At 42.0% G+C, this 71865-nt stretch overlaps 3 protein-coding genes across 3 annotated transcripts in view; all 3 read left to right on the top strand.

Annotated features, from left to right (window-relative positions):
- LOC146992428 (NACHT, LRR and PYD domains-containing protein 3-like) overlaps positions 1-3480 on the top strand; it is a 15244-nt gene extending 11764 nt beyond the window's left edge. Inside the window, exons 16-18 of the mRNA XM_085787003.1 lie at positions 1200-1334; positions 1542-1585; positions 2391-3480. Of these exons, the coding sequence (XP_085643129.1) occupies positions 1200-1334; positions 1542-1585; positions 2391-2926 (715 nt within the window). The 3' untranslated portion in view covers positions 2927-3480. The remainder of the gene's footprint in view (positions 1-1199; positions 1335-1541; positions 1586-2390) is intronic.
- Positions 3481-7314: 3834 nt separating this feature from the next.
- LOC146992427 (heterogeneous nuclear ribonucleoprotein L-like) lies at positions 7315-30171 on the top strand. The gene is made up of 13 exons (XM_085787039.1): positions 7315-7659; positions 18423-18541; positions 19407-19644; positions 21122-21207; positions 22977-23073; positions 23211-23283; positions 24234-24293; positions 25373-25647; positions 25783-25904; positions 26943-27141; positions 27741-27798; positions 27893-27991; positions 30017-30171. The coding sequence occupies exons 1-13, from the start codon at positions 7396-7398 to the stop codon at positions 30070-30072; spliced, it is 1746 nt and encodes a 581-aa protein (XP_085643165.1). The 5' UTR covers positions 7315-7395; the 3' UTR covers positions 30073-30171.
- Positions 30172-38577: 8406 nt separating this feature from the next.
- LOC146992426 (atlastin-2) lies at positions 38578-68666 on the top strand. Its single transcript, XM_085786542.1, has 13 exons — positions 38578-38656; positions 47165-47463; positions 50672-50803; positions 51501-51605; positions 51725-51775; positions 52677-52733; positions 53608-53700; positions 53805-53943; positions 60480-60607; positions 60923-60979; positions 61988-62059; positions 63405-63836; positions 67717-68666. The coding sequence occupies exons 1-13, from the start codon at positions 38596-38598 to the stop codon at positions 67825-67827; spliced, it is 1737 nt and encodes a 578-aa protein (XP_085642668.1). The 5' UTR covers positions 38578-38595; the 3' UTR covers positions 67828-68666.
- Positions 68667-71865: the final 3199 nt, after the last annotated feature.

Genomic DNA, 71865 nt, shown 5'->3' with positions numbered 1-71865 from the left:
AGCTGTTTTGGTCCGGAGGTCCGAGCTCAGAGTGACCAATAATGACTGAGTTTACTAATATACTTAACCAGGATTGATCTGATACACTGAGAACCACTGTTTAGAGTAAAAAACAACAACTAATAAACTAATAAAGAAACTCATATTTATTCACACCCTGTGTAAGCAAGATGAGAGGTGTACACTAATCACAACATAAACAAACACCATGCGGGATGAAATCAGCATAAAGGACGCTCTCTCTCTGTCTGTCTGTCTGTCCGTCTCTTTTTTTTCTTTTTTTTCTGTGATAGAGATGCTGAGTATACTGTAGTAGGCTATATACTGACTATCTGATACCGAGGCTGTTGTGGTGGACTAAGAGAGATGATGATTTGTGTTTTGTTTTTCATTAAGGCTGCATGACGACGTGGTCGCTCGCGCTAATGAATTAATAAGTAAATAAATAAATAAAGGGGATCATCACAAGGGCACGGTGCGTATCTCAACACGGCAGCGACATGCAGTCATCCACCCTCACAGTCCTGCTTTTGGGACATCCGCAGCTGCTTTTCAGTGCCAGTTCGTCCCTGCTGTGTTAATTCAGGTGGAGTTTCCATTACTCGTGCCGACAGCCTTTGATCTCTGCTTTGATCTGATGTCAGATGTGACGGGACAATCTATATAGATATAAATTCACGTGTTGATTCCATTAGTTGCATTAAATAGTGGTTATTGTGGATATTTATTGCATTGAAATGTGCCTGGAACTGTGGAGATCTGCCTGTGAGGTCTTGGTGACGTGTGTGCACTGCAGGTCAGTCAGCCAAACTTCCACTGCACCTGCTGCGCTCCGCCCTGCGCTGAGAATAGACCTGGTTTGAGGTGGCGAGCTTTCAGCGCAACCTCGGCGGGACATTTTCGCACGAAACTTCCACTGCACCAAGCTGAATCTGTGACGCCTCCCCCTGCTGCGCGGCCACGCCTATCTCAGCGCAGCGCGATCTACCAATCTTCCAATCTGACTTTGCGCTAGGCTGCGCTGGTCGAAACTTGCATTAGACCGGCTGCGCTACCTTGCGCCACCTGCGCTGCGCCACCAAACTCGGGCCCAATGAGTTACCAGATACAGATACTTGCTGAAGTTTAAATAGACAGATTAGTAAATTTGAAGAGCATCACTACTGGTTTTATGAGTCATCACAGCTTCTCCCAAACAGAGTGGAGTCTCACTGCCTGAAGAAGAGTGAAGTCCTGGCTGCAGCTTTGATTTGCCAGTCCAATCAAATCCCACGGGGTTCAGAAATGAAGCTGCTCACTGCTGCACTGCAGAGTCCTCAGTGTACAGATCTCGGGTGAGATGAGTCATAACAGCTTCAAAATGTGAAATGCCTTAAATTCAGCACTTAAAGACATTGTAGATTGCTGGAGTTTTTATTCTTGCTTTGTTTCTTCCTTTGTGTCTGTGTATATAATCTTCTGTATCCTCTACCTTGTGTTTGCTTTACATTGTGTCTAAATGTCAACACAAATGAACTTGTCTTGCTTTGCTTTGCTTCTAGGTTGGAACGTACAGAGCAGCTCCTGAGAACTGAACTGACAATGTGTAAGTGTGGATTAATTTGCCCCTACCATTGCCATCGTCCGTACCAGTGGCATTGCTGCTTCTGTCATCGCCGGTACTGGTGGTGCTTTTTGCCATTGCCCTTGCCATTGCCGTCATTGGCACTGGTACCGGTTGATGGACCAGTCAGTGACGTCTGATCGGTTATGTTGGCTTTAGCTTGCCAGAAAATGCATGTCTATATCTGTCCCAGGGTTGGGCAGTATCCAAATGTTGATACCGTTAAACCTCCTCCACATTTTACAGAGGTATACGGTATTATGGTGGCCAAATAAAAGTCATGTTGTGCAGCTCAGACGGAGTCACCAAAATGTCATTCAGAAAGGGCATACCCTTCCAAACACGACATAAGAATACTGAAACAATAACAAAGCATGTACATTACCAACCTTAACAAACAGAAGAAGTTGTGTTTTTCTTGAGGACCAACTCACCCCCAAAGGAAAACATGATACTATTGGAGTAAAAACTGAAAACCCCACCACACATATGTAGCTGCTGGACATACACTCATTATTTAGGCAGTAAAATAAATTATATTTCAGGCCCCTATGTGAGTGCACTGCATATATTTTTTAATGACGGTATTGAAACTGATACCATTGCTATTTAAGATACAACGGTATACCTTATTACTGTATTACCACTCAACCCTCATCTGTCCATGAATGGAGCTTGTGATTCATTTATTGCTATGTTTTTGAACAGTTTGGGCTTCCATATTTGAGTCAATTAAAGTCAAAATGTCTGCCATTAAAAGACTGTTTGGTCTTGTTCTTTCCATCAGGTGCTGTTGAGCTCTCACTGGACATAAATCCCACAGACGGACACTTCCAACTGTCTGAGAACAAGAGGGCAGTGAAGGCAACCACAGACGGGCCACAGGATGGATACTACCCAGTGATGTGTATACCTGGTTTGACTGGTCGCTGCTACTGGGAGGTTGAATACACAGGAAACATTTATATAGTACTGGCTTCCAGAGATTGGAGGAGGAGAGATGGTGCTGCCTGCAGGTTTGGACGAAATGATCAGTCCTGGAGTTTCTTCTGCTCTGGTGGTTTTGGTTACTCCTTCTGGCACGATAATATAAAATCAGACGTCCCGCCTCCCTCTTCCTCCTCCTCTGTGTCTAACAGAATAGGAGTATATGTAGACTGTCGTGCTGGCTCTCTGTCCTTCTACAGAGTCTCTTTTGACAAACGGATCTTAATCCACACCTTTGACACAACCTTCACTGAACCTGTCTACCCTGGATTTGAGTTGGGACGTGGTTCCTCAGTGTCTCTGTGTTCAATGTGGAACAGGCGGTCTACTTTGTGAGGACACATCCAACCAGAAACCTACACAAAGATCATACAGGCTTTGTAGAGCTACAGCTGCAGCTTCAGTGTTCTTCAGGGTGGGATTAAGAACCCAACATATGACAATTGTAGTTTTACACACAAGAAACAAAAGCTTGAATATAACAATAACAGTAGTAAAATAAAGTAGATGATTATACACACATCAGTGCACAAAACTGGCATTTCTTTGGTATTTTGATGAACATAATCATAGTGCACTAGCACTAGCGCTAATTCTGAATATGTGTAACGGAGGTCCGCGGATATCGCCACTAACAGTCACAAGGGACTAGTGAGGTGAAGTGACGACTTGTGGCGGTTAGCAGTTCTGAAGTTAAACTCACTTACTCAAAAAAGACGTTCAAACCCGACTACCAATCGGTCATTGACCTCTTTGCGAAACGGTTTGCATCGTCGCATGTGGTGTGGGAAACCGAGGTTCGAGACTCACCTAGGGAATGACTATAACATCCACATCGGTCTCATATGTACATACACATATCTGTTACTTGGACCTTTACAGACTACCAGAGGATGCTGCTAACCATAGATATAGAAATGTAAATGTAGCATTCAGTGGTATACATGTTTCTGTGCCATGTTGGAGTGTGGATGTGGCCATGTGGATCTGCTGACACAAGCAGAGATGTAGATTCTATGACAAAGATTGACCAACGTAATCTTGAACCACAGTTCCTGAAATTTGTTTTGTTGTAAATATGATAGATTGAACTTGATACGAACTGACTTTTGGGATTAAACGCTGTTACTGATCTAGTCGGATGTGAGATATCCATGTTTCTATATGAATGTTGTTCCCTTGAACACAGATATGTGTTGATGAGCGGTGATTTGTATTTTTAGTTTCACGTGTTTTATACAAAACAGGGGCAATTGTTTTTCTGTACTGACCTTACTAGTCTGATGACAGAAAGGTCATGCGGTACACCTCCACTTCCAAGCCTTCATCTTGCACCAACAGATGAAAAGCACAACAAAAACAAAGTAAAGGTTGAGTAAAAACTCAGAGCAACCAGATTTTGCTGCTCCCAGTTGAAGCGCAAGTTCATGTTCAATCGATGTAGGCTACTGTTTCCTTCGTATAAACTTGAATGTGAAGTTCTGCCATCAGTTTGATGAGGTTGATAATAAATGTTTCATTGGGCTTTTTCCTTATTTTTCAAGTCATAGAGTCCAAACAGCACATCCCTCCAAAAGCAACTTATATTCTTTATCAACACAAAAAGCTGTAAAGTTACAAATGTCTATCCACAGGCTTTGGACAAAATAAATGAGAAACTGTTTCAGTATTTCCAGAACAGAAAGTTCATTTCATATCAAAGTCTCTTGTGAATCTTCCAACAATGTGATCATTAGATGGATTCTGGTCCTAGTCCTGGTTCTGGTCCTAGTTCTGGTCCTGATCCTGGCTCTGGTTCTGGATCCGGTTTCAGTCCTGTTTCTGGTTCTGGTACCAATTTGGTCCTGGTTCTGGCCCTGGACCCGGTTCTGGACTTGGTCCCATCCTGGTTCTGGTTCCAGTCCTGGTCGTGGTTTTGGTCCCGATCCCATCTCTGGTTCTGGATCTGGTTTCAGTTTTGGTTCTGGTCCTGGTATTGGTCCCAATTCCGGTTCTGGTCCTAGTTCTGGTTCTTGACCCGGTTCTGGATATGGTCCTGATCCTGGTTCTGGTTCCAGTCCTGGTCCTGGTTTTGGTTCGGATCCCGGCTCTGGTCCTGGACACAGTTCCAGTTCTGTTCCAGATTCTGGTCCTGGTCCCAATCTAGGCTCTGATCCTGGACCTGGTTACATTTCTGGTCCTGGCTCTGGTTCTGGTCCCGGTCCTGGTTCTTGACCTAGTTCTGGATATAGTCTCGATCCTGGTTCTGATTCCAGTCCTAGTCCTGGTTCTGGCCCTTTATCCTGGTTCTGGAGTTTGTTTTTGCAGAAAAAGATCTGATATGACTCTGGGTCCTGGTCCTGGTCCTGGTCCTGATCCTGGTCCTGGTCCTGGTCCTGGTCCTGGCCCAGGTCCTGGTCCAGGTCCAGGTCTTGGTGCCCTCTGCTGGACTCATGGCACAAACACATCTGTGACTGACAGCAGTGAACTCTGACCGACCAATCAGAGAAGGACAAAGAGTGAAGAGGGTGATGCAATGAGGAGCAGCGGCCACCAGGTGGAGCTCCAGTCTCATTAACATCAATAATAATAAAATGAACAAATTAAAAAAGAAGCTTCAGTTTGTAAAACACGTCATTAGATCAGTAAAATGACAAATTAAACTCATTTTGTTGATTTAAGTGTAAAAGGAGGAAAGTGACGTCAGTTTGTTTACAGCATCTGAGACCGATCAAAGATCCTCAGGCTGCCTACAGACAGGAGGTCTCACTCGGTGGAGAAAAACCCAGGAACAAAATAAAAGACTCTCTTTGTATTTTACCACCTGTGTGTGTGTGTGTGTGTGTGTGTGTGTGTGTGTGTGTGTGTGTGTGTGTGTGTGGAGGAGTCAACGCTGATGTTTTTTTTTTTCCTGTTGCTGCTGCTATAAATAGGGTGCACCTTCAGTCTGACAGGTGTGCTGTTGCCACGGTAACCTGACCTCCATGCAGAGGAAACAGCTGCAGAGAGACTCTGACCTGGTTGGAGTGGAGCAGGAAGTGAGGTCGTGTCTTCTCTCTGTCTGCAGCTTCTGAAGGTGATGAAGCTTGTTGTGACCTGTTATATAATACCATTAAAATCAAATGACTGATCTTTGTGTTGCAATGAATTCTGGGTAGAATCAAAAAGGGAAATGGCCGACGTAGCCTACATCTGAATGCTGAGTTCTGTTTACGTCTGCAGAAAACGTTGCTGCAAGGATTCATGACACAATGAATTTCAATAACCCTGAGCTCACAATCCAAGATGGCCGCTGTCATCATCAACACTGAACAAAAAGTGAATAACACTGTTGATCAGACACTTGTGTCAATAAATTAGTCATACTGACTGGCTACATTTCCACCTCAACTTGTCGTTGTTATGCGGCGTTTTGACATCACAGTGCTAACAACAACAACACCGACTAGAGTGTGATCAACTCGGATGTCATGTGACTTCATTTTGGAGAGATCTTGAGACTCACTTTTTAAATGCTGCTAAATCTTTCAACTCGCTCAACCTTAAAGCTGTACAGAAGAGAAAATTGAATATGAGCCCACTGTGGGTCTTAACATTAGTGTAATAACTCATCTATCAGATGATGTAGCCCAAACTTTGTGCAAAATTCTATTTTTGAGTAAATCCGGGAAGAAAGTGTGGTATTTTTTTTCACATTGGATAATGCAGGCACACGGATTATACGTCAGCCTGTACACGATTCACCAGCCACTGATATTGGATCCGTCATCCGTCAATCAAACATCTGAGACACACACACACACGGAGCTCGGTCTCATCCCAAGCTTTGAATATCAATAACGACCAATCAAATTTGTTTTCCTTACTCGGGTAAACTCGTGCAGCAACTCGTGGAAACTAGGCGCGACAAACAGGACAAACTGCCATTTCTGTACACCTTTAAAGATTTTATTTGCTACTATGTTGTTAATCCAGCAGATGGCGCTCTGTCTTAAGTGTGAATCTCTCGCCATCACTTTCCAATGTGGATTTTACTGCAATGAAATGGCAAATAAATGACTCTGACTCTTGATCACCTGATGAACTTATATTATAATTAATGCAAAATGTATTACTGTATTCACAAATAAAAAATGCCCAAATCAGTAAGATCACTCATTTTCTAACTGGAGCTAAAGTCTTTGTTTAAATCTCTCAACTTGATAAACAACAGCAAGCCTCTGACTGACCCTCCTTTTATTGTTGTTTTGTTTGATTTTTTTCTATGCATTTTATTTTATTCTTTACCTTCTCTGTACCCATCTTTGACTTATTTATGTATTTATCTTTTCTTAAACTATATTTTTGTAATGATTTATTACTATCCAATGTTTTAATGTTTTTGACTGCTTGCGTATTTGATGTGTTGTTCTGCATCAATGAAAAAAAAATGACACGCACCTGTCAACAGGAAGTGATGTTGACAAGTGCGTGTTCTTATCACTCAAATCCACACTTGACCTAAAATCACCACTTTTATTTTCTTATAACATTTTCTTTTCTTTATTTCTTCATGTTTATATCTTCCTTTTCTTTTTATTAAAACATTTTCCCACCAAATGAGATTCATAAATACATTTTTTTGTTGTTGCTGTTCCTGAATCTGTGACGGAGTGAGACGTCAGTGTTTCTTCTTCCTATCTTTGGCGTCTCCAGACCAGTCTGCAGCGCGAGGAGAGAGAGAGAGAGAGAGACAGAGAGAGAGAGGTTGAGGTTGAGCAGGTGTCACTGATCGTCTCTTCCTCCGTTTCAAACGAAAATCAGCCGTGAATTCACCGTCGACTGAGATGGAAGCGACAGAAGAGAGAGAAGGAGAAGGAGGAGGAGGTGGAGGAGGTGAAGGAGGAGGAGGAGGTGAATACCACCGGGCGGCCAAGCGGCTCCGAGTGGAGGTAGAGGAGGAGGAGGAGGAGGAGGCCGGCGTGGAGGAGCTGGAGGACGGAGAGGAGGAGCAGGAGGAGCAGGAGGAGAAGGAGCAGGAGGAGGCAGCGGGCAGCGGAGGCACCGACAGCAGGAGGAGGAGGAGGAGGAGCAGCGCAGGGAGGAAGGAGGTGGGTGAACTGAAGGTCCAGACTAGAGGAACTTCAGTGCAAACTGACAGGAAACAGGTTCAAGCGCCTCATCATGAGGTCTGATGGAGAAGCTCCTGCAGGAGAACATCTGGACACAGCAGCAGCTCTCCAGATGTTCTCCTGCTCTGTCATTGGGGGGTTTAGGGGGGAAGAGCTCTGGATGAGGTTCCTGATCCTTCAGGAGGCAGTAGCAGGGCTCCACACCAACTTTTGTTTTGTTTTACCAGGGGCACAGCAGTGGCTCCATAACTTAAAGCAGAAGTAAGCGGAATTTTTGTGTTAAAGCAGAAGTAAGTGATATATTTGTGTTAATATAAGTCTTAAATAGTTATATCTTCCGACAGCAATCACTTACATAAAGTGTTTGGTCTGAAACACGGGTCTGTCAGTCACTCTGCTCTGCTCTGAGCCGAAGAGAAAACATTTATCGTATCCTACAGTTTTTATCCAATGAGGAGAGAGAACGGCATGCAGGGCTGTGTGTGCAGCCAAGGGATGTGGGGATGTGGTGACGTAGGGACGAGGACTGTTATGGTGCGTTCAAGGCAGCTCGTAAGTCGTGTATTTCCGACCTGTGAAGTCGTACCAGTTCGATCTGGTACGAGTTCACGGGTCAGAAGTTACGAGTGGCCGTTATAGTGACTTTCACAGGTAAAACAGGTCGGAGAAACACGAGTGGGTTGCCTGGAACGCTACAAAATCGTAAGTTGTGACTTGAAGCCGTAACTTACGGTTTCAAAAGCCTGCCTGGAACGCAGCATTAGCGAAAACGACCGGATCGCTTACTTCTGCTTTAATATAAGTCTTAAATAGTTATATCTTCCGACAGCAATCACTTCTATAGAGTGTTTGGTCTGAAACACGGGTCTGTCAGTCACTCTGCTCTGCTGTAAGCCGAGGAGAAAACTTTCCTTGTATCCTACAACCTTTATCCAATGAGGAGAGAGAACGGCATAAAGGGGCGGTCCTCTCTGTGTGTGCAGCCAAGGGATGCGCGTGAATGTGGTGACGTAGGGACGAGGGCGGGGACTGCTAACTCCATCGGCTGACAAGAAGTTAGACAAAACCACCGGATCGCTTACTTCTGCTTTAAAATTTTAAGCAGAAAATTTAGGGGCACAGCACACAATGTAAATCGACTTGCAAAGCACATATTCACATTTCCTTTCCATTCATGATCCTCACACACATTGGCCTGCTAGGCTAGGAAAAGCAAGGCAGTTTTATTTGTATAGCCCGTTTTTACAAACAGTTTGTCTCAAAGGGCTTTATCATAATTGGTTTAGTTTAGTTTAATAAGTTTATTTGTATCAGGGACAATGTACAAAATAACATTAGTCTTGAAATGAAAAGAGATGCCTTGTACCGGATTTAGCTCATTAGCTACTTTCCATCCTCTGCCCTTAGACCCTCACATCCACTGAGGAAAAACTCAGTGGATGCCACCTGTGATGACAGAGTCCAGATTCTTTAAGTCGTTCTTTCTACGTTTCTGCTTGTGTAGAAAAAAAAACCTACTGGTCGCACATGTGCAAGATGAAAAATGTACTTGCCTGAGAAGGAAATAATGTAGGCTAGGCTATATCGTGTAGCAGTGAACTTGTGTCTTGTACCTACGGATCCATTAATGGAGTCAGAGTTACACTGCAAAAACTCAAAATCTTTCCAAGAATATTTGTCTTATTTCTTGTCAAAATGTCTCATTTCTAGTCAAAACTAATCTCTTTCCACTTTAAATAAGACTCATCACCTAACAATGAACTTGTTTTTAGATCATTTTCACTTGTATCAAACGTATTTTCACTTGAAATAAGTAGAAAAATCTGCCAGTAAAAGCAAGTTCTTTGTGCTTGTAATAAGAAAGAAAAACTTGCTCCTCTGTCAGATTTTTCTACTTATTTCAAGTGAAAATCTGCTTGAAAGAAGTAAAAAGTGTCTAAAAACAAGCTACTTTTTAACGTGATGAGTCTTATTTTAAGTAGAATGAGATTTGTTATAACTAGAAATAAGACAAATATTCTTGGTAAGATTTTGAGTTTTTGCAGTGTATAACTTCCTGTCTTGTTTCTATTTTTGCGAACTTCTCGCCACATGTTGTTCACTCATTGGTTTTTCTGAAGAGATGAACAGACTCATCCTCGTCCTCTGCATCACAAACTGAAACCTTCTTCATGGAAATGTGTAATCATTAATAATGAGTGCAGAAAACAAACGTAGAGATGCTTGGTTGCAGCTTCCTGGCCACATGGTGTGTTTAATGTGCAAACATCATGGTATTGTGATGATGTCACCTGACGTCCTGACCCTCTGGCCTTGTGACCTCTCTGTTCGACAGTCGTGTTACCGAGAAGAACATCTTTCTATCGTGTAGCAGTGAACTTGTGTCTTTTACTGACGACGGATCCAATAGAGTCAGTCTCTGTCTTGTTTCTATTTTTGCGAACTTCTCACCACATGTTGTTCACTCATTGTTTTTTCTGAAGAGATGAACAGACTCATCTTCATCCTCTGCATCACAAACTGAAACCTTCTTCTTTTTAAAGTTTAATAAGTGCAGAAAAAAACATAGATAGGAGCGCTTGGTTGTAGTAATTTCTAAAGCTGCATTTAATTAATCGAGCAATAATCGATTATAAAATTAATCGTCAACTATTCTGATAATCTAATAATCAGTTTGAGTAGTTTCTTAAAGAAAAAAAGTCAAAATTCTCTGATTCCAGCTTCTTCAATGTGAATATTTCTGGTTTCTTTGTTCCTTTATGACAATAAACTGAGTCTCTCTTTGGTTTGTGGACAAAACAAGACATTTGAGGACATCATCTGGTGGTTTGGAAACACTGATTGATATTTTTCAACATTTTTTTAACGTTTTATTGACCAAACAACTAATCAATTAATCATTTAAATAATCAACAGATAAATCAATAGTAATCTTTAGTTGCAGCCCTGGTAACTTCTGTCTCTGTGTATCGTATCCTGTCTCCTCTGAAACTACTGTTTTCATCTTTGGATGGACGACGTTGCACTTGGCTATTTTGATTGTGTTTAATTCCATGGCGTTAAATTGTGCAGCCGTACTTCCTGGTTCTCCAGCAGCTGAGCACATGGTCGGTTCAGGTCGTCACTGTTTGTGAAATGAACCTTAAATCGTGTAAATTCTGTAAAACCGGTTCCACCAGCATCATGGTCGAACACATCCAAGGGTTAGGGTTAGGTTAGGCTCATGCTGGGTCTGTAAACACCTGAGGATCTCCACCCAGATGCATCAGACTGTTGTTGTTGTTGTTGTTGGTTTGTTTTGTTCTTGTTGTGTTTATCGTAGAGGCCGTTCAGGTTTCAGGTGGAGCTGCTGTTTGACTCTCACAGGTCTGAGATTGAGGCTCTGAGTCTGTGGTTTCATCTGATCCGCTGAGCGTCAGTTGGTTCGTGTTCTTCGGTGCAGGAGCTCGGTGCAAACTCCCGTGCAGCCTGTAGGCCTGTGTGTGTGTGTGTGTGTGTGTGGGTCTGTGTGTGTGTGTGTGTGTTGGTTGTTGCAGGATTGTTTTCCACATGTCTCTGCTCGGTGAGGCAGTATGGCGTCTCTGTGAGGTTCTGGCACAGACAGGAAGTGCCTGCGCTCTGCAGAAGCCGAGGCCATCTGTTCACCTCGCTGAAGGAGCCTGTGGTGACGCTGTGACCTGGTTGGTGTCCGGGTTAGTCCAGGTCCAGGTCCAGGTCCAGGTCCAGGTCCAGGTCCAGAGAAACACACAGCCAGGTCGGCTCAAAGAGGAGGAAGTGTTTCTCATGTTTCTCTGTTTACTGTGAATACACAGATCACACATCAATTCAATTCAATTCAATTCAATACAAAAGACTTTATTCTATTATTCCCAGGGGGGATTAAAGCACATAGGCAGCAGCTTGAAGTTCAAGAGGTGTAGAATAAATGAAAGAAGAAGGAAAAAGCAAAAACTAAATGATGATATAGATATAGCAATGTTTCCCACACATTCATTTATTTGAATTACGTCCGCCACGAATACAACCCCCCACCCCCCAACACAATCTCAATCATTAATCAGCTAAAACATTGGTTCCCAACCTGGGGTCCGGATTATTTGTGCATATTGAAATTTTAAAATCCCAATAACACACCCAATTGGATAATCAAAATCATGTATAAACACATACAATGCAATCTAAACAGTGCTTAGATGATTCAATTATGATACAACAAAGGAATCGACAGAAGATAATAAAACAGATAAAAAGAACAGAGCTGAACAAAAGAATCAGATTAATAATGGATTCAAAATGTATTTGGGGCTCCTCATTGTAATAACATACCCATGTCAGGGCTCAACCTTTTACCACCTGTAATAAAAGTTTGTATCACATTATTCTTTTGATGCGCCTGTGCAGGCAGGGCTTGTGGATGGGGTGGCTGGGTAGTGACTGTCATTTAGTTCATGACAAATATCTTCAAGACTCGTCCAAACCATGTCTATAACTTCCTACTTCCAATACAGCTAGCATAACCGCTACAATCACAAAAACTAGTGAAGATGCGGCCGTAGACGGACCAACGATGGTCGGTTTAACTAAACAGACGTCCAGTGTTTCTCAGAGGGTTCAGAGTCAGTGAGGCGACTCTTCTCAGATCTTCAGATCTTCATCTAGACGATCGATGCAGCGTACGCAGCTAACTGTGAGTCAGTAACATGAAGCTCATCAGCAGCCAGACGACTCATCGACTCTGAAGCGTCTGCTCGCTGTTTGATCCCGACGCCGCGCTGCATGGAGGCCGTGATGGAGTCAGACAATCTGATCAAACAGACCAACAGCTGCTGCTGCTGCTGCTGCTGCTTACTGCAAAAACTCAAAATCTTTCCAAGAATATTTGTCTTATTTCTTGTCAAAATGTCTCATTTCTAGTCAAAACTAATCTCTTTTCATTCAAAATAAGAATCATCGCCTAAAAAATGAACTTGTTTTTAGATCATTTCCACTTGTTTCAAACAAATTTTCACTTGAAATAAGTAGAAATCTGCAAGTGAAAGCAGTTTTTTTTTGCTTGTAATAAGAAAGAAAAACTTGCTCCACTGTCAGATTTTTCTACTTATTTCAAGTGAAAATCTGCTTGAAAGAAGTAAAAAGTGTCTAAAAACAAGCTGCTTTTTATGTGATGTTTCTTATTTTAAGTAGAATGAGATTTGTTTTGACTAGAAATGGCATTTTGACTAGAAATAAGACCAATATTCTTGGTAAGATTTTTGAGTTTTTGCAGTGAACCAGATCAGTCAACACTCTGAAGACAGAGAGCATCATGGGAAGAGAACAGCTTCCCCCGTGGCTGTCAGACATCAAACAGTGGAGGTGGAGGCGCAGACCAATCACCTCACACTTTGATTATTTAAATCCTGCAGCTCCTGTTTTTTTAATTAGCCTCCTCTTTGATGGTGCTAAGTGCTCTCAACAGGACGGCACCAGATGAAAATTTAAAACAACTGATCTGACGCGCGTGGGGTTTCTTTGAACCGTTCAGACCGAACCGTCCGGACTGACGCCGGATCAGCTGGCGAGCCGCGTTCAGAGCGATGCCGGGCAGCGGTGCAGCGCTCTGCAGACTTCAGCCGACATCAAAGAAGCTTTGATCCGTCCAACAGAGAAGATCAAACAGAAACTGACCCGAGCACAGAGTCCTTCAGTTAACCGAACAACTGAACGACAGTGAACGCATCATTCAAATGAGTTTAAACGCTGTTTGCTGATAGGGTTAGGTTTATCTACCCAATAATCGTCCAATCTATCAATTCATCAGTTCTTCTGTTTCCTCGATCTATCAGTTCATCTGTCAATGTAGCTATCCATCTCTCAATGAAAATGTATCAGTTTCACAAAAACTTTTGTGAATGCTTGTTAATGCTCATTTTATCAATCTCACGATGTTACAGTATCTTTATTTGTTATTTCAAATTAGCCATAATGGAATGTCTTGACTGGACTTTATGCTTCCTATGTCAGTCCACCCTACAGATTGAAAGGCATTATATCCCTGTTCATCATTCAAATTGAGAAACAATCCTGAAATATTGCAATCATGTCACAAATAAGCTGTAGATCACATCCAGGAGCCTAAAACATTGTAGTTTCTATGGACATTCTAAATGGAATGTGCTTTTAACATGCGTTTTCTCAATTAAAAAAAGGCATTTTAAAAACGTGTTTATTTCGGATACAAAGTGTGATCTCACTTGTGTCTTAGGATAGATTTATTTGTATGACCCTAAGGTACTTCCCTGCCAAAGGGGACCTTTGCATCATGACTTGAAGTCAAAAGTCGCTTAACCTCCCTACTATAAAGGCTAATGCTAAGCTAACAGTCCATGTGATCAATACCATGTGAATCATGTGATATTGACATTTTAATAAACCAAACAAACTTAGATTATTGTCAAACCCACTAAGAGGAAGCTGTCTGCACAACTTCTAAAGTCAGGAAGAAGAACAACTAAAGGCCCCGGACCGGTCCCTCGCTTTATCGTGAACAGGAACAAGATCTGAAAAAAGAGAAAACTCTTCTGCGCATGCGCCATTTTACGGCAGGCATACCGGTATGTTTTGTACTGAATGTGATTGCTTCAACCAAAAGTGCTAGCAGTAGAGCAGCTAAAAGTCCGCTGTGGCGCTGTTAAAACGTCACTTCATTCATTTTTAATATTTTTTAATGCGAGAAAGTCACAGTTTAGAGTCCTGATCTGTGGTCAGTTTATCCAACTGACGTCAGTTTGGAAGTTTGCTCCGACGTTTTGGGAGAAGTGCAGAACCATCTGGGAGCTCGGCTCATCTGAGAGGCAGCAGCAGTCTGCTGAGGTGATCGACCGGTCAGCCTACGTCGTCATCCCGGGGGAGAAAGCGAGCAGACTCGACGCTGTCTGTATGTGCAGAAATCACCACATTTACATCGATAAATAAATGTTTTACAATTAACTGATCAGTCTACATTAGATTTAATTTAATCAGAAATAGAACAGAGGGAAATTCATTGCAACGTGCTTGTATTTTTCCTGTTTTCATGCATATCCGCGGTGTCTGCCGTAGACTAAAAGATGGGGGAAATGCGCATCGGGCACTGACATTCCCTCGCTTTATCGTGTCCCCAGAAACTTCTTTGAGCAACTTGTTGTTGGGAGATTTTTGTCAAACTGATGAAGTTGTTTTGTGAATCAGCAACACGTTTGTCTCTTTGTGTGTTTTCTGAAGCGGCAGTGTTTTGACCCCTCGGGGCCGCCGTACTCATCTCCACGGAAATCATGTAACGGCGCTGACAGGAGTTACAACTGTTCCATCCCAGACAGAAAGATAAATATTTCCTCAACATTTCCTCCTCCTGTGGTGGTTTATTATAAATGATGCATCGTCGCGCCTCATTGGCCTCGTTAAAAGCTCGTTAGCTCGACGGCTGACCCAGCTAATGTTTACAGTGAGGCGTCAGGGAGGAAGAGGAGGAGGCGATGAAGGTGAAGGGAGGAGGAGGAGGAGGAGGAGGAGGAGGAGGAGGAGAAGCTGAGGCTGCAGTCAGACTGAGCTGTAATGATACAGCTCAGTCTGACAGGAAGGAAGCAACATGTCACTGCACGCTCAGCCTCGGGCTCACACACACACACACACACTAAATAAAGACACACACACAAGACAGACACACGCACACCCAAAAAAAGCTGAGGCTTAGTCACTATGGCAACCTCCTGAGCTGCACCTCCTCTGTGCTACTCCTGCCGACGGAGCGGAGGAAGTTCACAACTTCACAGAGATGCAACCAGGAGGTAACCGTGGTAACCAATCACTCACTACTAACACGTATACTCACCTTCGTCGTTACATCGTTGACTCATGAGCTCACACTTCTGCTCGGCGTCGTTATGGTAACACAGCGTAGTGTACTGAAGGTTTAAACCGCAGTCTGTAAGAATATAGAACTACAACCCTGTGTGACATCATTTGGTCAGAGTGTGAGGTGAACGCTCATCATCATCAACACAAGACAACTCAAATAGACCCGGGGGGTGTGGGGAGTAAGCATCCGAACGTGTAACTGTTCTCTGAGGACTCTATTAGAAACATAAACTTGTCCAGCTATGGCCATGATTCACGAATTTAACTGCTGCGCCGCGCTGCAGCAGACGGGCATCAGCACAAGGATACGTACGTGGTGGCGTCACATGCAAGCGCTGCATTTAAGGTTTAGAAATGCCTGGGGAAATGTAGCTTCTGTGGACCCAAAATAGCTTAACTACTTTACTAACTAAGCTATTTGATGTTGAAAACAGCGACGTTACGACTAGAGCACTGGAAAAGAGAGTAACGACACCACCATTGACTCCCGTGGTAAGGGTTTTGCGCCCCGAGTGGCAGGATATGGGTATTGCAAAAGCGCCCAGAAAACCCATTCACTCCAATGTATGTGTTGCCCACTTGCTTGTAAATTGATGAAAACGGCCGTGTTTTTGTTTTTAGGTGTCTTGGTCATATCGAATTATACTTATAATTTGTTTATTACAAAGTGCGTTTGTGTCGAGAGCTGGATCACCGGGTCGGAGGCCAAGTTCTACACTGGAAACCACCATAACTGGGAACCATGAGTCTAGAAACATACGTGTTTACAACAAATTCTGGTGTATTATTTAATGCTATTATCATAGCTACACATACAGTATATAGCGATAAAATTCAGATTTCTCTTGATATTGCGTTGCAAACTGAAACTTATGTTAAATTGCCTCTAAAACGTCACATCCTGTTGTGAATTCAGTTGTGAATAGTTCAACATTGGCCAAGTTTACCTTCCTTCTCTCGTCCATTAAAATAACATCTGGTTTTCCGTCTGCCTGAAGCCTGATTCCATGTGAAAGCAGCAAACGAGTGTAGTTGAAGAGGCAGGTACAGTCTGGTGTCGTCTGCATAGCGACACACCTGATAGAAGAACCAAATAAAGAGGATCATTGCACCTGAGGAAGACGGTGGAAATCCTGCTGGACTGTGATGAAACCACAACTTTATTGATCCTTTGACTGTAACATGCCAAAGTATGTCTTGTTAAACCTCCACATGGAGACGTTGTCATCGTCTCAGATCTGTCGTCCAGTCCAGCAGACGGCTTTAGAAATGACTTCACAGTATCTTAACATCCGGTAAGACCAGTTCCAGATGTGTGATTGAAGAGTCTAGAGATCTGATCTTTCAAAGGTCAGGGCATCGTACAGCCAATCAGAGCACACTTCCTGTGAACCTGCAGCCTCGACCTGCTGTGACTGTTGCACAACCTCTTCCTGACGAAGACGTAAACATGTTTTTTTTTTTTTGTCACCTCTGAAAAGTGCATGTGGGAAGATTTCTGCAACTGCAACAGTCTTGATTTCTTCTCAGCCACGCCTCACCGACGTCATCAGATAACTCATCTCTGAGTCATCTCAGAGCAGCACTACCCAGCATCCTCTGCAACGAGACACGCTGATAAACACAACGGCTGCTTTATCTCAACACAACACAACACAACACAACACAACACAACACAACACAACACAACACAACACAACAATATGCAGAGGAGACACAAGTTTAAGGAACTGAAAGATGGAAATAACTCAAAGTCACGCGCAGCTGAGGGTTCACGTCAACAATCCAACAGAGAGAGAATAAATAGGTCCTGCACTACAAAGTAAAAGTCCTGCACTACAAAATAAAAGTCCTGCACTACAAAATAAAAGTCTTTGATTAATATGTTACTTCATAAAAAAAAAAAACATTGTTAATCACAATAATTTTTGGTATATCGCCACAAAATGGCTTTTGAGTAAACAATCCTTTTCCAACATCTTATATTAATCTTTCTTTTGGGGTTTTTTTGTTAATTGATGTCTTGTTTGTTGAAATTTAGATAACACATGCATATCACACAGGCACTTTGTATAATTTATGTCACATTTTAACTTTCATAGACGTTTTAATTACTATGCGATGCTTCAGTGAAATATTGAGGCTATTTGCACATGTAAGTAGAAGTTTCTTTTAAAAATACAAACAGTATATGTATCGGATGATGTGTATTATGTGATGAGTGCTAAATCTGCTGCACCCATCTTTGAATTTTTTCCATTTAAAAAATGATTCATGTAGGTGCACATTGTCCCTAAATCAAATCAAAACAAATCCGTACATGTTGAGCTTTGAGTAGATCGGGTACAAGGAGTAGCTGCTAAATCTAGAGTTTGTGCAGTAAGTGTTCCTCTCTGTCTGTATTGGCCTGTTCAAAACCATTTCAGGGGTCAGACTCTTCAAAAGAGGTCACGAGATGATTAATGAAATGATTAATGAGAGCGGAGAGAGGATGAAAAGGAAAAGGAAAAAAAGGAAGAAGACGTTCTGAGGCACAAGACGGATCAGCTCAGGCCGGTCGATGAGAAAGGCCGACGTTGTGCTGACACATTAAACGCAACATCGGCTGTTCACACATTTGCTGCACTCTGGTTGCTGTGGTGGAGGGACGGAGCTGCTGATCTTCCTGTCCTGACTCCTTTGATCTGTTTTGTTTCACATCACAGACGCGTGAGATTCTGTTTTTGTGTCTGTGGACAGGAAGTTGTGTGTGTGCCTGTGTGTGTTTGTTACACCACCACAGTTACGACTCTTTATGTCAAAGGTTTTTTATTCTCCCCTCTGAGCCCAGGTGTCCTCTGTCTGTCTGTCTGTCTGTCTGTGTGCAGGACGGAGCGGGGGACGGTCACCGCATCCCCCCGTCCCCGGTCGTCCACGTCCGAGGGCTGTGCGACGCCGTGGTGGAGGCCGATCTGGTGGAGGCGCTCGACAAGTTCGGCAACATCTGGTAACACACCTGACCTGATTTAAATACGTCCTGCTGCACAAGGAAGGTGGTTTTAAGGACTTGAAGATTATGTCTCATTAAAAAAAAAAAAAAAAAAAACGTTCCTTCAAAACACAGTTCAAACTAAAGACACCGCTAGTTATTTAGGTGTATCCTGTGTGTGCAGCTACTGACTGATTTATTTAGACACAGACTCAGCAACCACTGTAGTTTCACCTCAGCTTCTCACGACAGGGACTGTAAGCTCCTTCAGTATAAAGATAGATGTTTGTGTTAAAGCTCCATACAGTATAAAGGTAGATGTTTGTGTTAAAGCTCCATACAGTATAAAGGTAGATGTTTGTGTTAAAGCTCCATACAGTATAAAGGTAGATGTTTGTGTTAAAGCTCCATACAGTATAAAGGTAGATGTTTGTGTTAAAGCTCCATACAGTATAAAGGTAGATGTCCATGTGTAGTGTGATTATAAAGCAGCTCTAGGTTCTATATTAATACTGTGAAAGTATCAAAGCCTCAGTCCACAGAGAAATGCACACAGCCTGTATTCAGAAACTGAGCCTTAAAACCAGCCGTCAGGACTTCCTGTCACTTTGTGATGTCACAACTAAGCCCCGCCCCCTCACCACCTGGACTCACCATCCAACAACTTTGCAGGATTTGGTTTCTCTGAATGTTTTATTCTGAAATCTGCTCTATTTTTTTATTGGATCACTTTAGAAAACAGTCAGCCAATCAGAAGAGAGGCTCAGAGCCTCCTCCTCTCTTCTGATTGGCTGACACCGACCTGTTGTTACTAGAGCTCCAGAGAGAAGCTGAGAGAGGATCTGCTTTTTAAACCACCTGTCTCCGCCTCACCTGTCCTCAGCTACGTCATGATGATGCCCTTCAAGCGTCAGGCTCTGGTGGAGTTCGACAGCGTGGCGAGCGCCGAGCGCTGCGTGTCGTGCGGCGCCCGGGAGCCGGTGTTCATCGCCGAGCAACAGGCCTTCTTCAACTTCTCCACCAGCCAGAGGATCACCAGGCCGACCAACGCCGACGACCCCAGCAGCGGCAACAAGGTCCTGCTGCTGTCCATCCAGAACCCGCTGTACCCCATCACCACCGTGAGTCTCACAACACACGTCCTCCGAGGTTTAAAGGTGGTGGTGATGTCACAAAACACACGAGGGAAACGTCCTCAGATCTGACACTTAAAAGAATAGTTCACCCAAAATTCAAATTTCACTCATTATCTACTCACCCTCATGTGGACTAAGGGCTGGGAGAAGTTTCAGAGTCCTCCGTTCCTTCTCTGAGTTACAGGGGGTCTCGGCGTAGCAGTGCATGTCCATATGACGGTTGCAAATGGATACCAACTGTCTTCGTAACAAAAAGCACTGACGCCGGCGCAAATCTCGCGACATTTGGACGGACCAGGAAGAGGAGCTTCTGCTACAAACAAGCTTGAAATATAGACTCTTTTTCGGAACAATTTCGCATTTCGGGGCTTCAATACAAGACGGACATTACATACGAGCAGCATGGAGGTATTTGGATGTTTTTTGGTGTGTCTTTTTGTTACGAAGAAAAGTGGTATCCATTTGCTACCGTCATGCAGTGCTGTGCGGAGCCCCGCTGTAACTCAGAGAAGCCACGGAGAACTCTGAAACTTCTCCCAGCCCTTAGTCCACATGAGGGGGAGTAGATAATGAGTGAAATTTCAATTTTGAGTGAACTATCCCTTTAAAGGAGAAATATTCTGCCCCGTATCCACAAATTAAAATAGTTCCCAGGTGTCTTAAAGACATGTCTGTGACACGCTTCGGTCAAAATACCCCAAGGATCAAACATCACAGCTCTTTTCATCCTCTCTAAACAGCCCTGTTCAGAACGGCTGGTTTCAGAGCCTGTCCCTTTAAATGCAAATGAGCCACTGCTTGCCCCGCCCCTTCTACTGGTCCCAGGTAGGGGTGGGATTATGCAAATTTGAAACCTAATTACATCATTGTCAGACAACTGAGGGAACAACTCGTAAAACCACATGGTTTTCAATTTAGGGAGATTGGAAATTACAGATTATTTTGTCAATTCTCACATTTTGGGGGCCGGAAGGCAAAACAAACACCTTAATATATGTTAAAGAGGCTTCCATAATATGTGACCTCACATCGTGATGTTTTTGGCCATGACTCATAAATTAACCTTCTAGTTATGACACAGTTCAACTCTAAACATCTAAACATTTGTTGATGACAGTTTATATCCAAAAGGTCCGAGGTCAACTTCACTGTGACATCATCATGTTCATTAAAAGACAAACAAACAAAACCTTTATTCAACACTAGGGTTGGACGGACAGCGCTGCGCTCTCCAGCCGGTTCACCTGCAGCTGTTCCTCTCTCTTCAGCCTGGTGTTTGGCTGCTCTTTGTTTTTATATAATGAGTTCAACATGAGAAGATCTTTTTTAGTTTAGTGTCTTTATTTCTGTCTTGTAAAAACAAGTAGAATAGACAAATATAAAAGTATAGACACAAAACAAAACAAAGCAATACAATGCACTGGCCTGTTAGTCATCACTGTGCTCTCTCTCTCTCTCTCAGGATGTACTCTACACCGTCTGTAACCCCGTCAGAAACGTCCTGCGCATCGTCATCTTCAAACGCAACGGCATCCAGGCCATGGTGGAATATCCTTCCTGACTGTGTGTGTGTGTGTGTTTAGAGAGACTTGTTTAACCTCAGTTTAATTCAAGCTGCAGAAGGGGGGCGGAGCTTAATGAGCTCCTTAAAGGAATAGTTCTCTAATGGCGCATTTCCACTAGCACGGCTCGGCTCGGTACGGCTCGGCTCGGCGCGCTATTTGCGTGTTTCCACTAGCACGCAGTACCTGCAACCAGGTACAGTTTTGGTATCACCTCAGCCCTGGTTCCAAGCGAGCCGAAGCGTTACTAAAACGTGACGTCAGCCGACTGCCTTCCACTGATTGGCCGATGAGTGTCGTCACTGGAAGCGACGACCGACAACAGAAATGTTCCTGCTGAAGCCTGTTATTACCAGAGAATTTCTAATATTTAGACTGGCTCTGTTATTACGTGACTTTATTAAGTTTTAATATTTTTTCATGCGAGAAAGTAACTGTTTAGATCCCCATGTGCGGTTAGTTTATCCAAACGACGGCTGTTTAGAAGTTTGCCCCGATGTTTTTCGGAGAAGTGAAGCTCCAGGTCCGAGCAGCGACCGCGACACCACAGAGGCAGCAGCCCGGCTCCTGACGTGCTCCGCCGGCCAGCCTACCACCGTCACCCCGAGGAGAAAACGACCGCTAATTAACTTACCCGATGGCTTTTTAGAGGTTTACCACCGGCTGGTTAAACTCTAATACTTTCTCGCCTGAAAATGTTTCAAATGTTGCTAAAGTTATATATTTACAGAGTTTAGAGCGTTGCTCGGCGCCGTGTAAATGACGTCACGGCGGCACTAGTGATACTCAGTTGTAATGGAAACACAACCAAACCGAGCCGAGCCGTGCCGTGCCGAGCCGTATCGAGCCGAGCCGTGCTAGTGGAAATGCGCCAAAAGTGGATTCAAGGGGGTCCCCAACCTTACCTTGAAATTAGAATTTTAAAACTTTCTTTTCTTTTCTTTTTTTTGGAGAAATTATTATTTTTATTTTCTTATAGAAATGTTACCACTTTTTATAGAATGTTTTTTTTTTTACTTTTTTAGAACTTTTTAGAAAATGTTTAACTTTTTTTTCAGACCATACCACTTTTTTTTTTGAATTTTTACCGCTTTTTTCTAGATTTTTTTTTTTTTTTACTTTTTTTGAGAATTTTTACCACTTCTTTGTAGATTTTATTTTTTATTTATTTTATTTTTTGAGAGTTTTTATCACTTTTTTTGTAGATTTTTTTTTTTTACTTTTATGAAAATTTTTACCACTTTTTTGTAGATTTTTTTTTTTTTTACTTTTTTTGAGAATTTTTACTTCTTTTTTGTAGAATTTTTTTTTAGAATTTTTTTTCACTTTTTTCTACAATTCTTATTTATTTATTTATTTATTTATTCTTTTGAGAATTTTTACCATTTTTTCTAGAAATGTTTAAATGTTTTTGGAAAAATTGTACCACTTTTTTCCAGAAATTTCTCTACAATATTTCCAAAAATTTACGCCATTGGCCCTAATTTGAACGTACATTGACTAGAAAAGTAACGTTCTTCAATCTCAGAACAAATATTTGTTTATTTCTGGCGTTTACTTCAAAATGTTGTCCAATGTGGTCTAATTTATGTCAATTTAGGGTCCTTTAAGCCACTGTTGCTGCAGGAGTCAGGATCAGAGCTGATTGGACCGGGCCTCAGAAACCCGCCTTCGGTTTCTGTGGTGGTCTTGTTGTTGTTGTTGTTCTGTCCTCTGATTGGCCGGTGATGAGTCATCCTTAATGAGCTCGTTAACGTTCGAGTCAGTGGAGGACGCTCAGAAAGCCAAACTGGCTCTGAACGGCGCCGACATCTACGCCGGCTGCTGCACGCTCAAGATCGAGTACGCTCGGGTAAACACACACACACTCACACACACACTCACACACACTCAAACTCTTGACAAACACACACTCAGGTGCACACACACACACTCTCATGCACACGCACACACACACCCAGCGGTGCTGTGCTCTGTCGCCCCCTGCAGCCCAACAGACTGAACGTCGTCCGAAATGACAACAGCAGCTGGGATTACAGCAAACCCTTCCTCCTGCACCGAGGTAGGACGCACACACACACACACACACACTCACACACACACACACACACACACACACAAACACACACACACTCAGTGTCTCAGGTATCCTGGTTGCAGAGTGGGAGCGGCTGCCGAAATGTTTTTGTCTGTTGTGAGTTTGTTTTTCTGGGACTGATCTGCTCAGTGTTATTTAGAAGAGAAACATGGTGGCTTACTGCACCAGTTCGATTCCACCAGGCGGCCCTTTGCTGCATGTCATCCCTCCTCTCTCTGTCTCTCTCTAACTGTCCTGTCCGTTAAAGACATATAAGACGAAAAAAAGAAGAGAAACATGGGACACTCTCTGAATAATCAATAAATCAATCGATAATCAGTGGTGTAGGTTTATAACATGACTGCGGTTTAACGGTGAGGACTCGAACCTGTTTACGTTCAAGTGCTGCAGAGATCGTAGGAATTGTGACTCTGGTCCTTTGAGGTTTAAAGGAGGAAACAAAACGTCCACAGAGGGAGAGGACGAGAACAAAACAGAGACTTCACTGAAAAACAGTTCCTCATCTCCTGTTGTTGAACCGTCTGACTGTAAACAGTTTGGCCTCAGAAGCCGGTGCAAAAAAACTAATTTAACAAATTTAAAGTGAATAAATGGTCAACTCTGATGTGTGGAAGCCACGTCGTTGAGTCTAGTTCATTCTAATATTGATTTGACACTTTTATTATGATAATTAGGCTTTTTCCAACTCCTCCTGGATTGACGGTGGAAACAGGATGTTTAAAGGGATAGTTCAACATTTTGGCAAATTCTCCTATCACCATAATCCCTATAGATCCCATATAGATCTCTAAACAACATGCACCGATAATTAAAGGTTATGAACCTACAGCTATGACTATAGCCTGCGCAAAGTCTCATTTGTCCATTATTAAGGAGTGTGTGTGTGTTGTGTGTGTGTTGTGTGTGTGTTGCAGAGCGAGGGAGGGGGAGGCAGCGACAGGCCATCCTGGGAGAGCATCCATCCAACGGCTACGGTACAGACGGACTCTCTCTTTCTTTCAATGCAATTCAATTCAATTTTCAATTCAAATGGCTTTATTGGCATTACATTTACAAAATTTACCATTGACGAAAAGAAGACTTCTCCAAAGCATGAATGGGACGAGATGAATCAGTGTATGCTGTAAAAACTAATGTCCGTGACTGAAAATGTCCTGGAAAACGATTTCAAGAGAAGAGTGGGAACCCTGTTTCTCTCTCAGCTCATGAACTGCCTCATTAAAATTTCCAGTTGAACGTATTTTTTATATTCCTAAATAGGTGTAGTGTGTGCAGTAGCCTATTCTACCTGTTGTGTGTCAATTGAGAATTTAGGTAGAATATCCTGAGATCTGTCTCTCTCAGTACTTCACTATAGACTGAATCTCCTACTTCCGGGTAGAAAACCAGCACGTAATTTAAATGAGAACAGTACTAACGAACGAGAGTTTAGCTAGGCTATATAGGCTATCATATTTTTCACGCCCTATCACCGTTTAGACAAATCTGAAATGATTGAAGAAACATTACTATTTCTGTGTGTGTGTGTTTTGTGTTGCTATGTGTGGTATTTATTCAGTTTGGGGGAATCACGGTGTCTAGAAAGCAGCAGTGGCTGCAGCTGACAGGGACAGCTAACGGTAGCTAAGCTAACATCAGGACGTCAGCTGTTAAAACCCTCCCGTTGTCAGACACAACATGAAACTACTCCAGTTAGCTCAGTCATGTTGTAACTCAGATATCCGCTGGAGAAAATATTTTTTCATGGACCGTTTATTGAGTCACTGAGTTATTAAAGTTAAACAGGTAGCTAACTGTTAGCCCGGCTAATCTATGATAACCATGACTAATTACAAAAATGTGCACACAGAAATAGTAATGTTTGTCCAATCATTGGTTTTATAGACTTTACAAACAAAAGATTAGTCTAAACGGTGATATAATGACATGAAAAATGAGATATAGGGAAACTCTCGTCCGTCACTATTGTTGTCATGCTGGTTTTCTACCAGGAAGTAGTTGTAAACAACAAGGTGGTTCGTTCTACAGTCTCTCTCTCTCTCTCTCTCCCCAGGTCAACACTGCCCCCTGCTGCCTCTGCCCGGTAACAGCCGCTACAGGAGGAGCAGTGAGGAGGTGCAGGACTTGATCTCCTACCCCCCCCTCCTCCTCCCCAGGACCTCCTCTTCCTCCTCCTCCTCCACCTGCTGCTCCTCCTCCTCCTCCTCCTCCTCCTTCCTGGCCCACGCCGCCTCCAGCTGCGTCGCCATGGTGAGCGGCCTCCATCCCGCCAAGATGAACTGCGGCCGCATCTTCAACCTCTTCTGTCTCTACGGCAACGTGGAGAAGGTGTGTGTGTGTGTGTGTGTGTGTGTGTGTGTGTTTAATCGTCAGTTAACGTTTTTCATGTTCATTATGAAATGTTTTGGTGAAACCATGACAACGCTCTGTGATTGGCTGGTTGGTGTGTGTGTGTGTGTGCAGGTGAAGTTCATGAAGAGCGTTCCCGGCACGGCGCTGGTGGAGATGGGCGACGAATACGCCGTGGACCGAGCCGTCACGCACCTCAACAACATCAAGGTGTTCGGCAAGAAACTCAACGTCTGGTGAGCAACGACGACGACTGGGAGAAAGGGGGCGGAGCCTGGAGGGGGGGGGGCGGAGCCTCTGAGTCTGAAACCTGTGAATAAATCGATGTTTTTTTCTCAGTTTAAAAAAATGCAACTTTAATAAATGTTTCCCTCCTGTGTTACTGGTCCCGTACTGGGTTCCTGTTCCGGTCCTGGTTTCTCTACTGGTTCTGGTCCCGGTTCTGGTTCACGGTGGGGCTTGAGGTTTACAATTCAATTCAATTCAAACAGCTTTATTGGCATGAACAGACATTTGTTGTTGCCAAAGCATTGTACAAACTATTTACAAAGACATTTCAATATAACAAATATACAATATGAAACATTTCATACAATATTAGGCATTTCAATATTTGAAATATATATACAGTATTACATATTTCAATATTCAGAATTTAGTACAATCAGGTATAAATAATGGTGCAAGTCAAGATGCCGAAGAGTCCCTCAGGTTGTGGAGGTTTACTCTGTGCTGATTGGTCAGACTCAAAGCAGGATGTGACGCCATGAGAAAGCCCCAAAATAAGCGCCATTTTCAAAACCCAATGTTACTAAAAACGGAAAAACGGCTGGAAAAAAGAGAGAATAACTCAGTAAAAGATGAGAGTAGCAGTAGGCCTGGTAAAAAAAAGAGAGAAAAAAAAGTGTGATAAGTACGCGATCGCGGGATTACGTGACGATCGAGACGGCAATTAAAAACCCCATCTTTTTGGTTGTTTTTGTTTTTTTAAGAAAGCGTCTATACTGCCAGAAAAAAACAATCGCTCTGAACAAGAGCAGTAAAAAAAAAACGCTGCACAACGACCTTGCGATGATCAAAACTGTCGCACGTCGCCATCAGAGACACGGCCACCGAGAGAGAGGACGGTTCCTGTAGAAGTTCCTACCTCCTCCTTTTACCAGGAACTCACTGCAGTGGAAACGTGGCTTTTGTTCAAAGCGTTGAAGTTCAAAGTGTTGACCATCTTCCTCCATCTGTTTGTTTTGTTTGCCCCCCTCCCCCCGCCCCCCCAGTGTGTCGAAGCAGCAGGCGGTGATCCCCAGCCAGGTGTTTGAGCTGAGCGACGGCGGCAGCAGCTACCAGGACTTCAGTCTGACCAGGAACAACCGCTTCAGCAGCGCTCACAGCGGCAGGAACATCATCCAGCCGCCGGCCGCCGTGCTGCACTTCTACAACGCCCCGCCCACGCTCAGCCAGAACCAGCTGCTCAAGGTGAGACCACGGAGTAGTACCTCTAAAACAACTCTGTCTGGTAACGTTGTGTTATTATCTCATAGCGTGGTGAATGTGCAGGTCACAACTTGTCCACCAGAGCGTTGTGGAGTTGTTGGATTGTGTATTTGATGAGTTTGATGAGGGAAACCAAGAAATCCCATGAGCCTCCGTAGCGTAGCTCTGAGCAGCTCACGGCTCTGCTCCGCCGTTCTAAAAATAGCTTGCGCCGACAATTAAAGGTAACGAACCTACTGCTATGACTATAGGGATTATGGCAATGGGCCAATTTGACAAAATGTTGAACTATCCCTTTAATACAAGTAATATCCCTTTAAAGATACTGGTTCTGGTCCAGGTTCCTGTACTGGGTCCCGGTTCTGGTTCCGGTCCACTTACTGGTTTCGGTACTGGTCCCAGTTCCCCTGGTTCCTGGTCTCTTCCTGGACCTTGTAAACCCTCAACACTGAACCTGAACCACCAGGATTTGTTTTTGTTGAAGTTATTAAAGTCCAGAATCATTAAAAAGCTTTTTTAGGGGAAACCAGAAACTCTGTTCCTCATGAATCCGACCTTTCTTCTCTGTTTCCGACCTCCAGCTCTGTACTGAACACGACGTTCCTGCCTTCACCAAGTTCAAGGTCTTTGATGCCAAACGTGAGTTGAACCCTCCTGTGTTCTTTAAATCTGGATTCATGTCTGTTCTTCATCTTCATCATTTTCCTCCTCTTCCTCCTCCTCCTCTCTGCAGCCGCCTCTAAGACTCTGTCCGGCCTGTTGGAGTTTGACAGTAAGACGGAGGCTGTGGAGGCTCTGACCGTCCTCAACCACCATCAGATCAGGATACCCAGTAAGTTCTTCATAAACTAAACTAACCAGGTTCCAGTGTCCAGTGTACGATCAATAATCCCAAAAGGGGCCAAATGTACGCTCTGCTCCGCCGTTCTAAAAATAGCTTGCACCGACAATTAAAGGTAACGAACCTACTGCTATGACTATAGCGATTATGGCAATGGGCCAATTTGACAAAATGTTGAACTATCCCTTTAAGACTATAAATTCAACAAGAAACTCTGAATATTCGCTCCTTTTCTTATGAAAATAAATTTAAATTTCAACAGTGGAGGAATCACCAAAGGCACCAAGCTACAATATTATCACGATACGCAAGTCATGATACAACATTCTTGCAATTTTAAACACTTTTTAATATCCTATGTGTTGTAATAACATATTGTGATACATTTTATTACGCTATCACCAGTACAATTCATGTATAAAAAGGAAAACTTCTACATATTTTATCTAATAATCTCACTTAAATCAGTTTTATTCTTGCAAAAATGTGAATGTCAAGCAGACAGACTGAGAAACACAGACATAAAACTACTCCAGTGCCAAAAATTTAAATAGAAATGCTAACTCTGCAATCGGCCAATCAAGTCGCAGCAGGAGGAGGCAACAGGCAAACTCACTCAGTACCAGAGTATGGAAGCCCTCAGTGGCCAAAACATTCAAACACTTTATTGCATGAGGGATCATTTTCTCAGGATGTCAAAAAAGGTGTTAAATTCATTTTCCTGAGATAACAACATAATTAATTGGAGATGTGAAGATAATCAAACAGTTTATGAAGGCTTAGTTTGTACTGCAGGAAACATGATTCAGTGACGCAACGTGAGAGGAGCCGGAAAGTATTGATCAGTGCATCACTGCAAAAACTCAAAATCTTTCCAAGAATATTTGTCTTATTTCTAGTCAGAATGTCATTTCTAGTCAAAACAAATCTCATTCTACTTAAAATAAGACTCATCACATTAAAAAGCAGCTTGTTTTAAGACACCTTTTTACTTCTTTCAAGCATTTATTTTACTTGAAATAAGTTAAAAAATCTGATAGTGGAGCAAGTTTTTCTTTCTTATTACAAGCACAAAAAACTTGCTTTCACTGGCAGATTTTTCTACTTATTTCAAGTGAAAATTTATTTGAAACAAGTGAAAATGATCTAAAAACAAGTTCAATTTTTGTGATGAGTCTTATTTTAAGTGAAAAGAGTTTAGTTTTGACATTTTGACAAGAAATACAACAAATATTCTTGGAAAGATTTTGAGTTTTTGCAGTGCAATCAAAACACACACTGCAAAAATTCAAAATCTTACCAAGAATATTTGTCTTATTTCTAACGAAAATGTCATTTCTAGTCAAAATAAATCTCATTCTACCTAAAATAAGACTCATCACATTTAAAACGTAGCTTGACACTTTTTTTAATTTTTCAAGCACATTTTCCACGTAAAAGAAGTAGAAAAATCTGACAGTGGAGCAAGTTTTTCTTTCTTATTACAAGCACAAAAAACTTGCTTTGACTGGCAGATTTTTCTACTTATTTCAATTGAAAATTAGTTTGAAACAAGTGAAAACTGTCTAAAAACAAGTTCATTTTTAGGTGATGATTATTTTAAGTGGAAAGAGATTAGTTTTGACTAGAAATGAGACATTTTGACAAGAAATAAGACAAATATTCTTGGAAAGATTTTGAGTTTTTGCAGTGCAATCAAAACACAGACCTGTTAGTAGCCTATGTGTCATCTAAGAGGATTTCAGGGCTTCAGCTTGATCTTTGGTAAAACTAAGGAAATAAGATTTTTCAATGTATGGCCACTTAGGGCTTAACCATAGAAAAAAGGGCTTGTTGTTGGTGTTTTCGTCCATCCTGAGCTGCAGCTGTAGATCACTGAGGGTTCAGACGAGGAAGTAGCACAGAGCCGCCACCAGAGGTCAGGCTTCATACAGACGTTGTGCAGTTGTAAAAAGGGAGCAGACAGGAAGTTTTCAGGCTGTCACATCACAGTAAACATTGTTCTCTGACCTGCAGACAGCTCCAACCCCTTCACCCTCAAACTCTGCTTCTCCACCTCCTCTCACCTGTGACCCCCCCAGCAAGATGGCCGCCGCCCGCCACACCAACACACAGTACAGCCACCTGCTTCACCGGGACGTTGTTGTTGTTGAGGGGAATGATGAAGCACACAACAGTTTTTTTTTTGTTTTTTTTGGTTAGTTTTTTTCTGAATGGATGATTATATTTGCGTCGACTCATCGTGCAGCAGCAGCAGCAGCAGAAAAGTGACGAGTCATGACGAAGCACTTTGAAGAAGAGCAGCACCTTAACGACACTGAGCCTTTCCCTGAACGACGACGTCATCCCTGTCTGTCGGCCCCAGAGGGAAAAATCCTCTGTGTGTGTGTGTGTGTGTGTGAACACGAGTTTGATTCAATCATGCACGGAAAATCAAAATCAATAGACGACTTTATCCTCCACAAAATAAACCCTGAAGACACCGAAACTCTGACTATGAACAGTCACAAATAAAGACTGAAATTTCGAAGCTGAAATATTTGTTGTTGAAACAAAACTCAGGGAGGAAACTTTACAAACTGTCAACCAATCAGAGACCAGCCAGGAAGAGAAAGAGAAAGATGTTGTTCAGAGATTTCCTTTTTTTTTTAACCATTGTTTGAATCTGTCATTGTGTTTGTTTGGTTTGGTGGATGTTTTATTTAGTATTTATTCTGTCTTACAGTTGGTAATGCTCCAGATCTCAGTGGGCTGCACCAGTACTAACATGTTGGACTATGAGGATGATAATCATGGGAATATGAGGATACTTTGAGACTGTGGACATCATTTTTAATAACAAGAGCTTGTTCTGTAATCACAGGATACAGAGAGACCATTACGTCATCATCATGACATCATCCACTGTGACTTCACTGTGAGGGCAGGACCCGTGTTTCACACTAGAGTTGATCCATAAGAAGATAAATTATATTTAAAGTTGTAAAGACCAGAAACCATCTCTCAGCTTCTCTCTGGAGCTCTAGTAACAACAGGTCGGTGTCGGCCAATCAGAAGAGAGATGGAGGCTCTGAGCCTCTCTTCTGATTGGCTGACTGTTTTCTAAAGCGATCCAATAAAAAAATAGAGCAGATTTCAGAATAAAACACTCAGAGAAACCAAATCCTGCAAGTTGTTAGATGGATGGGGGGTCCAGGTGATGAGGGGGCGGGGCTTTGTTGTGACATCACAAAGTGACAGGAAGTCCTGACGGCTGGTTTTAATGCTGCGTTCAAGACAACTCGGAAGTCGGAGGAAAAAACGAGCTCCGAGTTGTCAAAAACAAATTGAACAGTGTGGAACTCGGAAATTTTACAGGTCGGAAATTTGGGTATCATTTTAGAGCTCCAACTTTCCAACTTGACGTCACGACAACATCAAAACATGGCAGCCCTCGTCTTTAAACGGTTAGAATTTAGAAACATTAAGTTATTTGTTGCGGTTTTAATGCATATTTTTTGTGCATTATTGCAGTAGCCCATATGAAATATGTTTATATTAAAGGACAATTCCAGGCGAATTCAACTCTGGGGTGTATTTTCATATCATTTTAGGTCTAAAAGAATGAATCTGAAGATTTTCAGTTTAATCGCTCCTGTTTTGCGGTAGTTGCGTATGTCCCCGCATCGCCACGGCAGCAATGAATGGGAGTGGATGTAAGTTCCGCTGTTTAGGCTGTTTCCAGCCCTCAAAGCCGCATTTTTTTCCACAGACAGCATCAGATGGCTACTCAAACATGCACCGAGAAGTTTATTTACTTCAAGCAAGCCGACATGTTTGTAAAACTAGATCTAATTCAAAGTCTCCCGGAGTCTCGCGCGAGACCCAGTTGCCGTGCGTGGTGTGTTCAGGTGCAGTGGGAAAAGCTACCGTTTGTGTCATAAACACAGGAATATCAACTCTTTACTTGCTTCAAGTAAAAAAAACTTCTCGGCGCATCTTTGAGTAGCCACCTGACGCTGTCTGTGGAAAAAAATGTACACTTCAAGCAAGTAAAGAGTTGATATTCCTGTGTTTATGACACAAGCGGTAGCTCCTACTGCGCCTGAATACACCAGCACTGCAACTTCGGGCTCGCGCGAGACTCCGGGAGACTTTGAATTAGATCTAGTTTTACAAACATGTCGGCTTGCTTGAAGTAAATAAACTTCTCGGTGCATGTTTGAGTCGCCATCTGACGCTGTCTGTGGCTTTGAGGGCTGGAAACAGCCTAAACAGCGGAACTTACATCCACTCCCATTCATTGCTGCCGTGGCGATGCGGGGACATACGCAACTACCGCAAAACAGGAGCGATTAAACTGAAAATCTTCAGATTCATTCTTTTAGACCTAAAATGATATGAAAATACACCCCTGAGTTGAATTCGCCTGGAATTGTCCTTTAAGCTGTGATTGTTGTATTGTGTGAAATTGTGGTCCTCATATGTGACAGAAATAACGTTTTACTGTTATCAAGCCTATAACGTTATATGTGCGTCTCCTCTCCTCTTCATTTGCCTCCAAAATAAACATAATTTACTGCTGCATATATTTTTGGTATTCAGTGATGAGCCACAATACGCCAAACTTCCTTCAGGTATCTATGTTTTTTCTCTTCCGAGTTCCTGCAGCGTGAACGCACTGATGAAGGAAGTCGGAAATTTCCGAGTTGGGAATTCCGACCTTCCGAGTTGTTTTGAACACAGCATAAGGCTCAGTTTCTGAATACAGGCTGTGTGCATTTCTCTGTGGACTGAGGCTTTGATACTTTCACAGTATCAATATAGAACCTAGAGCTGCTTTATAATCACTGTATATCTGTAAATTGTACAGTGATTTAAAATGTGTTTAGTTCCCTTTATAACTGTCTGGTAGTCACTCGTTTCCTCATATTCCCTGATGTCACATCTTCTACATATTGTACTGTACTGTACTGGTGCACCTCTACTGAATATGAACTAAATGATTGATTGATTAGCTTCATTTTTCAAACTAAAACAAAGGTGAAGAGAATGAAAGCAAAAAAAAAGAAGTTGTGTGTCGCTGTTTACAGAGACTTTTATAAAAAAAAATAATGTCGGAAACAATCACAAACATCATCACTGGGTCATCAGAGCAACAGGAGTTAAAGCACAACGTGATTACAGGCCAGTGTTGAACTCATGTTTACAGATTATTTACAGTTTGAGATTTGAATCTGTTTTTTTATTTTTTATTTTATTTGACTGAACTGTGAATGTTTCAGTAGCAATACGTCAGTGTGGGTCTTTAACTTTGTGTCTTCGTTGCACACTGTGTTTGATTAGGGTCGCTGTAGGTTATGGGGTCGGGGTGGGTGGGGGGGTATTCATGGGTGTTCTTCAACATTATAAAGTCATAAATTTGCAAATCACAGTTTTCAAAAGTAAAAACTTGAACATTTATATGCGAAAAGTCTAACATTTGTAGGACGTAAATAACACTTCTATACAGCGGAAGATCTGAAACTCTGCTTTACACTTGGATTCAGCAGTAATGAAATACAGAGTCACTGGTCATTATGACGTAGACACGTATTTACTTCCTCAATTAAAATCAAAAAACACAGTGAGTGTAAACTTAATAATTCAGACTCTGTATTTTCACTGGTCATGATGCTGCTTCCACATCAGCTGGACTCAAACTCGTCAAATGGTTAAACTTAGGAGAAACACCAGCTTTACTTTGCTGACATCAACATGTAGGGAATGCTAGTTTAGCTTAGCATCTTAGCAGGATCACCAGGCGTCGTAGGGACTATTTGTTCTGCAGCTGCCCAAACTAAACAAACTGATCAATTATTAGGGTCTGGAGACCATGACCAGGTATAAATACGCTGCTGGACGACTTGTGTCTGGGGGTTTGGGCTTCAGACTAGGGGGGGGCAGCAGGGGCTTAGATGAATTGAAAGAAAAGAGACGACTGATCAGTTGAAGCTGATATCAATAACTGTTGTGTCATGTTGCACTGGAGAATGAAGTCTGACTGCAGGTCGTCTGAGACGTTCAGCTGCAGCTTCTGACCGTTCTGATTAAAGTACGTTCACAACAAACGGGCTGCGGAGTGTTTGTCTGTCTCTCTGTCTGTCTCTGTTTTGGTTCAACAGTTGAGCTTTTACTCTGGTAATGAAATATTAAAGTCTGTTTCAGCAAAACGATGGTGATAAACCAGTCGAGGAGACCGGGGTAAGTTGAGCCACTTTTCATATTCAGGATCACCACATCAAGTCAATTGTAGTTTTGTTGCTACAGTAACTCATATTTCAGGGTGTTTTGTATCCTCACAAACAAACAGAATGAGTGTAACCAATAACCATACAGTAACTGTGTTGATAATATAGCGTCCAAAAAAACAGTGGTCTTGTGTATGGGGTAAGTTAGGCATTGGAGCAGGGTACTTGACTTTATAACTCCCCACAGATGGTTCACTTTCATCCTGGGTTTACTACCTCATGTTGTAGCTCATAGATACGACAACTGATGTATAAAACAAATTTATAATGATCTCTTTTGGTTGAAACACAATTTTCATTAAACTTATGACAGACTAAATTCACTTTCAAGAGTGAAAAACATTTTTTGAAAATAAATGTCTAAGTACTTTACTCATGTGGCAAGGCAAGGCAATAGCCCGTTTTTTACTAACAGCTTGTCTCAAAGGGCTTTACAAGGCATCATAACAACATCCTCGGTCCTTAGACCCTCACATCGACTGAGGAAAAACTCCATGGAAAACCCTTTTAACAGGGAAAAATCAGAGAAACCTCAGGGTGAGCAACAGAGGAGGGATCCCTCACCCAGGACGGACAGACGGGACATAGATGTTGTTACAGACAAGAAAACAGTTTACAGTTTATGACACAAAGTGGGAAACATAGAAATGTTAACAAAAATGTTAACAAGAGTATGTGGTTCTTACAGACTCCATGAAATGAAACGATGCCTTCCTCCTAAATATTTGGTCACATGCTCAGTTTTTCTTCAGCAGCAGGGTGGCTCAACTTCCTCCAGTCGCTCCTACTACTACACAAATTCAGACTTTGACCTGTTTTGACCTTTTTATTGTTGTTATTAATCAGTGAACTGTGTCCCAGTCTTGATTTAAATGTAGAATATTTCTGTCCTGACCTCTTGGATGCTTTTCAGTAGCTGGATGTTGAACTGTAGTGAGGTCCTCCTGTCCTACCAAGCAGCAGCAGCAGCCTCCACTCTGACCTCTGTCCTACAGGTTGTAGGCTACAGCGTTAGAGGTGGTGAACGTCCTCAGAGCTGGACGCTGCTGCAGTTTCAGAAAGCAGCAGAAGCAGCAACACAAACGATCGACAACAACTTGTGATCCAGGACTCTGTAGCAGCTGGTTTTGTGTTTTCATCAATAATTCAGAGACTAAATGATTTCAGATGTGAGGACTCGGGAGCCTCCGTCCGTCCTGCTGTACATACACAGTACAGTACCAACCGTTCAGCTGAATCACACTGCAAACTGCAGGAGAAAAACCAAATGTACTTTTTCTGCTTGTGGCTTGGGAATAAAAACACTCTCGCTGTCTCTCTGTTGTCTGGTATTCGGTGGTGATCAAGCTATAGAGTAAAAGGGATAGTTCACCCAAAATTCAAATTTCACTCATTATCTACTCACCCTTATGTGGACTAAGGGCTGGGAGAAGTTTCAGAGTCCTCCGTGGCTTCTCTGAGTTACAGCGGGGCTCCGTGCAGCACTGCATGTCCATATAACGGTTGCAAATGGATACCACTTTTCTTCGTCCAAAAAGACACACCAAAAAACATCCAAATACCTCCATGCTGCTCGTATGTAATGTCCGTCTTGTATTGAAGCCCCGAAATGCGAAATTGTTCCGCGAGATTTGGACGGACCAGGAAGAGGAGCTTCCACTACAAACAAGCTTGAAATATAGACTTATTTAATTTTTTGGGAACAATTTCTCATTTCGGGGCTTCAATACAAGACGGACATTACATACGGGCAGCATGGAGGTATTTGGATGTTTTTTGGTGTGTCTTTTTGTTTACGAAGACAGTTGGTATCCATTTGCAACCGCCATATAGACATGCACTGCTACACCGAGACCCCCTGTAACTCAGAGAAGCCACAGAGGACTCTGAAACTTCTCCCAGCCCTTAGTCGACATGAGGGTGAGTAGATAATGAGTGCAATTTCATTTTGGGTGAACTATCCCTTTAAGGTAAGTGACAGTTTGCAGACAGTTTGTGGTAGGCTAAGTGCAGTTCACGTGAAACGGCCTGTATAGCCACTGTTTTCCCTGAGAGCAGGTCTGACTGGGCTGTCATCTGATAACAACCAACCACACACTCACATCCAGGTGTGAAGACCGACTGTAATCTGATCGAACCCGCTGAAGCTCAGGAAACAAGGTCAGGGCCTCAGCAGCATGTCTGACATAACTGCTTTTTAAAATGAGCTGAACAACATCCTGAGAATCAGATGACTTGTTTCTGGTCAAATCCATTTGCTACAGAAAAGAATCACATGGTCTCCAAAACAAGTTCTGACATTCAGGATGAATTAGGTCCAGTTTGGATTTGAACTCCATCAGTTTAGTCCCGTATAGCCTATCCTACGTCTCACTTTGTGCATCAGTTGGTGCCAGTAGAGCAGATGTCTGTTTATCTTATAGAGGTGTTGATATAAAGCTACGGTGTCATGTTTACATGGTTTCTGTTGTGTTCACCAAAGAGAAAACAAGAATTTTTTATCAACTTCATCATACATTTCACAGGTAGGCTACTGGTCAAAGATCAACAATAAAAATCCACATATATTGTTGATTAATGACATTAATCTTGTAGTACTTTCATATTCTGATCAACACTCAACCTGAGCTAAAGCATCTTGTCTAATCTAAAGCTGTTTGCTTGGACAATTAAAGCAGAAGTAAGTGGTCCGGTCGTTTTCGCTAATGCTGCGTTCCAGGCAGGCTTTTGAAATCGTAAATTACAGCTTCAAGTCACAACTTACGACTTTGTAGCGTTTCAGGCAACCCACTCGTGTTTTTCCGACCTGTTTTACCGGTGAAAGTCACTATAACGGCCACTCGTAACTTCCGACCGGTGAACTCGTACCAGATCGAACTGGTACGACTTCACGGTCGGAAAAATACGAGTTTCCTTGAACGCACCATAACAGTCCTCGTCCCTACGTCGCCACATTCACGGCGTTCCTTGGCTGCACACACAGCCCTGCATGCCGTTCTCTCTCCTCATTGGATAAAAACTGTAGGATACGATAAATGTTTTCTCTTCAGCTCAGAGCAGAGCAGAGGGACTGAGAGACCCGTGTTTCAGTCCAAACACTCTATGTAAGTGATTGCTGTCGGAAGATATAACTATTTAAGACTTATATTAACACAAATATATCACTTACTTCTGCTTTAATATCTCTTGTTTGAAAGTCAGGGAAGCTCAGCTGAAAGACTGAACTATCACAAAGAGACTTCAGTGTGTGCGTGGTGTAGCTAAAGACTGTGGGGCCTTTACTTGTCTATGCTCTGGGGCAATTTATTATATCATCCTGCATTCATGTGGTGCTGGAATAAAGAGAAAAAATTGTTTCCAACTTGGAAAATTCACACAAAAGCTCCTTCAGTAAAACTCAGAAGTGACACAGAAACATAAGAATAAGAGACGTTTTACTGATTCCACCAGCACATCCATTCCAAATATATGAATATTTATAAAACATAAAACCCCCTTGGTATTATTTATATAGCCTAATGTCAATACTAAACAAAATAGCTACATAATTAATGGATAACAGTATGTTTGATTGACTGAGGAACTTAGTTTAGTTTATTTCATTCAGTTATCAAGCATAAAAACAAAAAATAAAATAAACAATGACAATACTGTAACTCTTGAATGAAAGGGGGCAGAAAGAAGCAAACTTATATTGTCTACCTCTTACATATATTGTCTACCCCTTACTTAAACAAATAGGCCTTGTGTTGCTTTTTTAAATTTATCTTTTTTAATTTATATATTTATTTTATTATCATTTATGTATTTATTTTGAGATAATATTAGGTTTTATTCATTTTTACACCGTTACATAGCCTACTGTCTGAATTTATGACTTCCCTGCCTCTTTATTTACATTCAAGTGTCTTTTTTTAAATGTCCTTGTTCTCCTTCTCCTTTGTTGTTGACAAAACCATAAATAATAAACAGTTAAATTGTTATCAAATATACATGCTACGTGCTAATTAGCTCTTGGTGCTACTACTAGCAGCCACAGCGATAGATATCTATCAACAACAAAGACATTTAAAAAAGACACTGAATGTAAATAGAGAGTCAGGGAAGTCATAAATTCAGTAGGCTATGTAACAATGTAAAAAATTAATAAAACCTAATATAACCCTAATATGTTATATCTATCGCTCTGCTAGCAGCTAGCTAGCTAGTTAGCTAACCGTTTTGGGGGCGTGGCCTCCGCTCCGTATTTAGGACCTCGCGGAAACCAGCGCCGCCGTTTCTGACTGCGAGTGACGTCAGCGCCCCAGCAGGTCAGGAGGAGGAAAGATGGCGGCGGAGGAGAGCAGGTTGAAGCAGCGGAATCACCAGAACAGCATCTTCAAACAAGGTAAAAAATAAAATAAAATACAGATAGTAGCGACACGGAGAAAGAGGAAGGAGGAGGAAAAGGCAGCAGCAGGAGGAGAAGGAGAGGGAGGGGGAGCTCGGTGAATCTGTGGCCGGTGCCTCCTCTCCTCTCTCCGGGGAGGACACCGCTGACTGTGTCGTTGTTGTTCATCCTCCCGCTGTGTCCGAGCGGTGAAACCTCTCTGTCTGTCTGTCTTCTCTCTGGGAAACAAAACACCACACTACCTACTTGCTACTTGGCAACGCTTCGACCGACACCGACTCGTCCTCCTCCGCCCGTATTGTGTGTTGTGTTGTGTGTGTCCCGGTGTTGTGAAGCTGCTCACCTGCAGATGATGATGATGATGATGAATGTGTATAATTTGCTGTCAGCTCTGTAACGTTATCTATCTATCTAAATAACCGCTGGCCTCTTCCAGCTCATTCTGTATTGTTCTGTCGGGGTTAAACTGATGAACTGTTAACCGGTAACCGCCCGTTATCTGCGGTGATTAAATAACCACGGCCACACAGAGAGAGAAGTTGACTTGCTGAATAATAATGTGAGCTAGCTTAAAACTGACAACAGAGATGAATGGGCTGCTGCTGCTGCTGGACGCCAGGCTTTTAACGGGTTAAATGTTTGCTAGTGTTTTATTGTTTTATTTATTTTTTTATGTGAACGTTTATAAAACACCAGCAGCCTTCAGTCGGTGTTTAAACACAGAGCTCCGGTCACAAACTGAACCAGTTTAAATGTAGTTCAGTATTGATGCAAATATTGATAGCCTACATTGTTTTCAGCTTGGTCCCTTTGCATATACTTTTCATGTCTGGATCAAATCAAAGATTCTCTATTACTATCAAGATATATCCAATTACAAACTGCACTAATGATATGAAATGGTAGGCTACAGCTGCGCTTCCACTTCCTGTCTCCTAAAGTGGGCGTGGTTTCCGTCTCCTAAAGTGGGCGTGGCCACCCGTCCCCCACACCCACCACCATGTGTTGTGAACGTGTTTGTGGATTTATAAAAGTTAATATCGGTACAGGAAAGTTAGCCATTTATATTTTCTCGCCATAATATTAAATATTTACACAGCTAGCCGTCATATTTAGCATATAAGTTAGCGCAGGCGTAGGCAAAATGTTAGGCTAGTTGACGTTACAATGGAGATCTGTGCCAAAACTCGCGAGAGTGTGTTAAGAAAGAGACCGGTCCTGCCGTCAATCAAGATGCGCCAGCTGCAGATATTTTTATGTGCTGCATTTTATTTGAATTTGATTTATTTGAGAAAGGTGTGTGTGTGTCTTTTAACAAGAATAATAATTAGTTTTTAACAAGAATAATAATTCGTTTTTAACAAGAATAATAATTAGTTAAAAAAATATTTTTATCTGTAATTTTTTAAATATTTTTTATCAATTAGGCTACTAGACATTTCAGGCGACCCCAAGGTTGAAAAACACTGCCGTAACTTATTCAATTACTTGTTACTGAAAAAGGTAGTGCCGTTAGTAACGCGTTAACCGTTATTCCCTTCACTGACCGTAAGACACACTGAGCTGTGCGACGACAGAAACATTGTAAAATTAGTCCGGAGCCCATTAATGAACATTGAAAAGACAATAGATTCCTGAACAAAAACGAATATAAACGTCCACACGCTGGTGTTGGAGTATGGATGGTATGAAATGAACTGATCATAGGTGGCCTGATATCTGAGGTAAACATTGATTACCACTGGAAATGCTCTTTAAAAACAGTTGTTGACGTCAGTGGATATGACCTGTGTGTTTTTTTAGTAATAATTAGCCGCATTAGCTGATGTTAAAAAGGCTGAAGTCGATGGGGACGTGAGTTTAGCTCTTCAAGCTGCATCTTGATGAAGACGACGAAGCTTCTCTCCTGCTGTGAACAGATGTTATCAGCTGAATTACTGTCAGACAGGCTGCTCGGTCGGTCGGTCGGTCCATTAGCGCTGAACTGACCCAGGACCAGCAGCTCGTGTTGTTTCAGCTGGAGCCGGAGGTCCAGTGACTGGTGCACACTGAGAACTGAACTGAGACCAAACTGGGGCATGAATGGAGGCAGCAGCCGTCATGTGATGCCGTTCATGTGGTGGTGGTGGGACCGGTGCAGTTTTCCTCTCCTTCCTTTGGTCTGTGTGCTGCAGGGATCCAGACTGACTTTATCTTTACCAGGAGGAACATGGTGGCCCCTAACTTAAAGGGATAGTTCAACATTTTTGCAAATTGTCCCATTGCCATAATCCCTATAGTCATAGCAGCAGGTTCGTTACCTTTAATTGTCGGTGCAAGCTATTTTTAGAACGGTGGAGCAGAGCCGTGAGCTGCTCAGAGCTACGCTACGGAGGCTCATGGGATTTAATCAAACTCATCAAATACACAATCCAACAACTCCACAACGCTCTGGTGGACAAGTTGTGACCTGCACATTCACCACGCTATGAGATAATAACACAACGTTACCAGACAGAGTTGTTTTAGAGGGAAATGCAGAGTCTGCTTGATGAAAAACTGTCCCTGAAGGCAACACACATCAGCGGTTTTACATGAATTTCCCTCTAAAACAACTCTGTCTGGTAACGTTGTGTTATTATCTCATAGCGTGGTGAATGTGCAGGTCACAACTTGTCCACCAGAGCGTTGTGGAGTTGTTGGATTGTGTGTTTGATGAGTTTGATGAGGGAAACCAAGAAATCCCATGAGCCTCCGTAGCGTAGCTCTGAGCAGCTCACGGCTCTGCTCCGCCGTTCTAAAAATAGCTTGCACCGACAATTAAAGGAAACAAACCTACTGCTATGACTATAGGGATTATGGCAATGGGCCGATTTGACAAAATGTTGAACTATCCCTTTAACTGGTTGCATGAAAAATATACTACTTGTGCTGTCTCATTTTCTGTGTAAACTGCCTCCATTAAGGGGTAAAAGTCTGTAGCCGTGCTGCTGCTGCTGAGTTGAGAAGGAGAAGTTGGTCAGTTGTGTGTTTGTTTTCTATGAACTCAGCAGGTTTTCTAAGTTAAAAGTTGTGAACGTGTCAGTGGTTCACACATCTGCTGCTGCTGCGTCGTCGCCCTGAAGTTGTGAGAAATGTTGCTCAACCTGTGAAATTCAACCTCCTCGTCTGTTTCAGTCATGTCATGGTGTTTAACCCCTTGTTGCCCCCGAGCTCTGACACATACAGTATTGTGAGCAGATCTCAGACCAGATTCCTGTGTGACGATGACACAGCTGATTAACCACAGATGAGAGGAAGTCAGAGTTTAAAAAGAGCAGCGTGTTCATTCACCGTCATGATGATGAAGCGGTGAAGAGGAGACGCCACATTGGCTCCACAGAGAAACACCTGGTTAACTGAACCTGCCCCAGGTGACAGGTGACCTCTTCTGGCTCCGCCCACTGACTCCGCCCACTGCTCTGGAATTAGGGATGGGATTGGGAACAACACTGGTTTAAATGAACGGCACTACTTTATTCAGCAACAAGTAATCAAAAAAAGTTGCTGTTTCCCTCATAACACAGTTACTGTTACTGACAATTACATGTGTCTTTACTTGACCCGTCACAAAATAATAATCCACTCGTTTTTAAATGTGCGTTAGCCTACATCTTTTTCAATTAGTTGGAACTAGCGAGTCCAAGTAATTTGACATATTTGAGCATTTTATTTAAAAACAATTAACGCAATATTTACTTTTCCTGGTAATGTAGTAAAATTAAAGTGCCTATACTGTTAATAATTAGGCTAATGTCTCAGTTTTCGTCATATGAAAACATGTACAGAACTTAGCTGTGTATTTTTATTTAAATCACATGTTCACCGGCCTGTCTGAAGCTGAACAGCAGCAACAAGTTGAATACATAATATCATTAGTGTTTTCTGCATATTTTATTAGGTATATCAGTCGTTTTCTAGTCTTTAAAGCCCCTGTACGGAGCTTTTAACTGGACACGCAAAAGTCTCTGGTTTCTGCAGATGTGTCTCTGTTACCTACAACAGCAAATGAGCCCATCAGTGTGAAGATACGCTATTTCTAAGTAGGGCTGCCACAAACGATTATTTTGATAGTCGACTAGTCACCGACTATTTTTTTCGATTAGTCGACTAATCGGATCATACGTAAATTGAATGTAAAACATACAGCTTATCGCACCAGCATGCAGCTGCTCTTATATACCATCATTAGCTTTCAGCTTGAAGTGTTTAAGGTATATGCTAACTAAAAATAAAGACAATTAAGATGATAGTTCATTAAACTTTTAATGAAATATGCAGCTTTAACTGTAGCATAAAGTGCAAACAGCTGAGTAAAATAAGGATAAGGCACTGGCCTAAACAACACCAAAATAAATACTTAAAGGTTTTTTGTCTTTCCTTCATTTGTCTCTGGCATTAACATTGACACCTGAAACTACGGAATTGTTCACAATAATAAGGTTTTGGTAGGCCTATCAATCAAATATAACTTGTGCTCATTGTAAATAATAGGAGTCATTCTGTTAAAAAAAAATCAAATAGTTTATAAGACAATCGTCTTGTCTGAAAAAATGTAAATGTTCCCTTTTTACTGTCACAGAAGGAGAAACATAGAAAGACTCCACCAGAAAGTTCTGTGTGAAACTGTCAAATGAAAACAAGTGAAACTGAGGTGCAGCTCAAACTCTGCAAGGTGTGGACTGTGATGAGAAGCTACCGGAAAATATTGACGTAGATTTACGCCGGGAGAGAAGACTTGCTCGTTAAGATGAGCGCTCATTACGTGACCAGGGCGCTGTGACCAGACGCGGTAACGCTCTAGTATTCTCCAACACCGACTCTCAAAGTCCGCAGTTTTATTTTTAAATGATGAACGGCTGTTTTTCAGTTCGTGATTTAAAACGATGGAGCGGCGGTACCGCTGCTAGTAGCGCTTCTCATTTAAAACGACACAGAGAGAGAGAGAGAGAGAGAGAGAGAGAGGAGCGGCGGTGGCGGCGGCGGCGGGGGAGGGGCGGGGGGTTACACCGGTGCCGCTTGATGAGGGACAAGACAGGTAGAGAGAGAAAAGAGAGAGACCACCTGTAAACTCACCTTGAGTGAGTGAGTGCACGTGTGTATGTGTGGTGGGCGGCTGCAGCGGTGGGTGCGTGTGTGGAAGGTGCCCCAGCAGTTTTGAGAGAAAAACAAAGTTTAAAAAAAAGAAAAGAAACGACGCATCGACTATTAAATTAGTTGTCGACGATTTTAATAGTCGACGTAGTCGTGACTAGTCGACTAATCGTGGCAGCCCTATTTCTAAGTAGTCTAATGCTACTTTAATGCAAAGCTGCCAAACTAGATTTCACCGTCTGATTTAATGCAGCGATGATGATAAATCTAAAAGACGTCTGAACATCGTCTCAAACTTAATGAGCAGTCTGAACATCAACCACATGTTGCTGCTGTAAAAAGGTGTGTCGACGGCAGGTAGGAGGCCACAGACAGACGGATATTTCTTTATTAATCCTCCAGTTTTTAATCTAATATGTTCTTTAATGATAAATAAAACAAAGCAGCAGTAGTTAAAGGATGTTGCACATGTGGTGTGATAAATTATTGTTAATTCAGAATTTAAAACCAGAAACGAGGCACAAATCCTCCCATCAGAGACTCGTGATCAGGTTTAGATTATTATTTCTGCATGATCAATATCTGATAATAACTGACTAACAGAGCTTTTATTCTTCTGCTTCAGTCGTCGTCGTTGTCGTTTCCCCTGAGGCAGGATGAAGGATCAGTCACAGCTCAACATCATCGTCATCATCATCGTCACTGTCCTGTGTTTTATTTCTGTCTGGATGATGAGACTGTGTTGATCAATGGTATTGGAAAGTTTATTGATACAGCAGCACACTGATTTACAGCGATGTTAAAGGGATAGTTCAACATTTTGTCAAATTGGCCCATTGCCATAATCCCTATAGTCATAGCAGCAGTAGGTTCGTTACCTTTAATTGTCGGTGCAAGCTGTTTTTAGAACGGCGGAGCAGAGCCGTGAGCTGCTCAGAGCTACGCTACGGAGGCTCATGGGATTTCTTGGTTTCCCTCATCAAACTCATCAAATACACAATCCAACAACTCCACAACGCTCTGGTGGACAAGTTGTGACCTGCACATTCACCACGCTATGAGATAATAACACAACGTTACCAGACTGAGTTGTTTTAGAGGCAAATAAAGAGACTGTTGATGAAAAACTGTCCCTGAAGGCAACGTGCATCAGCGGTTTTGCATGAATTTCCCTCTAAAACAACTCTGTCTGGTAACGTTGTGTTATTATCTCATAGCGTGGTGAATGTGCAGGTCACAACTTGTCCACCAGAGCGTTGTGGAGTTGTTGGATTGTGTATTTGATGAGTTTGATGAGGGAAACCAAGAAGAAATCCCATAATGAGCCTCCGTAGCGTAGCTCTGAGCAGCTCACGGCTCTGCTCCGCCGTTCTAAAAACAGCTTTGCACCGACAATTAAAGGTAACGAACCTACTGCTATGACTATAGGGATTATGGCAATGGGCCGATTTGACAAAATGTTGAACTATCCCTTTAAAGTGTAAACATGAGGAGAGTGGTTTTTATGTGACTGTGAGAGTCTGAATGAACAGGCTGTGCAGCTTTTCCCATGAGGCCGCGGGCCATCGGGGGGTTGGTGGTCACATGACGACACGTTAAAGTAAAAACCAAGAAGAGGAAGAAGAAACGCTCCGGGTTGTTTCTCAGCCGGTGGAGCTGGATGTGGCTTCCTGCGGAGCAGCGGAGCGTAACGCTGCCGTAGAAGGAGAGCGAAGGTCTGATGATGATCGCTTAGTCTGTTTACTGTAAACCTCCAGCTCCGGCCCCTGCCATCCCATAATAATAGCAGTGATTCCCCTTTCCCTTTTAGCTTTTCCTCTTGGCTGAGCTTCTGCGACGCTTCACTGACCGGACGAGCTCAGGAAACTTATAAAACTGGTTATTTTCCGCTGCCTGTCACTGAGGTTGAAGCTGCTGCTGCTTCGTTCACTAACAGGATTTAGTTTCTGATTAAATGTTAAAGATTGTGAATGTGTTTTTATGTTGATGATCAGAGATGATGAACTAAGTATCTGTGGGTTTGATGCATAGGGAAACACAACAGTCCTTGTTGCTGCTGTACAGAGTTTGGTGTCGTTGAACAGATGTTTTACCCTCCAGCTGTGCAGGTCACGTAACTGAAAGCTATAAAATTTTGAGTCTGACGGCTTCTCTCTGATGTCTACCAACTGTTTTTCACAGTAATATTTTTACTGTCCCAGGTGGGTTAATCCAAATTTTGACACAAAAACTTTAATTTTTTACTGCAAATGAATATTGGTTCTAAATAAAATTAAATTCCTTGATTGCTAATAATCTGTATTGGTATTGGCCCTAAAAAGAATTAAAAAAAAACCCATATTGGTCGATCCCTAGTGTGTGAGCTCCTTAAAGGGATAGTTCAACATTTTAAATTCATGTAAAACCGCTGATGCGTGTGTTGCCTTCAGGGACAGTTTTTCATCAACAGTCTCTGTATTTCCCTCTAAAACAACTCTGTCTGGTAACGTTGTGTTATTATCTCATAGCGTGGTGAATGTGCAGGTCACAACTTGTCCACCAGAGCGTTGTGGAGTTGTTGGATTGTGTATTTGATGAGTTTGATGAGGGAAACCAAGAAATCCCATGAGCCTCCGTAGCGTAGCTCTGAGCAGCTCACGGCTCTGCTCCGCCGCTCTAAAAATAGCTTGCCAGGACAGGGTGAGGGGGCAGCAACTGCAGCAGGAGAAGTATGAGAGCAGGCATCACTCTGCAGAGTAGGACTCCTACTTGTTGTATTTTAGTAGTTTGTTTGTTTGTTTGTTTTTGTACAATGAAAAAACATGTGAAATGAAATTTTCAGATGTCTTACATGTTTTTGAAGCCAAAATTAAAACGGATAAATCACTGTTTTTCTTGAGAGACTCTCTTTCACAAAAATGCATTTTTCTCAGCTTTCTAGAAAAAAAGTGTTATTTTTGGTGCAACCAGGCTCTATTCAACTTAGGATAAATCAAGAATGGAACAAGGTACAAACAAACGGTTTTTCCCCTAGTTAAATAGAGAGTTTCCTCTTTCCTTTGAGCTATTTGGTGTTTTCAGAGTCATAGTACAAAATATTCTATGGGTCTTGAAATATTACTCAGAATGCCCCGAAACGCTGGCACATGGCACTGATCATTTTATAAAAGGGCTGGCACTCAATGAGTTAAAGGTAACGAACCTACTGCTATGACTACAGGGATTATGGCAATGGGCCAATTTGACACAATGTTGAACTATCCCTTTAAGACAGATAAGTGTCATTTATCATATTCATTTTTTTATATATATATATTTTTTTCTGCTGCAGCAATCACAGAAAAACTCAACGTCACATGATGTACGTTCAGCTGTCGTAGTACAAACAGCATCTTGTTTGTTCTTACTCCACAGGCCACAGGTTTACGTCAGACGCCTCCCCGATGAGGTGCGAGGAGGAGGAAGACGACGACGACCTGCTGGAGGAGGAGGAGGAGGACGATGAGGCGGCGCTGTGCTCGCCGCGGCCGGTGCAGATCGTGACGGCGGACGAGGACGAGCACTCGTTCTGGCTGCAGGAGGCGGCGCTGGAGCGGCTGCTGCTGAGGGAGGAGCTGCAGGACCTCAACGTGGTCGTCGTCTCCGTGGCCGGAGCCTTCCGCAAGGGCAAGTCCTTCCTGCTGGACTTCATGCTGCGCTACATGTACAAACAGGTAAAATATCGATTCGGCAATGCAGTGCAATTATTTTCCCTTATTTTCCAAAGATCCTCTGCTCTGACAGGATGGCTCACTACAAGCTGCTCCAGTGATATGAAAGGGCTCAGCTACACTTCCTGTCTCCTAAAGTGGGTGTGGTCACCCGCCCCCCCCCCACATCAAACCAAAGAAGTGGCAAAAAATAGAATAAAATAATGGCTGCAGACGAGCCATCTACCCATTATTTTTTACCACTTTTTTTTTTTTTTGGAATTTTGAATTATTATTATTCTCTTTTTTTTTTTTTTGGAGAAGTTTTCGCCACTTTTTTGTTTTTTAACTTCTTTCTTTTTCTTTTTTAATTTTACCACTTTTTTTCTAGAATTTTTTAAACTTTTTTTTTTTGGAGAAGTTTTTGCCACTTTTTTTTAACTTCTGTTTTTCTTTTTTAATTTTACCACTTTTCCTAGAATTGTATTAGCCTGACAAGCCAGACTATATCATTAAAATGTCTAGTCTGGCAACGACCGGTAGACCTCAGCTCAATCCAGGGGGCGGGATGAAGGCTGTCTTTCAAACTGCCTCTGCACCAATAGGGTAGCGCTACGACCAATCAGAGCAAAGAGCAGGATGACGTTAGCCTGACGAGCCAATTAAAAAATGTATGTCGTCATCACGTTAAGCCCGCCCAACGACTCTCTAAACAGATAGAGCGCTGTGATTGGTGAACACAATCGGTGTTCGAGACTCAAAAAGTTCCTATGGCTCGTTTTTAGACCCACCTACGGAGCAAAGAGATTTGCCGCCGCTACGGGGTGTCTAGATTTCTAGGCTAGAATTGTATACTTTTTTGAGTTTTTACCCCTTTTTTTTTTTTTTTTTTTTTTTTTTTAGTTTTCTAACTTTTTTTTAATTCATTTATTTTTTTTTTATTTTACCACTTTTTCTAGAATTAAAAAAAAAAACTTTTTGGGAGAAATTTTACCACTTTATTTCTGGAAAATTTTTAACTTTTAAAAAAAAATCTTAGCACTTTTTTTTTTCTAGAATTTTCTCTACAATATATATATTTTTAAAATCATGCCATTGGCCCAAATTTCAACGTATACATTGACTAAAAACAAATATTTGTGTATTTCTGGTGTTTGCTTCAAAATTTTGTCCAATGGGGGTCCGTGGTCTAATTTGTGTCAATTTAGGGTCCTTTTATGTAAAAAAAAGTTTGAGAACCACTGTGCTAGTGAACTCCCAGGTCTGAAACACGTCGCCATGCAACGGTTTTTATATTATTACATCTGTAAACTTCTGTTTTTACCTGACTGGGACTCAGAGAGCCGTTTGAGGACGTCTGTAAAGTTAATATTCAACATCCTGAGTTCTTTTCCACAGACGAAGGACGGTGGATTTTGCCCCCCACTACCCACTGCCGTCACACACACACACACACACACACACACACACACACACACACACACACACACACACACACACACACACACACACACACACACACACACACACCTCCGCCTCTGTTACAGGTGGAGTCAGGAGAGAACAATCAAACAAACATTGGGCCAAAATTCAGATGTCGACAAAGTCAGAAAAGTTTGTGTCGGTGGCTTGAAACAGATCAAACTACAGGCTCCTGTTTCCTGTGTGTGTGTGTGTGTGTGTGTGTGTTGACCTTTGGCCGTGTTAATCTACGGTAAGCGCTGAGGAACATTCTGGAGGCTGTAAAGAGGATTTTGGGGCCGACACAATGTGAGCTGTGTGTCCGGGGGCCTCCGCTGCTCTGTGCTGCTTATTCCACACATAATAATAATAAAGCCTGTTTGTATGCACAGGATAAGCCCCGCCCACTTCCACCGAGGGGGGTGGGGGGGTCACGGCGAGAGTCAAACTGTGAGTTTGAGGGGAAATAGGATTGAGCTGAGCAGCAGGTCGTAGCAGATTAACAACACACTCAGTGGACGTACAGAGAGGAACTTTAACTTACAGTCTGATCAATAACTGTTATCTGTTTTAATAAACAGTTGATCAGATTCAGATTCACTCACAGAGCCAAGACACACAGGAAAGACAAGGCAGCTTTATTTACTATATAGTGCATTTCATACCAAGCTTTTATATAAAAACAAAACATTTTAACAGTAAGAATTGGAAGAAAAATGAAAATGAAACCCAAAACAATACATATTTATTTAAAAATACAACCCAAGTTGACCAAGTGCTGTACAAAACATAATAAAAATAAATTGGTTACAAGTAATGTACAGTAAAAATAAAAAAAATAAAAAATGCAAAATGCCAAGCAAAAAAAGATGTTTTTCTTTTTTTCTTTTCACACGTTTTATTATAGAACAGTTGAGAGAGACAGGAAATGGGGAGGTGTTTGTGCAGTCCTTAAAGAGTAAAAATTGGGAACATTAAACATTAAACGTACAATTAAAAGCAAGAATAAAATATTAATTTGTATTACCGTACTTTCCGGACTATGAGCCGCTACTTTTTTCCCCACCCCGGTGTCCCAGCTCTCGTCTCTGCTGCACCGCAACACAACCACGCTCCGTAACCCGTAATCTTTTGTTCATGACGGTTAAGACGACACCAACACACGCCGTAACATCGTATATGTTATGTAACGTTATCCACCGCTACATTTATTGATTTTTCTCCGGCTTCGTTGTAAACAAATGCACATGGAGGAGAGGAACGCTACTAAAACAGAGGAAAAGCGAGCGGACTGTCACAGTCCCCTACTGTCTTTCTGTGTAAATATCTCATGTTACAACATGAAAACCTGAGGCTTATATCCAAGTGCGGCCTATATATGTACAAAATGTATTTTCTTTTCAAATTTAACTGGTGTGGTTTATACTCAGGTGCGCTCTATAGTCCGAAAATTACAGTAATCACAGGAAGTCAAACGCACAGAGCATCAGGTAAATTACAAAATAAAACGGACAAATTTCGCATCGTGATCAGTCAGTCAGAGGGAGCTAAAGCTAAACAGGATTTTAAAAAAATGAATCATGGTGTTGGAAAAATGTGTTATTTTATGATACAACGCATCCACTCTACAAGAACACAAACTGAAAGTAAAACAAAAACCACAGAGTGACAGAAAATCTACCTCAGGAAGGCAAAGTGACGCGTTGGAAATTGCTGGTCAGAATCGGCCTCTAAGCTCCGCCCCCTCTCTCTTCTTCTCCTCTCCCTCCAGTCCCAGTCGTGGCTGGGCGGTGACGACGAGCCTCTGACGGGCTTCACCTGGCGAGGAGGCTGCGAGCGCGAGACCACGGGCATCCTGGCCTGGAGCGAGGTGTTCGTGGTGGAGAAACCAGACGGCTGCAAGGTCGGTTCACCGCCTCACGCCAAGAAAAGACTTTATTTATTCATCATTAATGTTTTTTGGTCAGACAGATATAAAGAAGTAACGGTTACATTATTACAGTTACATGAATAAGCGTAACAAACATTTCCTTTTTCAGTATCTGTCCAGTCTTTTCTTTTTTTCCTTAAACAGAAAAGTAAAATGAAAAGGAGTCTACAGTATCGATCCAGATAAAACATAGCTCCACAAAACAAGAAAGCAAGAACACAACACTATTATATAGGAAGTTTACACAGTATACACATCCTGTACCCGTCTATCCAATAAAAGACTTTATAATAAAAGAAAAGAAGTAGAGCTGCAACAATTAAATCAATTGTTAAATTAATCGTCAACTATTCTGATAATCTGATAATCTAATAATCGGTTTGTGTAGTTTTTATGAGGGAAAAAAAAAAGTCCAAATTCTCTGATTCCAGCTTCTTCAATGTGAATATTTCTGGTTTCTTTGTTCCTTTATGACGATAAACTGAGTCTCTTTGGTTTGTGGACAAAACAAGACATTTGAGGAAACACTGATTGATATTTTACAACATTTTATTGACCAAACAACTAATCAATGAATGGTTTAAATAATCGACAGATTAATCTATAATGATAATAATAGTTAGTTTCAGCTCTAGTCAGAAGTGTGAACCTTGTGTTTGTGTTGTTGCAGGTTGCAGTTCTACTCATCGACACACAGGGGGCGTTCGACAGCCAGTCCACCATCAAAGACTGCGCCACGCTGTTCGCCCTCAGCACCATGACCAGCTCTGTCCAGGTCACACACACACACACACACACACACACACACACACACACACACACACACACACACACTCGGCTCCTCTCTGTGGTTCTAGGTCTCTAACGGGTTGTGGTTGTGTTTTTGTGTTTCAGGTCTACAACCTGTCCCAGAACGTCCAGGAAGACGACCTCCAGCACCTCCAGGTCCGTTCATGTCTCTGCTGCTTCAACAACAACAACAACTACCATCAGCTTCAGTGTTTTTTTATTTGTTACATTTCTTAAAGGTATAGTTCACCCAAAATTGAAATTTCACTCATTATCTAGTCTACTCACCCTCATGTGGACTAAGGGCTGGGAGAAGTTTCAGAGTCCTCCGTGGCTTCTCTGAGTTACAGGGGTCTCGGCGTAGCAGTGCATGTCCATATAACGGTTGCAAATGGATACCAACTGTCTTCGTAACAAAAAGACACACCAAAAAACATCCAAATACCTCCATGCTGCTCGTCTGTAATGTCCGTCTTGTATTGAAGCCCCGAAATGCGAAATTGTCCCGAAAAAAATTTAATAAGTCTATATTTCAAGCTTGTTTGTAGCGGAAGTTCCTCTTCCCAGTTCGTCCAAATTTGACGAACCGGGAAGAGGAGCTTCGAGAAGCTTCCACTACAAACAAGCTTGAAATATAGACTTATTTAATTTTTTTCGGGACAATTTCGCATTTCGGGGCTTCAATACAAGACGGACATTACATACGAGCAGCATGGAGGTATTTGGATGTTTTTTGGTGTGTCTTTTTCTTACGAAGACAGTTGGTATCCATTTGCAACCGTCATATGGACATGCACTGCTACGCCGAGACCCCCTGTAACTCAGAGAAGCCACGGAGGACTCTGAAACTTCTCCCAGCCCTTAGTCCACATGAGGGGGAGGAGATAATGAGTGAAATTTGAATTTTGGGTGAACTATCCCTCTTAAATATAGAACTAAAAGTCAAACAGAGTGAAGAAATGAAAGGAACAAACTTCAGGTTTTCATGTAAAGTCAGAAAACTCCTCTTCTCTCTCATTAACCTTGTGTGTTGTGTCTGGTGTGTCTGGTTCCTCAGCTCTTCACAGAGTACGGGCGTCTGGCCATGGAGCAGGCCTCCGGGAAACCTTTCCAGGTACGAGCTGCTGCTGCTGCTGATGTAGACTCACTCACTACGTTTACATGACAGCTGGAGAAAACATGATTCATGGTCTTAATCCGACTGCAACTGGACGACTGAAGTTCACGTGAAAACTTATTACATTACATAACATCTAGTCCGACTCAGACTGGACTTCTAAAGATCCGACTAAAACACCAGGATAATACAGTTGTTTTCTTCTGCATGTTTACGTCTCAATCTGACTGAAACTGGACAACATGTGTGTGTTCATGCTTCACAACAGTAGAGATCAATTAATCAGATTTTATTCATATAGCACCTTTCAAAGCAAATAAATGCCGTTCAAAGTGCCTTACATTTTGATTGAATATAGCAATAGTAAAAAATTTAATAAAAACAATAAAATATGATAAAATACTTTCAAAAAAGAGTTGTTTTAGAGGTAAATTCATGCAAAACCGCCTTCAAGGACAGTTTTTCATCAAGCAGTCTCTGCATTTCCCTCTAAAACAACTCTGTCTGGTAACGTTGTGTTATTATCTCATAGCGTGGTGAATGTGCAGGTCACAACTTGTCCACCAGAGCGTTGTGGAGTTGTTGGATTGTGTATTTGATGAGTTTGATGAGGGAAACCAAGAAATCCCATGTAATGAGCCTCCGTAGCGTAGCTCTGAGCAGCTCACGGCTCTGCTCCGCCGTTCTAAAAAATAGCTTGCACCGACAATTAAAGGTAACGAACCTACTGCTATGACTATAGGGATTAATATGGCAATGGGCCAGTTTGACAAAATGTTGAACTATCCCTTTTTAACGGAACACGAACAACACACAAACACTAACAGTCAGAAAGGATGAATGAATGAAAAACTTCTTCTCTTCCTGTCAGACGCTGATGTTCCTGATCAGAGACTGGAGTTACCCCTACGAGCACCCGTACGGCCTGGAGGGGGGGCACAGCTTCCTGGAGAAACGCCTGCAGGTCGGTGGCTCATGGCATCACAGGTTACCATGACAACTGGGACCTCGGTGTGTGTGTGTGTGGTGTTGACCGGTCTGTGTGTGTGTGTGTGTGTGTGTGTGCAGGTGAAGCAGAACCAACACGAGGAGCTGCAGAACGTCAGGAAACACATCCACTCCTGCTTCTCCAACATCGGCTGCTTCCTGCTGCCGCACCCCGGCCTCCGCGTCGCCACCAGCCCGCAGTTCGACGGACGCCTCCGAGGTACACACACATGACCACACACACACACACACACATGACCACATGACCACACACACACACAACCACACACACACACACGACCACACATGACCACAGAGCAGCTGGTTGTTGTAAACAGTGATTTAACCGGAGGTCGATCAGTGAAAGTAAAGACCCATGATGAGTAAAACAGGAGCAGCTCATTTTAATAGAGTATCATAGTCTGTCTCTATACTACAAGCTTCAAGTTGCCCAATTCAGATGATTTTTGTATTGTATCTGTAACGTGAACGTGTAAAACGGAAAAAAACACATGGAACCAGATGTTGTCAGATCAGATTCAGGCCCCGCTGTGTGGAAATAAATCAGATATCTGCCAATACGTCTGTTTGTCTGAACAGACAGATCAGATCTTTCTTGGTAATGCGTCATCAATAATAATATTAATAGAAGTAAGCGGAATATTTGTGTTAATATAAGTCTTAAATAGTTGTATCTTCCGACAGCGATCACTTCTATAGAGTGTTTGGTCTGAAACACGGGTCTGTCAGTCACTCTGCTCTGCTCTGAGCCGAGGAGAAAACTTTCCTTGTATCCTACAACCTTTATCCAACGAGGAGAGAGAACGGCATAAAGGGGCGGTCCTCTCTGTGTGTGCAGCCAAGGGATGCGCGTGAATGTGGTGATGTAGGGACGAGGGCGGGGACTGCTAACTCCATCTGCTGACAGGAAGTTAGACAAAACCACCGGATCGCTTACTTCTGCTTTAATTCCCATGCCAATACGTTTCGCTGAACTTCTGTAGCCTGTGATTGACACCTGGGGCGTGTGCTTCAGGTTCGTCACCGTTTCTTTTCCTGGACAAATAACCAAGTCCAGTTGCTTTTGATTTAAATTTCTTTGGGGATAACGATGACCTGGACAAATGAGAATATTCACAGTGTTAAGTTACAATTGACTATGTCATGTTCTGTTGGGTACTCTTATTGTGAAAAGCCCGAAAGAGGATGTAAGGGGGGGACTAAGCGGATGTATGTAAAGCTTTACGGAAGTTGTTGTTGTGGAGTTTTTTTGGCGGCGGTGAAGTAAAGTGGTCGCTATCAAACAGAAGAAGTCGTTTCGTTCTTGTTTATCATGGTAGCAGAGGATGGTTAGCAACTACAGAGTCCCGCCGAGCTTCGACGAAGGGAAGTCGTTTGAAAGCTGGAAGAATGAAGTCGCCCTTTGGACTAGAGTTACGGATCTGGAAAAGAGCAAGCAAGCGCTTGCTGTGGTTTTGGCGCTGTCGGGGAGAGCGCGAGAGACGGCGATGGAAATACCGGTAGATGACCTAGATAAAGACTCCGGTATGGAAACGCTACTTGCAAAGCTTGACAACTTGTTTCTTAAGGAAGAAAAAGACCTAATCTACGAAGCGTATTCAAACTTTGACAAGGTTACGAGAGACAGTAGTGTGTCAATGTCGGACTATATAATTGATTTTGAGCAACGGTACTCCAGGATGCGCAAATACAAGATGGAGCTTCCCGACGCAGTGCTAGCTTTCAAACTGCTGGATACTGCATGTCTAGAAATGAAAGATCGACAGCTAGCTCTGACAGCATGCACAGATCTGACATTTGCATCAATGAAGTCAGCATTAAAGAGGATATTTGGAGGAAAAGTCTCTACATCCTGCATGGGAATAAACCAAGAAACTGCATACATTACTGAACAGAGACGACAAAGGGGCAAGTCAGGCCCACAAAAGGATCACAGCAAAACACCATTGCCTGGCACAAATCCACTGGACAGGTATGGTCGCAGATCAAAATGTGCTGTCTGTCAATCCACATTTCACTGGGCCAAGGACTGTCCACACCGAGGTGAGCAGGTCAAACTCACAGAAGAGAGTAGCACAAATGAAGTTGAGGAATGTAACATTACTCTATACACAGAAGAGTCACCCACTGAAGCAGAAATCTTTATGACAGAGTGTTTTGGTTCAGCAATTATTGACACAGCATGCACTCGAACTGTATGTGGACAGGAGTGGCTGGATAACTATGCCACTGGGTTAAGCAAGAATAAACTAGATGACTTGACAAAAACAGAAGAACCAAGTTGTAGGCCATTCAGATTTGGTGATGGAAAAGTAGTGTATTCCACTAAAAAGTTAAGAATTCCTGCAAAAATTGGACAGACCAATTGCCACATTGAAACAGATGTAGTCCCAGCCAACATACCACTGCTTCTGAGCAAAGCTTCCATGAAAAGAGCAGGGACAGTTCTGGACATGGAAAACGACAAAGCAGTGATGTTCAACAAACCTGTAAAACTGGACTTTACAAGCTCTGGTCATTACTGCGTGAACATAATGGACAACAAAACCAAGGGACATGAAGAAAATCAGTGTGAGAATGAAATACAGATCATCTCGGAGGAAATGAACACATCTGAAAAAAGGAAGATTTTGCTGAAGCTTCACAAGCAATTTGGTCATGCTTCTGCAGAGAGACTTCAGAGACTCCTAAAAAGCTCAGGTAACAAAGATACAGAATGCAACAATCTTCTGGAAAAAATTGTGAGTGAATGTGAACTGTGTCAAAGGTACAGTAAAACTACACCAAGGCCTGCTGTTGGTCTACCACTCGCATCTCAGTACAATGAGACTGTAGCAGTAGATCTCCACGAACTTGAACCAGGTGTGTGGTATTTACACATTATTGACCAGTTTACACGGTTCAGTGCGGGCAGCGTTCTGACTACAAAGAAATCCTCTGAGATAGTGAAACATTTTGTCCATGATTGGATAAGTGTGCATGGTCCACCTCAGAAATTATTCAGTGATAATGGAGGGGAGTTTAATAATGAGGAAGTGAGAGACATGGCGGAAAATTTTAACATAGAAATAAAGACAACAGCTGCTTACAGTCCATGGAGTAATGGACTTTTGGAGCGACATAACCAAACACTCTCAGAGATCATAATGAAGGTGAAGTCGAGCAATGGCTGTGACTGGAGCACAGCTATGGACTGGGCTCTAATGGCTAAAAACACCATGCAAAGTGTCCATGGCTACAGTCCTCATCAGTTAGTCTTTGGACAAAATCCCAACCTGCCGTCTATACTAACTGATAAACCCCCAGCTCTAGAGGGCACAACTAAAAGTGAGTGGGTGGCAAAACACATCTCTGCCTTACATGCATCGAGAAAGGCATTTACAGAAGCAGAATGTTCGGAGAGAATACGGAGAGCACTGCGAAAACAAATCCGGCATACAGATGAAAAATATGAAACCGGAGACAAAGTTTATTACAAGCGAGTGGACTGTCAAGAATGGAAAGGACCAGGAGTTGTAATTGGTCAGGATGGCGCAGTGGTCTTTGTCAGACATGGTGGAACCTGCGTTAGGGTACATCGTCTCAGACTAAAAAAAGAGAACACAGAAAATGTGGATCAACATGTCACAAGAGTTGATTATGAAGATGATACAAACTTTGAGCGAGTACAGAACACTGTTGACAATAACACAACAGACACTGATGACACTGTACCTGAAATGCAACAAAGTACGAGTCAAATGGAGCCTACAGCAATGTCCACTAGGGTGCAGGAAGAACCAGAACACCACACGCGTGACACTACAGCGGCACAGACTGCTGTAGAGAAGGAAAAAGATACTAACCTGAAAATGGGACAAATTGTGACATACAGGGACAAAGATGGAGGGACTTTACACACAGCTAAGGTCTTAGGCCGAGCAGGAAAAGCTAAAGGTAAATACAGAAACTGGTTTAATTTACAATTTATTGAACCAACTGTTGATGCAGGCACCACAGGAGCGGTTGATATGTCAGATGTGGAGGATCTTCAGGTGGAAATGAACATTACTGACGCAAACGCTACAGACGACCATGATGATGTTTTTGTAACAAAAGATGTATCATTTAACTTGGCAAAACATGAAGAGATAAAGAACTGGACTAACAACAATGTGTTTGAGGAAGTCAAAGATGAGGGACAAAAGTGTATTTCCACCAGATGGGTGTGCACTCTCAAAGACACAAGCAAAGGACAAATACCCAAAGCACGACTTGTTGCTCGAGGCTTTGAGGAGTTAGAAGTATCAGAGCTGCAAAAGGACTCACCCACATGTGCTTCTGAGTCTCTTCGGCTCCTTCTCGCAGTTATTTGTCAAAGACAGTGGACACTTCATTCTATGGACATAAAGTCTGCTTTCCTACAAGGTATGGCACTATCACGAGACATTTACATTAAACCACCTCCTGAGGCTAAGAGTGAAGGAACATTGTGGAAGCTAAAGAAATGTGTGTATGGTCTTGCAGATGCTTCCTTATACTGGTACAACAGAGTTAAAGAAATAGTGCTAACAGCAGGAGGTAAAATGTCAAAAGTTGATCCAGCTGTTTTCTACTGGCTGGATCAGGACTGTGCTGTAACTGGTGTTCTTGCCTGTCACGTTGATGACTTCATATGGGGGGGCACACAAAGTTTTTCCACAACTGTGATACCTCAGCTCAGATCTGCATTCTTGGTTGGTCGAGAGGAACATGAAAAATTCTGCTATGTGGGAATAGACTTTGTAACAGTCGGCAGAAAAGTGCAGATACACCAAGAGAACTATATCAAGCATATGCAGCCTATACACATGGATCCCTCAAGAGCTGTAGAACAAGACTCATCTTTCAGTGAACAAGAAAAAGCCCAACTCAGGTCCAAAATAGGCCAAATTCTATGGGTAGCAAGACAGAGCAGACCAGATGTGATGTTTGATGCCAGCAACCTTGCATCAGGCCTAAAAGGTGCAACTGTTCAGACTATTCATGAAGCAAACAGAATAATATGCAAGCTTAAGTCGAAGAAGGTGGTTCTGAACTTTCAACACCTAGGAAGTGACAACGGCTTGAAGATGATTGTGTACAGTGATGCTTCATTCGGAAATCTCTCTGATGGAGGCACACAAGGAGGACACCTTATTCTCCTGATGGGGAAGCATGGGGACTTCTCACCTCTCTCTTGGCAGTCGAGGAGAGTCAAGAGGATTGTGCGTAGTACACTTGCGGGTGAAACATTGGCAATGTCAGATGGGATTGATAATGCCATCTTTCTGTCGACACTCTTCTCAGAACTTACTACTGGAGATGCTAAAAACACTGTACCAGTAATCTGCATCACAGACAATCACTCACTGGCTGATGCACTGAAGTCAACAAAGTCAGTCACCGAGAAAAGACTTCGACTAGAAATGAGCAGCATCAAAGAACTCATACAAGCCCAAAAGGTTCAGCGGATCCTTTGGTGCAACACGGAAGAGCAGCTTGCAGACTGTCTCACAAAGAAGGGAGCTTCAGCTCTGAAGTTACTCAAAGTACTAAGTGATGGACAGTATAAATTGTGTTAAAGAACAAAACTTGTGAGTTGTTATTAGTTCACACATATGATATGTATATATACTGTATGTGTACATAAATATGTTATTGGTTGTTAATACTGCTATATTCATATACAGGTTTTGTGGAAAAAAAAAAAAAAAAAGAGAACAGTGAGTTTGTTAAGTTACAATTGACTGTCATGTTCTGTTGGGTACTCTTATTGTGAAAAGCCCGAAAGAGGATGTAAGGGGGGGACTAAGCGGATGTATGTAAAGCTTTACGGAAGTTGTTGTTGTGGAGTTTTTTTGGCGGCGGTGAAGTAAAGTGGTCGCTATCAAACAGAAGAAGTCGTTTCGTTCTTGTTTATCACACAGGTTTAGAAATCCTAGAAAAAAGTGGTTAAAATTCTAGAAAATAGACCAAGATTTCTTAAAAAAAAAAAATTCTAGAAAAGTGGTAAAAATTTCTAAAAAAAAAAAAAAAAAAAAAGGTTAAAAATTCTCGAGAAAATTGTGATAAAATTTCTCAAAAAAAAAAGTTTAAAAATCCTAGAAAAAAGTGGTAAAATTTTTTTAAGATTTCTTTAAAAAAAAAATCTAGAAAAGTGGTAAAAATTTCTTTAAAAAAAGGTTAAAAATTTTCGAGAAAATTGTGGTAAAATTTCTCCAAAAAAGGTTAAAAATTCTTGAGAAAATTGTGATAAAATTTCTCCAAAAAAAAGTTTAAAAATCCTAGAAAAAAGTGGTAAAAAAAAATTGTAAGATTTCTAAAAAAAAATCTAGAAAAGTGGTAAAATTTCTAAATTCTATCAAAGTGGTAAAAATGTCAAGAAAAAGTTGGAGACCCCCTTGGACCCTCCCAGGACCCCTGGGGGGTCACTTTGAGAACCATTGATCTCGACCAATTCAGTGTTATGTTAGGTTAACTGACATTATAAAGTAATTTACTTTATAAAGCTACAGACGCAACCACGAGCAGCTCTTCAGCTGTGACATCATGACCTTCCTGATGCTGCTGAATGAACAAAGCTCTCTGAGTAGTTACGTAGAAGTTAAACAACAGTTTTTATCTTCACGATGTCTTCTATAGATGTTCATCATGTGTTCAATCTAACAAGGTTTAAGGTTCATTAGAGAGTTAACATGTTAACGTGTAAATGTGTAACTGTGTAAATGTGTGTAGACATGGACGAGGACTTTAAGAAGGAGCTGGTGGAGCTGGTTCCAACGCTGCTGTCGCCTGAAAACCTGGTGGAGAAGGAGATCGGAGGAGAGAAGATCACCTGCAGAGACCTGCTGCACTACTTCAAGGTGTGTGTGTGTGTGTGTGTGTTCAGTTGACCAGACAGGAGCACTGGCGCCCTCTACTGGAGACTCACAGGAACAGTTTCACAGTGTTTTTATTCTCTGATGATGATGATGAAGAGTTCAGAAATCTCCTGTTTGTCTGGTTTTATTTTACAACACAACACATTTATCGTGTTAAATTTCACACATTTTCTTTGTAAAACATTCAACCGTTCAGTTTTATTGTGACTTTCAGCTTTTCTCCTTGTGTGTTGGAGACGTTGAGTGGAGGCTGTTTGTTTGTGTGCAGGTTTAAAAGTTTGTTGTTGTTGTTTTCAGGCCTACATGAAGATCTACCAGGGGGAGGAGCTTCCTCACCCCAAGTCGATGCTGCAGGTCGGTTCACAGCTGCACCAACGCTGGACAGGACTTTTATACGGACTTCAACCAGCTGTTAAATAGTCCAATAGGAGATCTGACTGTAAACATGATGAATAAGTTAATACTATATAAATATTGTTGCTGAACAGATTGATAACTACATAGAACTGAACTGTGGAGTTTGAGGGTAAATATCTGTGAAACAACACATTTCTCATCTACCAGTAAAAGCAAAATGAAGGAATGTAATTTTAAATTCGTCTATAAACTATAAAAACTACACCTGACACCGACAAAAAAATTTCAAATGATTTCTCAGAAAAACTCCTCAGATGTGAAAGGGACATTTGTGCACATGTTGTGGGAATGTGATCTTTTTAAAAAGTTTCTAGAACTGAATTCATTCCTTCACACAATCGGTCTTAAAGACAACATTTGATTTAGGTCCCACATACGTTGACTCTTCAGTTGGATGGGAAACGATGCAGGATATTAATTATGATTACATAAAAGTAATTTATAACTTATTTTGGAAAGATGATTCCCCTCCAACCTTTTTTAAGATTTTCATAGATCAGATTTCAGTATTTTTACCATTTAGAAAGATTATTAACCATTTTGCACATTGACATAAAAACCCAAACAAAGAAACACCTTGAACCTGGTTCAGACCTTCAAACGTCGAGTTTGACCTGAGCAACAGAGGTCGAGCCGTCTGATTGGTCCATGTGTTCAACAGTGTGTGAACTAAGGTTTTTATAGTTTTTAAAATGATCTGACATTTAGTTTGTCAAGTCAAGATACGTTATTAGATAGTCCCAGCAGCAGCATCTCATATAGACACAAAGGAAACAACATTACTTATACATTGTTCATTGTTCATTGTTCAAAAACGACAGAACTAAATTATTTTTATTTTAGTTCACTAAATAATTTTTTCACTGCTAGCTTTAAGTTTTAGTGAACTATAATAGCCCTGGTGTGGTGATGTCATGATGAACAGTTCTGTCGTCTGTTTCCTAGGCAACAGCTGAAGCCAATAACCTTGCAGCTGTAGCAGGAGCCAAAGACGCGTACAACCGGGGCATGGAGCAGGTAACGCCGTCACACCTGTCCATCTGTGTGTGTGTGTGTTTGTGAACTTACTGTCACGTCTGTAGCGCCACATTTTGTAATAATGTAATACATTTTCACCTCATGTTCAATTTCTTTTTAATTTACTTTAACCCCTTCTCAACACATGAGATTTATTTCTAATATAAACAAAACACAATGAGGAATGGAGCTAATCGAAAAGGTGTAGGGTGACGCTCGGCTTCTTGTGCCTAGGCTTTTACCAAAATAAAAGTCTTCAAGACAAATGTTAAACTACATGGTCTGAGTTAACCAAAGGTCTTCAGAACAAAACAGACATTCAGTTTTCATAACACATTTGCATATTCTTTTAGTACTTGGTTTTATACATATAATTAAAAATGTGTAGTTCAAGTTCAAAGTTAACACCTCTAACAGAAACAACGCTGTTAAATATTGGTTAAAATTCTTGAATGCAATATGTAAAAAAAAAACGTTGCCACATTTTGTAATAAGCCGTTACAGATTGCTCTGAATTACTGCTTTTTTTTTCTCGTTAAAAAAAACGCGCATTTTGTAATAATTCGGTGCGTTATGTAACATTACATGTTGCGTTCAAAAATGTTATTACAGAATGTGGCGTTATTACATGATGAGGTAAAATGTATTACTTTATTACATAATAGTCTACTTGCCAGCCCATAGGGCCCCATTGTGAACCCGGAAATGTTGAGTACCCCAAAGTTTTATGTTAGAAATAGATAGTATGGGTCCCCAGTATTCAGAAACTGCCGGATGCTAACTTGTATATATTGGGCAATTAGCATAACTGACATAATTAGCATAAATTAGCATAATTGCCTATATGGGCAATATTTCAACAAAATTGACTTGGCTGATCTGGGCAATATTGGAGTGGTTTTAGGGGTTATTGATGATGCTGAATCCATTTCTGACATTTTCAAAATTCAAAATGGCTGTCTAAACCGGAAGTGACCAGATTTTAACCGCCAGTGGGCCGATTTTGATGGATTTCAAAATCTGGTCATCGGTTTAGACAGCCATTTTGAATTTTGAAAATGTCAGAAATGGATTCAGCATCATCAATAACCCCTAAAACCACACTAATATTGCCCAGATCAGCCAAGTCAATTTTGTTGAAATATTGCCCATACAGGCAATTATGCTAATTTATGCTAATTATGTTAATTATGCTAATTGCCCAATATATACAAGTTAGCATCCGGCAGTTTCTGAATACTGGGGACCCATACTATATATTTCTAACATAAAACTTTGGGGTACTCAACATGTTGGCAAGTAGACTATAATGTTATATGCTACGTCGTGGTCTCCTGTGTCTCAGGTGTGCGGCGGAGACAAGCCCTACCTCTCCCCGGCGGAGCTGGAGCGGCGCCACGCGGAGCTGCGTCAGGCGTCGGTGCGACACTTCTGCTCGGTGAAGAAGATGGGCGGCGAGGACTTCTGCCGGCGCTACCAGGAGCAGCTGGAGGCGGAGCTCGACGAGGCCTACGCCAACTTCACCAAGCACAACGACGGCAAGAACATCTTCTACGCCGCGCGCACGCCCGCCACGCTCTTCGCCGTCATGTTCGTCATGTACGTGGCGTCCATGGTGACGGGCTTCGTGGGCGTCGCCTCCGTGGCCATGATGTGCAACCTGGTGATGGGCGCGGCGCTGACGGCGCTCTGCGTCTGGGCCTACGTCAAGTACTCCGGAGAGTTCAGGGAGGTGGGCGGGGCCATCGACCAGGTGGCCGAGACCCTCTGGGAACAGGTGAGAGAGCCTCCACACGTTACCATGGATACCAGTGGGAAACAATGGTGGATGATGATGATAATAACATACATAAAAGCAGATATCAGTGGCACGGCCGTTTCGGCTAATGCTGTGTTCAAGGCAGGCTTTTGAAACCGTAAGTTACAGCTTCAAGTCACAACTACGACTTGGTAGCGTTCCAGGTAACCCGTAGCTCGTGTTTTTACCGTCCTGTTGTCTGTGAAAGTTCCCTATAACGGCCACTCGTAACTTCCGACCCGTGAACTCGTACCAGATCGAACTGGTATGACTTCACAGGAAGGAAAAACACAAAGTACGAGTTTCCTTGAACGCACCATGAGTTAGCAGCCCCCGCCCTTGTCAGGCATCAATTGGTCCTCGTGCTACGTCACCACATTCACGCGCATCCCTTGGCTGCACACACAGCCCTTCATGCCGTTCTCTCTCCTCATTGGATAACACTTGTATCCCACAAGGAAAATTTTCTCCTCGGGTTACAGCAGAGCAGAGTGACGGAGAGACTCGTGTTTAGGCTGAAATACTTCATGTAAGTGATTGCTGACGGAAAATAGGACTATTTAGGACTTATATTAACAAAAACATTCCACTGATATCTGCTTTAAAGGACGATTACCGCAACGCTGAAGGAGCTTTAATAGAAACAACTACCTTTTATTCTGAAGGAGCTTTAACACAAACGTCTACCTTTAATACAAACATCTACCTTTATTCTGAAGGGGCTTTAATACAAAAGTCTACCTTTATTCTGAAGGAGCTTTAATAGAAACGTCTACCTTTTATTCTGAAGGAGCTTTAATAGAAACCTCTACCTTTATTCTGAAGGAGCTTTTAATAGAAACCTCTACCTTTTATTCTGAAGGAGCTTTAATAGAAACCTCTTCCTTTATTCTGAAGGAGCTTTAATACAAACGTCTACCTTTATTCTGAAGGAGCTTTAATACAAACGTCTACCTTTAATACAAACATCTACCTTTATTCTGAAGGGGCTTTAATACAAAAGTCTACCTTTATTCTGAAGGAGCTTTTAATAGAAACGTCTACCTTTTATTCTGAAGGAGCTTTAATAGAAACCTCTACCTTTATTCTGAAGGAGCTTTTAATAGAAACCTCTACCTTTTATTCTGAAGGAGCTTTAATAGAAACCTCTTCCTTTATTCTGAAGGAGCTTTAATACAAACGTCTACCTTTATTCTGAAGGAGCTTTAATACAAACGTCTACCTTTATTCTGAAGGAGCTTTAACAGAAACATCTACCTTTATTCTGAAGGAGCTTAAACAGAAACCTCTACCTTTATTCTGAAGGAGCTTTAATAGAAACGGCTACCTTTATTCTGAAGGAGCTTTAATAGAAACGGCTACCTTTATTCTGAAGGAGCTTTAATAGTAACGTCTACCTTTATTCTGAAGGAGCTTTAATAGAAACATGTGCTTTTATTCTGATGGAGCTTTAATAGAAACCTCTACCTTTATTCTGAAGGACCTTTAATAGAGACATGTACTTTTATTCTGAAGGAGCTTTAATACAAACGTCTACCTTTATTCTGAAGGAGCTTTAACAGAAACATCTACCTTTATTCTGAAGGAGCTTAAACAGAAACCTCTACCTTTATTCTGAAGGAGCTTTAATAGAAACGGCTACCTTTATTCTGACGGAGCTTTAATAGAAACGGCTACCTTTATTCTGAAGGAACTTTAATAGTAACGTCTACCTTTATTCTGAAGGAGCTTTAATAGAAACATGTGCTTTTATTCTGATGGAGCTTTAATAGAAACCTCTACCTTTATTCTGAAGGAGCTTTAATACAAACATCTACCTTTTATTCTGAAGGAGCTATAATAGAAACCTCTACCTTTATTCTGAAGGACCTTTAATAGAGACATGTACTTTTATTCTGAAGGAGCTTTAATAGAAACATCTACCTTTTATTCTGAAGGAGCTTTAATACAAACATCTACCTTTATTCTGAAGGAGCTTTCATAGAAACCTCTACCTTTATTCTGAAGGAGTTTAACTACCTTTATTCTGAAGGAGTTTCAATAGAAACAACTACCTTTATTCTGAAAGAGCTTTAATAGAAACATCTACCTTTATTCTGAAGGAGCAGGAACATTTACCTATCTGTCGACACGTGTTTTTATTTTGACAATTTCTCAGTAGGTTTTATCTCAGCTCGTATGTTCTGTGTGGGTTTTTTCTCTCTGATCCTAAAGGAAACTTTTATTTTATATTTATTTTTTCTAACCTTAAACTCACCTGCTGAGTTGCTCGTTCCTGTCGTCTTCCTCTCATCCTCCTCTTCCTCTAATCCTCCCCCTCTCTCTGTTTTTCTCTCTCAACGCTTCAGAGGACTCCACGAAAGGTGAGAGCGAGCTAATGTTGTTATAGGTGTACGTTTTATTTTGAAAAGCCGAGGGGAGGACGCCTTCCTGTGTTACTTTATAGACCCCTTCACAGATTGTAAACATCCAGGTGGGCGGGGCTTAGCTGGAGGCAAAACATCTGAAACGCCGTAGCTCGTAAACGCTGGTTAGCATGTTTTAACGGACAGTTTTTTCAAGAATGGACGAGGAAAAGTCATATTTTAGTGAATATGTTAGTACACCCACCCTCAGAGACCGTGAGTGTTATTTTAAAAAGTTGACTCCAGACCGTCATATGTACCGTAAATTCTCAAATAAAAGATAAGTCTCAAACAGACGCCGGGCCGGGTCTATCTCCATTTTCTGCTACAGTAGTTTTTGTAAATGTACTAAACCTCTGAAAGCTCATGATCGCCTGTTTGAGCCCTTTTTAAGCTGCTTCAGTCCTGCTACAGTTCCCAAAGACCCGACCTCGGTCAGATCCGCAGGTGTTGAAGCCTGGACCCGATGCGGCCCCGGGCTCACGTCACGAGCATTAACTCTAGACCGGATGGCGGCAAAAAAAAAAAATAAGCCGGTGGTCCGCCGATCCGAGCTATTAAATGTTTTCAACCTGAACCCGGTACGTCCGGTCGTGTTATAGGGTCCGGCCCGTTGAGACCTCGGACTGACACAAGGAGAGAGCCGGGGGCTATAACGTTACAGTCTGTGGGCGGAGTACACGTTTATTTACAAGAAGTTTATTTACAAGAAGTTTAATCAGTGCTTGTAAATGAATGCTGCGCTGGATCCGACTCTTTCATTCTATTCTTACTCTTTTAAAGACCCCCTCCCATGAAAATCGTGTTTTTCGTGCTTTTCACATGTTCCTGTGGCATTTTTCTTGTGTTAGAGCACATATCAGCAGAAAAGGAAGTGCAAAATTGCATTTCTGAGTTTTTCTGCCCTCAAATTGCTGTGAACCAATGGCAGACGCAAACTGGCGGTTTCAGGGAGACTGGAGCTGACGTGTCACAGCTCCAGGGGAGGGCACTATACTATACTACTACTACTACCACTACTACTACTACTACTACTACTACTATACTAGTGCTACAAGCTCCCGCCCCGCTCTGCATCTGGCTCAGAGGTGAAAGGCTTGACAGCTCGGTGGAGCAGCGCAGTCTCCGCCCACCCTCCAGAGGTGCATTGCTAATGAGCTGCTGGTTTTACAATGACCAAAAAGGGTCGCGGGAGGGGGACTTTAAACAGAACCTATTATATATTTTCCATCTTTGCTATAACATTTGTTCAAAATGAACTTAAAAACCTGTCCCGTACACAGTAGACGCCTGTCTAAACAGATGCTGGGTCAGTTGTTTTGCCTCCAGTGAACGTCTTGACGTCACAGTGACGTAGGCCGCGAAGGGGTCTATATGAACTCGTCGTGTTGCGTTCACGACCTCAGTATTTCCAGCCGCTCCCTTCACCACCTCCTTCTTCTTTTTTTCTCCAGGTTTTGTCCAAACTCTTCGAGGTGGCCCGGAGTCGAGTCCCATTGGGAAGCCTGATCCCGGCGCCACGGCCGCGGCTCGCCTCCAACAACAACGTCAAGAAGAAAAACTAGCGTCACGCCGTCTTTTCTTTTTTTTTTTTTCCTTTTTTTTTTCTTCTTGTCCCCTCTCCCTCGAGTTTCCACGACGGCGCAAAGACGCGACGTGTAAAGAAAAAAGCCGTTATCAGTTATCTGTTCCCAGTCGACTGTAGACGACCGACCCAACGGTTCGTTTCGGCGCCGCGCAGGCTGTAGGTTTAAAGATCAGGAAGTTTGATGTGTTTTTTTTAATTATTATTATTATTACTATTATGATTATTTGTCAGTGGGCGGGGCTTAAGGTATTTATTGGTGGGAGGGGCCATTAACTCTTGTTCACCGAGCGTTATTCCCACGATGACGCGTTTGTTAGCGATTTCCCATTTATGTGAATGTATGAATGAAGAGCATGACCACAGACCTTCCTCCTCCTCCTCTTCCCCCTACCCCCCCCTCCTCCCCTCCCGCTGGGCGGCGCCATGGCAACGAGGAGGAGGAGGAGGGGGAGGAGCCACAACCAAAGTTTACAGCTTTACTCGCTCTGAGGTGCGTTCTTCAAGGTTTCAGGGACGTTTCTCCTTTAGAAAAGCTGAAAAAAGCTGAAATAAGCTGAAACGATGTCACGTAACTTCGACACACACACGTACGTCTGAAAAAACCCTTGACGATGGATCTGAATTAGTTAATCAATAAGTTTGTGACATCGGCGTCTCATTAACGTTCACTATGCAAACGGTGCTGAAGCTTTTTTGTTTTGTTTTGTTTTTTCCACAGAGCTGAAAATCAACCGGACATGAATCTGCATGTCGTCCAATCAATCAATCGATTTATTTATTAATTAATAGCTTTTATACCTGGATCAATAATCAATAATACAGTCCCACCACCACCACCCCCAGAGATGATGATGATGATGATATGATTAACTAATCGATCGATACGAGGCGACGCTGCTGCTGCTGAAGTATTTTAACCAGTTTTAAAGGGATAGTTCACCCAAAATTCAAATTTCACTCATTATCTACTCACCCTCGTGTCGACTAATAAGGGCTGGGACAAGTTTCAGAGTCCTCCGTGGCTTCTCTGAGTTACAGGGGGTCTCAGCGTAGCAGTGCATGTCCATATAACGGTTGCAAATGGATACCAACTGTCTTCGTAACAAAAAGACACACCAAAAAACATCCAAATACCTCCATGCTGCTCATATGTAATGTCCGTCTTGTATTGAAGCCCCGAAATGAGAAATTGTTACGAAAAAAATTAAATAAGTCTATGTTGGACCAGGAAGAGGAGCTTCCGCTACAAACAAGCTTAAAATATAGACTTATTTGATTTTTTTCGGAACAATTTCTCATGTTGGGGCTTCAATACAAGAGGGACATTACATACGAGCAGTATGGAGGTATTTGGATGTTTTTTGGTGTGTCTTTTTCTTACGAAGACAGTTGGTATCCATTTGCAACCGTCATATGGACATGCACTGCTACGCCGAGACCCCCTGTAACTCAGAGAAGCCACGGAGGACTCTGAAACTTCTCCCAGCCCTTAGTCCACATGAGGGTGAGTAGATAATGAGTGAAATTTGAATTTTGGGTGAACTATCCCTTTTAACAGTTTTTAAATCAGAAGCTGAATCATGTAAGTTTACAATCAGATATCAGTAACGAAATGAAATCAAATCAATAACACTAAGAAGAGTAAAACGCTACAGCTGTGACTTTGACTGACGGGTGAATCCAACACTACGCTGAAGCTGAACGTCCCCGAAGCCGCCGACGCCTCAGAGCGGCCGTGACCTTCATCAGTATTTACCTCCTCTTTTTCCTTTTTTTTTTTCTTTTCTTGTGTGTGTGTGTGTGTGTTTTTTCTTTTTTCTTTAAAATCTTGATGTCGTGTTTTCGTGGTGCCGTCGATGAGGAACTAGTTTCTATCGACGATGAACGCAGCTGATCACCGGTTTAAATCCCTCCGCCTCCAAACAACAACAAGAGACCAACTCATCCAAAACTTGAAAGTAAATGTAAATACGACCAAATGTTGGAACTAATTCTTACGCTCGTTGTTGCCGAGCTTCGTCGTCCTCTTGTTTCAGGACTGAAGCTCCGCCCCCCCTTTTCTTTTAGTTGGGTTTAAAGGGATAGTAGCATTTTTTTAAAGTGGGGTTGTATGATCTCCAAATAGCCCCTAAGTACTTTTAATTGCAGTAGAAGACTCTCTGCACTCCTCCCGTTAGCAACGCCAGCCCATAATAGCCCTGCCCAGAGATTTACAACATACATTATTTGGACCAAATAAAATGAAAATCCATAAAATCCAAATAAAAACTGCATTTTTCCTGCACTTTGAAAGGCTGGAAAAAATTATATTATAGCGAACAATGGAACTGTGTATTTTGTTTTCAGGTAAAACCTCTTTTAGGCCGTGAAAATAGGCTGTTTCTTTGGGTCCATTCACAACACTGTATGTTGTAAATCTCTGGGCAGGGCTATTATGGGCTGGCGTTGCTAACGGGAGGAGTGCAGAGAGTCTTCTACTGCAATTAAAGTACTTAGGGGCTATTTGTAGATCATACAACCCCACTTTAAAAAAAAAAAATGCTACTATCCCTTTAAGAAAATAGATAAATGAACAAAAACATAAACGAGGTGGAGTCGGAAGTCGTTGCAGCTTCGTGCTTCGTCAACACACAACGTCGCTGCGGTTTTTTCCGTTTTTGTTTTGTTTTTAAACTTTTTAAAGCCAAAATCCGTGACTCGGATGAACGAATGGTTTCATTCCTGACTCCGCCCCCTTTCCCCCCCTCTCCCCCGCCCCTCCCCTCTTCTGTCCTGGCTGGAGGGGGTCGGAGGTCATCGCGTGTTTTTAATTTTTAATTTTATTGAATTGTGTTTTTTTTGTTTTTTTCCATTTAATCATCATTCCATCCACAGAATCACCACTGTGTGCTTTGTTTTTCTGTTTTTTCAGTTTTTGTACAGTTTAGTTTTTTACGGCCTCATCCTCCGCACACACACGGCATGTGTATGAAATATATATACATATATAAATATAAATTTTCTAGACTCTTTTTGTAGCTGCAAGAACAACGGTTGGGTGGTAGACCAGGCTCGGCTCGGCTCGGCTCGGCTCACTGGATGTAAAGGAATGCTTTCGTGATTTGTGGATATGTCTGATAACGATGATAATAATGATAATAAATTCCTCTTTTATAAATATATTTGTAAATTTAATCTGACATGATGAGCACTGCAGTTCCACCCCCTGCTGGCAAAGAATGTTTATAATCTGATTTTTCTTTTTTCCTTTTTTTTTTCTCTTCTTTTTCTTCTTCTTTTTGTCTTCTGTTGCATTTTAAAGTTATTTTCGTTAATTTATTTTTCAATACAATATTAAACCAAACTCCTACAACACACAGATCAGCGTCTGCGTCTCTGTGAATGTTTGATATTTTGTGTATAGAAGGATTTTAGCTGTGTGAATACAGATGGATTATCTTTCTAGAGGCTTCAGCTCTTTAAATATATCGATAATATTCTGTAAAACGTCCATTTTGGCTCCATCGTGACCAATTGAAACCCATGAAAACTACTTTATTTAAGCGTATTTTCCCGTAATCCCATAAATTTTAATGGGAAACCAAAGGCCACATTTTGATTGCTACAAACTCAACACTTCTTGTGTTCTTTTCAAAATAAGAGCCCTCCCCTCTTCCTCGCCAATAGTGTTTCATAGGACAGTCTCCATTTATTTCTTGATTGAGCTTTTATTGTGAAATATCACAAGATGGTTTAAAACTCACTGTTTGCTGTTTGTCACACACAACTGAAAACATACAGCAATGAAATCACATTTTTAGCATCAACTATGCAATGATGCAGTTTTTAAAGTTTCAGTTTAATTTATTTGACAAGGGACAATGTAGCCTACATTAATAAAACATTGTAAAAAAAAACAAATGTAAATGCACCCGAGTTGGCTAAAAAAGCTAGTTTTCATCACCAGTCCCTCTGCCTGATGGTAAAGGGCAACCTTAAAAAAGAGCAACAAGAGGTAAAATACCAAAAACACATT

Source organism: Trachurus japonicus, chromosome 1 (assembly GCF_045865225.1).
Source record: "Trachurus japonicus isolate A0001 chromosome 1, Traja_1.0".
NCBI lineage: Eukaryota > Metazoa > Chordata > Actinopteri > Carangiformes > Carangidae > Trachurus > Trachurus japonicus.
The sequence above is the reverse complement of the archived record's forward strand: the minus strand, read 5'-3'. Positions and strand labels throughout refer to the sequence as shown.

Bases quoted from the DNA above. Each gene is read 5' to 3' on its own strand.
- LOC146992427 (XM_085787039.1), top strand. From the start codon at position 7,396: ATGGAAGCGACAGAAGAGAGAGAAGGAGAAGGAGGAGGAGGTGGAGGA. The intron at 25,648-25,782 runs GTGTGTGTGTGT...GTGTGTGTGCAG, and splicing joins TCTACGGCAACGTGGAGAAG to GTGAAGTTCATGAAGAGCGT. The intron at 27,799-27,892 runs GTGAGTTGAACC...TCCTCTCTGCAG, and splicing joins CAAGGTCTTTGATGCCAAAC to CCGCCTCTAAGACTCTGTCC.
- LOC146992426 (XM_085786542.1), top strand. From the start codon at position 38,596: ATGGCGGCGGAGGAGAGCAGGTTGAAGCAGCGGAATCACCAGAACAGC. The intron at 47,464-50,671 runs GTAAAATATCGA...CTCTCCCTCCAG, and splicing joins TGCGCTACATGTACAAACAG to TCCCAGTCGTGGCTGGGCGG. The intron at 51,776-52,676 runs GTCCGTTCATGT...CTGGTTCCTCAG, and splicing joins ACGACCTCCAGCACCTCCAG to CTCTTCACAGAGTACGGGCG.